Source organism: Carya illinoinensis, chromosome 7, assembly GCF_018687715.1.
Source record: "Carya illinoinensis cultivar Pawnee chromosome 7, C.illinoinensisPawnee_v1, whole genome shotgun sequence".
In the NCBI taxonomy this organism is placed as follows: Eukaryota; Viridiplantae; Streptophyta; class Magnoliopsida; order Fagales; family Juglandaceae; genus Carya; species Carya illinoinensis.
The window spans coordinates 14,647,403-14,719,491 of NC_056758.1; the positions used below are offsets into that span (position 1 = coordinate 14,647,403).

General features: G+C 37.3%; 1 protein-coding gene and 1 pseudogene across 2 annotated transcripts in view; both read right to left on the reverse strand.

The window, feature by feature from the left end:
• Positions 1-798, reverse strand: part of LOC122316476 (probable inactive histone-lysine N-methyltransferase SUVR2) — a 21,875-nt gene extending 21,077 nt beyond the window's left edge. For both annotated transcript variants that reach the window (XM_043133017.1, XM_043133019.1), the window contains exon 1: positions 651-798. The gene's annotated coding sequence lies outside the window, so the exon portion shown is untranslated. The remainder of the gene's footprint in view (positions 1-650) is intronic.
• A 30,989-nt stretch (positions 799-31,787) lies between these two features.
• Positions 31,788-59,498, reverse strand: LOC122314945 (annotated as a pseudogene).
• Positions 59,499-72,089: the final 12,591 nt, after the last annotated feature.

A 72,089-nucleotide genomic window follows, 5' to 3' on the forward strand; every position in this document is an offset into this window, starting at 1 on the left:
CTCAAATACCCTGTAACCCAAAAGTAAGAAGGCAGGTTAATGAGAACATAATTCTCGGGTGCAAATCGGTCCGACAAAGTCAAAATAAAAGCTTTCTCGCAATTTCCGTCTTTTGTTTTTCTTTTTTTTTTTTTTTTCCCCTTTCTCATAAACCAAACAATGGGCCGCACGAGAAGAGAGGAACTGGAATAATACAACCGATAACGAGGAGAACAAAGAAAGTACCAATGGCCGATGGCGAGTCAAATAAATAAATAATGCTTCAAGGAGTTTACTTTCCCGTAATGTTCCACTTTTTTTCAAAAGATTTTTCTCGAGTAAACCAAACAACAGCATGAGAAGAGAGAAACCGAAACCATCGGAAATGGTTTTTTTAGGTTGATAAAAATCCGAGAAACAAACTCCGAAGAGCCGGTAAGATGATAGACAGAGAGATAGAAAGCACTCTGGAAGCTCTATCTTACCAAGACAAATTAGCCCAACATTCTGAAAACAAGAAAACATGAACGCAACGCATACTTTAACATTCTAAATCTCTTTCCATCCTTCGCTTCAAACTGAACTTCACCAGAATACAAAGAGATCTTTTCCAAACGTGTTCTCGTAACCTCTAAAGAAAAAGTACAGAAGCAAGAGTCTGCAAGACTAACCTTAAATGCTGGCTTTCTTTTCTTTTTCTTTTTTACAGAGAGCTCCAAAAGCCCCCGATTTTCTGACTCTCTGTGTGCCATTCTCCTTTTCTATTCATTGTCCAGAAATTTCCCGCTTGAAGATCTCTTCCGGTCAGTAATTATGATTCATTTATATCTCTCATGACTCTCAAAATTATTAATGGGAGAGTATTTTTAGAAGATTTATGGAATAATTTTGAACAGATCACAATTTTAAAATTTATTAGGGTAGGTTAATGATTATTATTAGAGCACGCTTAATATTTATAAAGTGTTTACTTTTTTTTTTTCTTTCACTATTTTTTAAAACCATTTAAACATTTTTAAAAATTTTAAAAAAAATCATGTATTCATTTAAAAATACTTTCTTAATAGCTAACTAAAAAAGAAATTAAAAAACATTTCGGTTACCAAAAATCTCTTGAAAGTAGTATTTTCCTCCCAAATATGTACACTCATATATAAATGAGTTTTACTATATACAAGTACAATCGCGCACTAATCTGTGTATCAATATTAATTTATTCATACTTAAAATTTAAATTAATACTGTTTTCAAAAATCTACTTTTTGACCAATCACATAATATTGGTGTACAGATTAGTGCACAATTGTACTTGTAATTATATTTTTCCTATATAAATATGAGGATAATGTTTACTTCACATACAAAAGCTACCGAAGTTGTCACCGCATCTCTCTTTTTTTATTTATTTAATAATTAAGAAAATATTTTTAAATAATGTTGTGAATTGTTTTTAAAAATATATATTTAAAATATAAAAAAATGTATGCAAAATATATATATATATATATATATATATATTTACTCTATTTGGTGGGATTTATTTGTGGATGTAGTAGCGTCCATAAATATAATTGATAATAGGTTCAACAAATTATTTTAAAAGTCCATAAATGCTTATTAGTTGAGTTGGGCTTATTTTCAATTAATGGTCTCATCATTAAAAATTATTAATAATATAAAGATGTCTAATGGTATAATTGGTCCCGTTCAATCTAATTTTATGTATTTTTTTTAGAATTGAATCGATATACAGTAGTTTTAAGAGTTAACAGTTGATATTGGACCAATTCACTATCAAAAGTATAACTTTCTATTTTTCCAATTTCGGTCTGATTTATCCGGTTTTACGAATTATATATCTTAGTAATAATATGATATTTACCTATTAGTCTATTTATATTATAGTATAAATATATTATTTTATAATAGTTAACACATATAGTATAATATTGAATTTAACTATAATCTATATAAATTCTAGACTTTTTTATATGAGTATATAAGATCAAATGTGTAAAAATATATTTACAAAAAAAATAGATATATATTATAATTTATTATGTCAAAAATGTATTTATTCTTGATAGATATTTATATATCAAAAGTAAATTTATATTAATAACTTAATATTAATTTTTAATATATAACGTATAATATAATACAAAAAAAGTTATATATAATATAAAAAATTATAAATATATATACCAATCAGGTTTGGTTTAAACCAATTTTCATATTTTAAAAAATTGTTACCACACCTATTTAGGACCCATTTTGATTCTTAAGATGGATACTACACTGGACTGTTTATAAACCAAACTAAACTCACCGATTCGATTTGGTCTAATTCAATAATTTTTTCGATTTTTTTTTACACCCCCAAAGATGCCCAAGAATTTGGTTAGACCCTTTTTCAAAAAATATAAAAATATTAAGAAATGATATTTATAGTTTTGAAGTGCGGGATAAATGATTTCGTATTTAAAAAGTCTACACATGCTTTAGAAGTTAAAAATGAGTTTGGAGCAGTGCTCGTTAAAATAAAATTTATAAAGTTCTTTTACCAAACTTTAGTTCATAATATACACAAACATGCTATGCTTTTGTCACATTTTTCCTTGGAGTCATATCCATATTGACATTCCGTCCTCATTTCTTAGTAGAGCACATGACATACAAAAACAAGATAAAACGAGCCTTACATTATACTTGAAATATATACTAAAATAGGTTTCAATCCAACATTTTTCATTTCTCTACATATCATGAATAAAACATTTTAGTTCTTTTGAAAACCATTACAATGTGACATTTCTTTCTAAAAGCAAAACATTTCTCTTTCTTTAATATAAAAGAATTTCTTTCACCGTCCTCATTTTATTCTTGATCGAAGTAAATATATTTTCAACATAAATTCAAATAATATTTCTATGAGAAATAAAATTATCTAAATAAAATGAATTAACTAAAACTATTTTATGTTTGAGGCTCCAAAATTAGAGAGGCTAAATATAATATTCAGGTTTGGTTCAATAACACCGAAATACCACATTTAAAAAAAAAAATAGACTTTTAAAATATTTAGATAATTTTAAAATAACCGACTCAATTTTAAAATCATTGGATAAATTTAAAACAAGGTTCAAGGCTTTAAAACAGGATTCGGAACCAACTCAAAATAATTGTAATTGGTCTCAATTTCCCCTCCTTACATATATTCCGTCTTCAGAATTTGCCTTTACTTTAGAGTAATGGTTTATTACTACTCTAAATCTAACATATAATAATAATAATAATAATAATAATAATAATATATTATTATTATTATTATTATTATTATTATAGTGTTAGGTTATTATTTTATGCTAATTATTTGATTTTTTTATTAGAAATTGTTTTATTATGATTTTTATTTTATGAAATCTAGTTCGGGTTAGGAACTTAGGCTTTAAGTTACAGGGTTTAAAAGTTAGATTTGATTTGATGGTTTTAGAGTAGCAGAAATGATAGTATGCCACCCAAAATGTACCGTTCTGAATGATCGTTTAGAATAGTGAGCCAAGCCTCATGTCTTGAACAAGGACTCAAGATAAAGCCAATGGCCCATGACCCATTTCAACCCAAGGCCCATGAAAAGGCCCAACTCAAATTTATTAAAATTTCTTGTAACAGTCTACTAGAAATTTAATGATGGAATTTCTATACATTTTAAGAACCTCATGAAAACTCTGTAGGTTTTAGTCTATCGGCATAATCAGTATTATCATTTATTATAGTACTAGAAGCACAGTTTTATTTATTTGAGATAATTAAAAGTGTCAGAATATGATATGGTCGGTGCCATTAGATTTAGTTAATTATTTAGGATATTATGGTGCAATAATACCATTTTTAGTTTTCGGATGAAACATTTGTTTGAAAACATGTTTTGCTTTTTCAGAGATGCTTCGGGGTTGAATTTCAATAAGAAATTGCACAATTAGGTTAGTATGAATATTTTAAATTTTACAATGCAAAGTTTATTTTTCACTTTCCTTGAGTGAATAGTAGCATCAAGTGCAATTTTTTAAAAATCAAAGTGTGGAATGTCCAAATTAGGTTAGAAAAGTTCTATTATCTAGTCACATTTGGTTAATAGTATTAGACACTTAGCACTAAGGAAACCATGAGATAGATTGTAAAAGAAATCAAGGCGTGAGATCATGACATTTAAGCAAAACCCTATTTCATCCAACCATCCAAATTGTGCCAAACCAAATAGTGTTTCAACCCTAGTGAAACTTTAAATGGTTAGAATCCGACTGAAAACTCCAAAAGTTTGGTTGAAATTGAAACTCGAGACGGTTTTCCCAAATCCTAAAGTTAGTCTTCAAACCTTATTTGACCCAATTTCTAGCATTACATTAATCACTTGATTAAATCACTTTCACATACCATTAATTTCTCAAATTCATGTTATGACATCATTATCTAACCTTTTAAACCTTGAGATTTTGATTAGACTAAGAAAAATTAGATTTGATTTTAATAGCATCTCAAACTCTAACAAAAAATTCTCTTTAAACCACAAATGGAAGCTGCTTGTTTAAGACCACGAATTTTGGCCACCTTGGCAAAGTTTCTTCAAGAAGTTTCCCTCCACTCATGGCAGACAAACCTCTGCCCATGGCAACCCCAAATAGTCCATTGATGTGAGAGAAAAATCTACCTCACCACCCCCTTCTACACGGCAGCAGCAACGACACATTCCCCCTCACTATTTGCACATTTTTGTTACCTAATCACCATTCATCAATGTGTCACTCAAGCCAATACTTCACTTTCCATAAGTCTAATAGACGTGCACGTCACCATTTCACTCACTTCATCCCTTCTCATTTTCATTCCTAGAGAGAACACCCAGAAGCTCTCTCAGATAGTTTTTTGAGCATTTTTGCATGCCTTTTTGGAATCCTTATATGTATTTTTTTCCACAATGATTCCTTTATAAAAGTTGTTCATCTTTGATTTCATAGTCATTTGATCGATCAAAAGTTGTTTTACCCTTGGAAAGGTCAATCTGAGCGATAATCTAGAGAGTGTGTTGTATTTTAAGATTTTGATGAAGTTAATGGACAAATTTTGGTCCAAAATATTTATGAAATGGTGTCAACATGCTTATATGAATGTTTGTTGGAGATTATTTGCACGATTAAATGGTCATTTTGGAGTTAGAATAGAAATCCATAAGTTATGGATAAAATGATCATTTTTTCATATGTAGAGAGTAAAATGATAATTTTACTCAAAGTTAACATATTTCATGTTTATAATTGTTAGTGATAAAGTTTTTAATTTTTAGAATCTCTACTTACTGTTTCTCTTGTTGCTTGCTTAATCCTCGTAACGCAACGATCATTGTAAGTTAACTCTTAACTTACTATCAGATTACTGTGTATATGCGTTGGGTAAGGAAGCTATAGTTTATGTATGTATGTTATCATATATGTCATGTCTGCCATATCACTATATGTTTTTCTATTATACATATTATATTCTGTCACGAAATATGTATTTATTATATAATTTATTCTATCATTTATTGTTATCTATTACAAGTATGTCATGTTAAGTAATGCTACCTGTTATATGCATTTCATGTCACGTAACATATTTTGTTATATGCTATATCATGTTATCAAATATTGTATGTTTTGAAATGTTGTCTGTTACATTTTATGTCATATTATGAAATATTGTATGTTATATGTTATGTCATGCTAAAAAATGTTTTCTATCTCGTAGCACGTCATGTCTTTCATCTCACATTCATGTCATGTTACATTACGTTAGGGCTTTTGTTCTTTCTTTCATGTCACATTTCATCTCGAGCACAGCTTGTGTATCTCAGGGACGACGTTTCAAGTCATGTCAAGTATATTTACGTCTATCACGACCCTAAGTACTAGGATGAGATAATATATTAGTGGAATTCTTTTGTTCACGCTGGAGTGCTAAACTAATTTGAAATTCTTTGGGTTGACAATGTAGTAAACGAGAACTAATTAACTAGTCACCGGAGCCCAGCAACCACTAACGCCGATAGTGCCACATTTCAATTTCATGTTATATGTACTTGTGCAGGTGTAGATACTTGTGAACTGGCATATACAATACGTGCGTCCACAGTAAGTGCAGATACTTGTGAATTGGCACGTATGTTAAAGCACTAGCAATTGGTGCATATACCTTTATTGTGATGTGGAAATTGGTAGGGACACACAGCTCAAGGGAACCTGTGTAGCATCTATATTGTCACTTTTATATATCAAGCTTTTTGAACATGATTCCAAGTTCATGTATTTCATGTTCATGATATGTTCAAACTCACGTTCATGTTATGTTTCAAGTTCACATTCAGTCATGTTTCAAGTTCAATTCATATTTCATTTCAAGTTATGTCAATTTATGCCATGTCACATGTCAAGTTCTTTTATGCTTGCTTAGATTATGCATTCATACCTTTATTGCCATGCGTGTATTATTAACTTGTGAGGAAGCGTTCTGTTAACTTATTGAGATTTGTATTCAAATTTCACCGTGATGGTTCCAACTACCATTTCCCTTGAATGATAGTAAATGTGTCAGGTCGAGGAGACAGAATGGAGCATAACTGATTGGAGGAGGTTGATTAGGTGACAACAATGCGACACTGAGCTCATGGCCTCCTTGGTTAGATTTTTGGACAATATTATGGCAACATTGGTTGAGTTATGTGATTTACTCGATAACCTAGCTAGTAGTTATATTTTGGTATTGTAATTATGGAGCTCAGTCTCCCATGCTTTTTAGATTACAGTCTTCTGAGATTTGTACTGTAATCCTGAATATTTATCTTGTCAATATGTATAGATTATGTTTTAAGTATTTGAGATATTATTAGTTTGGTGCATAGTAATGCTAAATTTTTTTTATCCACTATAAATATTGCATAATTCTATATGCATATTAGGACCATTGCATCTTTATATGTTATGAACGAGGGCAGGTAACTTTGTGTTGCATGTCCTGATACTTTAGATGTCCGTCTGATCCCATACGAAATCTAGGGATGTCACACCCCTAAACTTGAATACACCTCCAAACTTGATCCAACCACATGGATATATATAGACTGCTCAGTAGAAGCTTCATGCACGTAAAACGCATTGTTGCCTTTAGGGTTGCCATCGTTCCATTTCCTACTAAGGCCTCACGCCCCCTACCACCTAGTCTAGCCACTATAACTCCTCCTTGCACGACAACCTATAGAAAGTTAGGTTCGGCTAAGTTTTGCACATCACACACCATTTGAGAACCATCAATGGGTGCACAATGTACTAGACGCTTCACCCTTAGCACATCCCAATGTATATCAACCCTAGATCACATTGAAAATAGCCTTGCGCCGCCATGAGCAATGCTAAGCAATGAGGAGCAATGGTTTTGCAAAACTGAAACTATAAACTGAAAATCTAGCCAACATGGTTGCACCACATGCTTGAGAACCACTCTAAACTGAGGGAAGAGAACCCTACCCATGGGCAAAAGGCTAGTAACAAGGAGGCATCCATGTGGGCAATATGCACCTGGACAAAAATTAACGTGAGCACCATGTTGTAGGTGTGGGACAGTCTAGCATGATGAATGATGGTTCGCCCCACACCTTGCAAGCAAATGATGTGCTGACAGTGCAAAGGAGAGCAACGGACAAGGATAAGCTCAATGTAAACATGTGAGGTTTTTAAGATAACACAAATGTACTTAGAAGGTGGCAAGTATCGTACCTAGATGCCTATAATCCACCAAAGACGTCACATCTAAAGTAAGCATGCAGAAGAAAGAATACATACTTGCAGGTCATATCGTTTGATCTTAGAGGTATTGTCTAGCACCAAGTGGGAGACCCTTACTAGGGAAATGACTGCAGGATTGGACCTAAGGCAAGTTGCAGGAATGTGCATGCCTTATCCCATCAGTCACTCGGTCTCCACCATTCTTCAAGTCTAAAGGATAAATGGACGGTTAAGATCGAAGATCTCTCATTTAAGTATATGTGATACCCCGTTTTTACGTGTATTTTCACTGAATGAGTGTTTTTAATTTAATTAATATATTAGTTCTTTTATTTGAAATTATTTTATTTTAATTGGTTTTATTTTATTTGATGAGGTGTTTAATTTATTTTAGTCGTTTTATGGTTTTAAAATCATTTTCGTCGGATCGGTTTTTGGTCTCCGGAGGTGAGGATTGGACCTCATTTCTTTTCCCTCATCTTTTCTTTTTCTTTTTCTCCTTTCCTTTTCTTTTTCTTTTCCTTCTTTTCTTTTTTTTTTCTTCTTTCTTTCTTCTTCCTCCTTCTCGCGCTCGAACAGCTCTCTCCCTCTCTTCCCGTCGCCGTCTAGCTCGCCCACCCAGAACCACCGCCACCGGCCGACGTGGCCGACACAGCCACCATCGTTCGACTCCCATCAGGCCAGTGAACACCCCAACCAAAAATCAGCCCCATCCGAGCCGCCATTAACCCCCTACAGCCCATCTAAGCCGCACGACTTTGAGCAGTTTCCCGCGCCGTCGCTCTACCTCCGGCCATCACCTCTTCACCACTTCTTCCCCTACCTCTTGCGGTCCTAACCCACCCATTTCCGGCCCCGATCCGTTTCTGGAGTAGCTCCCACGAGCTCAATTCCGATCAGCCCCTTTTTGCACTTCCATCGCCGTTTCCACCACCACTCACGGCCAAAGCTCACTTCCTTTAGTTTCATAAACATCTTTAGACCATTCCCTATCAATTTTGTATCTTGGTTTGTCCCCGTTTGAAAGTGGGTAATTTACTACCCACGACCACAGTGTAAAATACACTGTTACGTTGCTTTTTCTCCGTCGTTTGTAACGTCGTAAGCTTTCGAAAAAAACCTTATAGCGCTGTAAGTATTTTTCAAACTTCATTTTAGATTTAAATATATTTTTGCTCTTACAATAAATTATTTAACTGGTTGGTTAATTCTGGACTGAATCCGAGGAGTTCGGGGGTTGGATGGATTGAGTACGGAGTTGCTTGGTTTGTTGATTTGTGATTGGTTGGTTAATTGTGCCTTGAGGTGTGCATTGCATGATGCATTCATGTGCATTTTATTAAATTGAGAAAATCCTATTTTATTTACGTAAATGGATTTTCGGGTGCATGTGTATCAAGACCTCAAGCCGAGATGGGGTATTATCTCGGTAGAGCTCCTCTGATCACTCGGGAGCGTAATATACTAAGTGACGTCCCTTGGGTTGTCGCTTGGCGACAACGGGAGCTGGCGGGATGGTAACGCTCTCGTACCGACTCCATGACCCTTTGCTGGCGAGGGCTAGAGGATGCTTGGCTAAGTATGCGCGAGATGCGGAACTGGGCATCGCTCGTTTAGGTGTCATACGTGTGGTCGTTACTTGCGGTGTGGCACAGGAGCCAGGGTGTGCAGATGACCCCTAGGGGAGGTCGTGGTGCATTCAGATTAATTGGTTATTGATATGAGTTGGATTTGGGCCAAATGAGACTTTGGCGTGAGTTGAAAAATAATACGTTTTTGGGGCAAAATGGGATTTTTGGCATGTGTGGAAAAATATGGTTTTATGGGTTATGTGCATTGGCATCCATTCATGCATATTGTTTGAGATTATTATGTTTTTATCTAGTGGCGTTTGGATCTTACTTACCTGCGGCACCATTTTTGGTACCGTAGATTTTGATGTAGAGATCGAGAAGGAGGAGACTGAGTCCGAGGAGCCGGCTCCACCGAAGTATTGAGTTGGAGTTTATGTCTTATAGCTGGTTTTGAAACAATATTTGTAGCTTGTAATACTTTTATTATTTATGTTTTGAACGGCTTTGTATTAAACAAAGAAAAATTCTAGTACTTAGTTATATGATTTTGTTTATCCACTGCGTATTTTCTTTTACACACTTGTTACATGTACACACACTTGTCACTTGGCGATAGGATGGTGACCTGTGATGTCATTATCCGGACGTCTCGATTTTTTCGTGTTCGTACGTGAGATTTGGGGGCGTCACAGTATATCTAGAGTCAGATGAACTTAAAGACTGTGATTGACAATCTCATCATATAAAAGGCATTGGGAAAAAGCTAAAATCTCAATTTTGGAGATCGTTCAGTGTTTATTATTTATTCTCTCCGAAGTGTTCAAGAAAGCAAGTGACGTCAAAGTTTCATGATGGAGGGATCAAAACGAGTGCAACTTTAGTATTTGTAATACTATTATGTTCAGGTAAGTTAGATCCTATGACCACATCGGGAACTTGAGATTGATATTTGTGAGTATGCTCAAAATTTTCATATTCTGTATCTCACTCATTTCTTACATAAAAGTGCATCTTTTCTCCATTATATTGATTGGCTATCTATACGTTGCAATTTTGATATGTGATGAAAATGGTGCGACTTTGTACATTGTGTCTTACCATACATCTAATAATCATCGATGGGTTAAGGAGCCATTCCTACTACACGAATGGGTGACAAATCATATTAACGGGTCATATTCGTATCGTGTCAAGGTATGTATATTATACTTAATTGGTCAACATGAACACGACCTGTTAAGGATTTCGTACCAAAATCTTAAATCTTAACACAACCCACTAAGATAATGGGTTGACACAACATGACTTGACCCGTTTCAACCCATTTATATCAATGGGTTGAATAGACACGTTAGTGACCCGATTGATTTTATATAAATATTAAAATATAAATAATATCTATAACAAATAAAAAATTAACTACAAGTTTAAAATTATAATCCAAATAATAAAAACAATAATATTAAATTCCCAACAGTACTAAATATGATAAACACACAAATATGATTCACACACATTGTAATAATATTAAAATTACATCCCAAATATAATAAACAAAACACACATTGTAAACATATTAATGTTAAAATTCCAAATATGATAAAAACACAGATCTAAACAAATTTAAAACTTGAAAAAGGAAGTGGAGAGTTCTCCTTGCTCTTGTTGATCTCCAACTCCATTACATCTTCAATTTACTCGTCCAATTTAACTTCTTGTGTTTCTATTAAAAAAAAGCATCAGTAAAGTTTTATATCAAAGAATGTTATTGTATTGAAAAATTATAATAATTTATTCAATAAAATAAAAATAATATTATCTTACTCTCGCTATCAACTTAACTCAATTCAAACTAAACCTTAAACCCAAATGGTGCCAGATATTTTGGCTAGCGTGTTTGTTAATAAATTGATGCAAGAGATGTCTAGGGAATAGTGGCTATACATGGGAAGATGTAGGTACGAAAGAAATAATTTTCCAAGATGCAAAGTCACGAAGGCGCAATCTGTGTGAATGAGAAAATTGACAATTTTGGTATGTCCACACATCAAAATTTTGGTGGCTTTGATTAAGTCAAAAAGATACTGTCAATATAAAGCAACTTGTTAGAACAAAAAACTCTTTTTAACTTTAAAAAAAGTTGACACTCAAAGCATGAACCTCATAACAAACAGGATAGAAATTCTTAATAGAGTTCTCCACACATGAGTGATTATGAAGAATGCCATTGGATAGCAAGATCCTATGCCCAATACTAGAATAACTAAAAATTCAACTAATAGCTAGAAAATAGCAGATATAAATTAATGTACAATATAAGCAAAGAGAGTCAAGCATTCATTGCTAAAAGAAAACAGCCCAACATTTGAACAAAGTGCCAAACATGAAAATTTGGCACATCATTCATCCCTCTCACCTCTCACCCATCATCATTTCAGCTCGGCCAATCCCTCTCATCTCTCTAGATTGGAAAAGTAAATAAATATTTTTATGTCATAGTGGCAAATCAATGAGTTTATATACTATCAAAGGTCTTTAATCAATAGATCAACAATAACACTCTAACTTCAAAGAAACCAAGCAATACAATAATCAAATATTACGAATTATAACAACCATAATCTCATATATTAAAAAAAACATGAAAGTACAAATAACAGAAAAGTAAACAAACCCACTCAATATATTAACTTAATAAACCACTATATAAAAAGAACATCAAGATACGAAGTTTGCATACCACACTTCTTATAGTGAAAGAAATTGTCACAACCACCAACTCCGGAAAGAAAAGCTTAGATCACAAGAACAATTGAAATAACACAAGACCATAAATAAAATTAACAATAGATTCATAGTAGATATGAGATTAATTTAATGATAATGCTTACCTACATATCCCACATTATTGACAGTGAAACTGCCCCTTCTCAGTTTGTAAAGATAGAAACATTACGTAGCAACTAATGCTGAACATTATTAACAGTACCATTTAAATATTTAAAAACTTGAGTCTTCTTTGACCAAATAACTAATAAGAATCTTACTTCGTTGTCATACAATTTGCACATGTCTTAAAAGTATTCTCCCCATGTTCACACCACATTTAGAACATACCCTTTTGAACATCCCCTTTTTAACTTTTTCTCTATGCTTCGAAACTTCAAATGGTCACTATTGAAGTTGTGATGAACACTAAGTTCCCTTTCAAGTGAAAACTGCAAAATAAAGGACAAAAAAAAAAGGAAGTAAAAATCCTCAATCCTCTTAACTGTCAAGCCCTGTATATGCAAATAGATTCATTTAGTTTCTACAACATCAAAGCTGAGACGACAAAAGCATTGATGCTAAGGCATCACAAGCTTCAAAAGATCACAAATACTTCACCCTAAGCCATATACACTGCCCAACTATAGTGTACTAGAAGCCAACTCAACATGAAGGGTGCCTTGGGAGAGAATGCTTACCAATGAAGAGGCTAAGCCGCGGATCTCTAGAAGAAGAGGAGAGGGGGAGACCGATGGCCTGGAGGCTGGGACGCCGAAAATCTATGCTTGTGTGAGGAGGACGTCGACGGTTTGGGCCACCATCAGTCTGAGACAAAGAAACTCGTGAGCCATGGGTGACGGGGCATGGGCTTCGCACTGTGGGAGTCTAGGACCGTTACAAACTAATGCGGCCATGCCTCTACTGCATGGGTGACTAGCGTGGCATTGTGGGTGATGGATTTTTGGGTTAAAATTGAAGAGGGGCATGGGAACTGAGAAGAGAAGAAGAACTAAGAAGTTGAGGACTGAGGAAAAAAAACTAAAGAGTGAAAGAGGGGCGGCATGGGTTAAGAAATGTTATGATTTTTTGAATTTTAGGTCTAAGGTTATAAAGGTAAATTCAATTTTCTGTGTTGACCTGTTAGTGACCCGTTAAGCAATGTTTCTTAACAGGTCAACCTGTTTTGACCTAAACTCATTAAAGCTAAACCCTAACCTGTTTTTATCATATCGTGTTCGTGTTGGGTTAAGAGGTCATGTCACATATTGTCACCCCTACCACATGTTGTCATGAGTTTTATATGAGTAGAGAAATTCTCTATGATGATCAGAGTGGAATGTCTTCATATTTACTTCACTTGATAATACGGATAGAAAGAGTTTTCAGGTTTATCATGTGTGGTATCCTTTTTTGTGTTGACTAGGTTGAATGATTCCACATCTTGGATTGAGTTAAGTGATTCCCTTTTAATTTTGGTGAATAAGTTTACACATTGATTGGATAGAGAGATTTCCCATGTCGAACGAGGGGAGTGTTTCCTCATCGGTATCTATAGGATGAGATCTTGTGATTTTATGAGTTTGATAAAAGAGTGGTTCCTCGTCATGCTCATGAATATATACATACATACATATATATATATATATATATATATATATGCAAATTTGCTTAGAGGGTAATTCCTCACCTTGCTTATATACTTTTGTTTTAATCTGAGGCCAGTTCCTTACAATGACCAAGAATATATGTGTTTTGCCTAGAAGGTGATTCATTGCTGTGCATAAATGTGTGTTCTCAGCTTTGTCTTACATGAACGAGTGCATGCATAATCATTTCCATTGTCTCTCATTCTCAGCTTTTAACTTACAAAAATTTATTAGAAATCTCATTGTGATGGTCTTGCTTGAGGTTTTGTTCATTGGAACCATAGATTTTGATGCAGATTTAGCCTAGGAGAGTTACCCTAAGAAAGAATGACCGGCCAAGCATGAGAAGTAGTTTAGAGGCTTGTCTCTGGGAAATAATCATTCGTATTATAAGATGTCTATTTTAGTTAGGTGACAAACTATATATGGTTCGTTATGTTTTTATGTAAGCAACAAATTGATAATACTGTATAATATTGTTAGGGAAGAAGTGATAATGACATATGGATATTATTATTAATAGATATTATTATTATTATTATTATTATTATTATTATTATTATTATTATTATTATTATGTGAATAAATATACACATCTATGGTTCATTTAGTATTAGTCTCTAATTAATCCATTTACATATTTCGCTGCAATTTATTTCAATTTGTGTTGTTTATTATATGAACGTACGCTTCTCCCAGAGTAGGAATTGGGATGTTGTTGACTAGATGGCACTTGTGGTGCCAGGAACCTTTGTCGGGCTGAGGGTGCCACAATTCCGGTAAGCCCACCACCTTCCTCCACCTAATACCACACTCTCTCTCTTTCTCTTCCATTGGTTTAGTCCCTGATGCATGTTGGTGTAATGTGTGACATGACTAAATTGCCTCTATTTGAGTTACCAAAACATGGGAGGATAGGTTTGGGTCCAACACCCAACCACCCCTTACCACAACCTTGGTTCCTTCTCTCTAGGTATAAACCTCTCTCTTTCTCCCTCTTACATGTGTTTATGCATAACTGAATGACATTAGGAATCTTGAACGTGTGATGAGTGTGTATATGTGAGGGGATCAAGGTGAAGTCGTGTACATAATTATATTACAAATGTCTTGGGTGGAAGTGTTTGAATGTGTGAGCATGTCCCATGTTTGATGCAAATTGGGTTGGCTATGATTTTATGTGTCTATAAGAGTAATTTGTGGTTTGTGAGCCTTGCTTGGGTAATATGGGTTAACTAGTTGAGTGTAATTTAATGGAAATGTTTGGTCAAGGGTTGAATCTACTTAGGTGGTTTCGGGTAAAAGGATTAAATATGATCTAGAATTATGTTTTGGAGCTTATTATTTCATCTAGATGATATTAATTTAAACAAGAATGATTGGTAACACTTTTGAAAGTCATGTTATGGCTTTTGTGTGATGAATAAAGGAAGAGTGCAAGTCTTTAAGAAATTAGGTATAAAGTCATATTGGTAATCACAATTGAGTTAGAGGATTTTAGACGTCATGGGAAGCCCTTTAGGCGTAGTTGCATGCTTTATATTCATATTTAATTACACATTTGAAAATACTTATTTGACTGTATGAGGTATTATATATTCCATTTGACGCTTTGTGACATGTGCATTTAAGCTTATTTTGCCTAAGGCTTGAGGTAAATGATTATGATCATGCCTTTTTTTATCATTTTCTATAACTAAAAAAATGTCATTTTATGACTGTATAAATATGTACATGCTTACAAGTATCTATGTATAGAATGTTCTTGGTAGCCCTTGTTACATAAACCCTTATTATTCATGTGATACATATGATATATGAAATGTATGATTGTTGGTTATAGGATATGTATATTGTTTACTATATATTTTAAATTAATGAATGATAAGGAAAGAAAAGCTAAATGAAAAGAAAAGAAATGAAAAAAAAAATGATTGTTTGTTTGTCTGTTGAGGAAATAAATGAACTAGCTATGACGTTGAATACCCATGAGGTTAAGGGGTGGATTGAACACTATAATGTGTCATTGACGGTGCACTTTGTGAAACCCATTCCTAATGTCACCACCTAGGGTTTTTTAGAGAATTTGCTAACCTTCTAGAAGCCTCCAAGTCTTTTGTAATCTTGTGGAATTGTGTGGAGTCATCTAGAAGGGGCGTTCTAGACAATTTAGAGTAGTGTTCTAGAAAGGGCCTTATAGACAATTCTAGAGTAGGAATCTAGAAAGTTCTTTACCGTTGGATTGATGACAAGTGTCACAATCCTAACCATTCTTTGTACCAAGAGTTCCCTATAAATAGAGGGGCTCTCATTTGTGTAAATCACCAAGCAATAAGAGAAACAAGTTCTCTAGAGCATCTCTCTCTATCTTCTCTCTCTAGTTTGTTCTCTATTGTCTTGAGTCCTTTAGAAGGCTTACTTAGGAGCTTTGTGAGAGAGAAAGCCTCCTAAGGCCGCACGGGTCGAGTGAAGGAATTCTAAGTCCGTGACAGTTGGTATCAGAGACAACCAAGTTAGGATGGCGGATCCAAGTGAGATCACCATGGAGGTCCAGGAGACAAGAAAGAGCAAGAGGTCGAAGGACTCAAGCTCATCTATGGAGTCTCGTCTCGATGGGATCGAGAGGGCCATGACCAAGATATTGGCCAAGATCGAGGAATGGGATCAGTCTCACAGGGAGGTGAGCACCCTCGACAACACGATGACCAGGATGGAGGTGGCGGTAGCGGATGTCAGGGACCGGCTTGACATCGTGGAGCAAGGTTTGGAGGAGCTAGGATTGGAGGGACAATCCGAATCGCTCAAGGAGTCCATTCTGAGCACCATCCACCCTACCATCGAAGCACAACGTGTTGAGAACGTTGCTTTCCAAGACCGGGTCTTGGGGGAGCTAACAAGACTCCAAGGACAAATGGAGGAATACCGCGTCGGTCTGGAGGAGACCAAGGCGGATTGGGCTATATGCAAGCGTGCAGTGGCCAATGGGGGCGTCGTCGGAGCTGGGATGATGGCGACACCAAGGGTGGAAACCCCCAAACCAAAAGAGTTCGATGGCAAGCGAGATGCCAAAGAACTTGACAACTACATGTGGCACATGGAGCGCTACTTTGAAGCTTTGAACATGCAAGACGAGCGTGTCAAGGTACGTACTGCTTCCCTCTATCTTACTAATCTTGCTGGTACTTGGTGGCGTCGTAAGCATAGTGAGATAGAGAAGGGTACTTGCTCCATCGATTCTTGGGAAGAGTTCAAGCGTGAACTCAAGAGGCAATTCTATCCTGAGAATGTGGCTATTCATGCGCGGAAGAGAATGAAGGAGTTGAAGCACACTTCTTCTATCCGCAACTATGTTGAAGAGTTTTCTGCCCTCATGCTTCAAATTACAAACATGAGTGAAGAAGATCTCCTCTTCAACTTCATAGACGGTCTCAAATCTTGGGTGGCTCAAGAACTCAAGCGTCGTGGAGTCAACGACATCTCCACCGCCCTGACCGTGGCAGAGACCTTAGAAGAATTTGAGTACCATAAGAGTGACAACTCTTCAAAACCCAAGTCTTCGAAGGACAATCACACTAAGGGTGGGGGAGCGAAGGGGTTCAAGCCGCCACAATACAAAGACCGTGGAGACAAGCCTTCAACATCAAAGGAGGGCAAGAAGGACTACTCAAAGGACAAGAAGCCAAAGGATGCTTGCTTCCTTTGTAACGGACCACATTGGACTAGAGATTGTCCCAAGAGGGAGGCCCTCAACGCTATGTTAGAGGAGAAGGAAGTTCAAGAGAAGTCGCACCTGGGGTGTCTACAACTTCTCAACTCCCTAAAGGCAAGCACAAAGACAACCACTAAAGATAGGTCTTTGATGTTTGTAGAGGTGCTCGTTAATGGGAAGAAGAGTCACGCCATGGTCGACTCAGGAGCTTCTCATAACTTTATTAAGAAGGAAGAAGCCACACGGCTAGGAATTCCTCTTAAGAAGGGTCAAGGATGGCTGAAGACTGTGAATTCTGAAGCCAAACCCCTTGATGGCGTAGCTCACGGGGTGGAGCTACAACTTGGCACTTGGAGAGGCACGGTGGACTTCTCGGTCGCTCCTATGGATGATTTTGACATCGTGTTGGGGATGGAATTCTTGAGACAATTTAATGTAGTGTCTCTTCCCCACTATAACTCGGTGTGCATCTTGGAAGGGGGTCCATGCATGATACCCACCGTGTCCAAACCAAACACCACCCAACTTCTATCCGCCATGCAATTCAAGAAGGGATGGAAGAAGGGCGAGGTGTCATACTTGGCTTCTATGGAGGAAGGTGAAGTGAAGATTTCCTCCCCTCCACCCAAAGAAATCCAAAGGGTCCTCAGTGACTATGAGGATGTCATGCCGCCAGAGTTGCCCAAGCAACTACCACCTAGGAGAGAGGTGGATCATCAGATCGAGATGGAACCCGGCGCCAAACCACCCGCCAAAGCCCCTTATCGCATGTCACCTCCAGAACTTGAAGAACTAAGGAGGCAACTAAAGGAGCTACTTGATGCCGGATTCATCCAACCCTCCAAGGCACCATACGGGGCACCTGTGTTGTTCCAAAGGAAACATGATGGGTCGTTGCGGCTGTGCATCGACTACCGAGCTCTAAACAAGGTAACCATCAAAAACAAGTACCCTATTCCTTTGATTGCTGATTTATTTGATCAACTAGGCCATGCAAAGTACTTCTCCAAGCTTGATCTAAGATCGGGATATTATCAAGTAAGAATTGCGGAAGGAGATGAAGCCAAGACAACTTGTGTAACTCGCTATGGGGCATACGAGTTCCTAGTGATGCCCTTCGGCCTCACGAATGCTCCAGCTACCTTCTGCACGCTCATGAACAAGATCTTTCATCCCTATCTTGATCAGTTTGTGGTAGTCTATCTAGATGATATCGTCATCTATAGTTCTACCCTTGAAGAACATGTGGAGCATCTAAGGGTTGTTTTCCGTGTCTTACGGGAAAATCAACTCTATGTCAAGAAGGAGAAGTGCTCATTCGCTCTAAACGAAGTCCATTTCCTTGGCCACAAAATCCAAGGGGGAAAACTCAGCATGGAAGAGGGGAAGATTGAGGCAATCAAGAAGTGGGATCCTCCCACTAAGGTTACCGAGCTCCGATCCTTCCTTGGGCTTGTCAATTATTACAGAAGATTTATAAAGGGATACTCTACAAGAGCATCCCCCCTCACTGACTTGCTCAAGAAGAACCGGGCATGGGAGTGGTCATCAAGGTGTCAGGAAGCCTTTGACGATCTGAAGACTGCCATCACGGAGGAACCGGTCATGGCCTTACCAGATTGTACCAAGCCTTTTGAGGTACAATCAGATGCATCGGATTTTGCCATAGGGGGAGTTCTCATGCAAGACGGACATCCTATTGCATATGAGAGTCGCAAACTCAATGAGACTGAGAGGCGATACACCGTGCAGGAGAAGGAGATGACGGCCATCATCCATTGCCTCAGAGTTTGGCGACACTATCTACTTGGCTCCCGTTTTGTAGTCAAGACAGACAACATTGCCACTAGTTACTTCCAGAGTCAGAAGAAACTAAGCCCAAAGCAAGCCAGGTGGCAAGACTTCTTGGCAGAATTTGACTTTGTCTTGGAGTACAAACCGGGCAAGGCCAACCTTGTTGCTGATGCATTGAGTAGGAAGGGTGAACTTGCTGCTATCACTCAAGCTCAAGGGGAGCTACTCAATGTGATCCGTGAAGGCATGGAGCACGATCCCTTAGCCAAGAACTTGGTGAGCATGGCTAAGGAAGGGAAGACCAAGAGATTCTGGGTAGAAGACGGTCTTCTCTACACCATCAGGCGGCGAATCTATGTTCCAAAGTGGGGAAACCTACGGAGGAACCTTATCAAGGAATGCCATGATTCCTTGTGGGCTGGACACCCGGGCCAACGACGTACTCGAGCTTTGCTGGAAGCTTCCTACTATTGGCCTCAAATGAGAGATGAGGTGGAACTCTACGTAAAGACTTGTCTTGTGTGTCAACAAGACAAGGTGGAGAATCAGAGTCCCGCAGGATTGCTAGAACCACTACCCATTCCTTCACATCCATGGGAGAGTGTGAGCATGGATTTCATAGTGGCTCTACCTAAATCCGAGGGTTGCGGTACCCTCATTGTGGTGGTGGATCGATTCTCTAAGTATGCCACCTTCATCGCAGCTCCCAAAGATTGCTCAGCTGAAGAAACTGCAAAGTTATTCTTCAAGCATGTGGTGAAGTATTGGGGCTTACCACGGAGCATCATTAGTGATCGAGACCCTCGCTTCACAGGAAAGTTCTGGTCAGGACTATTCAAGCTTATGGGGTCTGCCCTACACTTCTCTACCAGCTTTCACCCTCAGACAGATGGGCAAACTGAAAGGGTGAATGCCTTGTTAGAGTTATACTTGAGGCACTTCGTAAGTGCCAACCAATCCGATTGGGCCAAGTTATTGGATGTCGCTCAATTCTCCTACAATTTACAAAGAAGCGAGTCCACAAACAAGAGCCCATTTGAGATTGTAATGGGACAACAGCCACTTACTCCCCAGTCATTGGAGACAAGCTACGCGGGGAATTGTCCGACAGCCTTCAAGGTTGCTAAGTCTTGGAATGAGCAATTGGATGTGACCCGTTCCTACTTAGACAAAGCAACCAAGAAGATGAAGAAGTGGGCTGATCAGAAGAGGAGGCACGCAGAATATCGTATAGGCGACTTGGTGTTAGTAAAGATCTTGTCGAGCCAACACAAGTTCACAAGAAAGCTACACAAGGGGCTTGTACGACGTTATGAGGGACCATTCCCAATCATCAAGAAAGTAGGGAAGGTCTCCTACAAGCTGGACTTACCCTCCAAGTTCAAACTTCATCCAGTTTTCCATGTCAGCTGCTTGAAGCCTTACCATGGTGATGAAGAGGAGCCAACACGAGGAGAGTCCAAGCGTGCACCATTGGGCATAACTACCACTTTCGACAAGGAAGTAGAAGAAATCTTGGCGGACCGTGTCATCAGGCGAAAGAGTCATATGCCACGCCAAGAATACTTGATCAAGTGGAAGGGATTGCCCGAAAGCGAGACAACTTGGGAACCAAAGGAGTCATTGTGGCAGTTTGAAGATCACATCCGGAGGTTCCATGAAGACACCGCGTCGAGGACGTCGCGAAGCTTGGTGGGGGAGAATGTCACCACCTAGGGTTTTTTAGAGAATTTGCTAACCTTCTAGAAGCCTCCAAGTCTTTTGTAATCTTGTGGAATTGTGTGGAGTCATCTAGAAGGGGCGTTCTAGACAATTTAGAGTAGTGTTCTAGAAAGGGCCTTATAGACAATTCTAGAGTAGGAATCTAGAAAGTTCTTTACCGTTGGATTGATGACAAGTGTCACAATCCTAACCATTCTTTGTACCAAGAGTTCCCTATAAATAGAGGGGCTCTCATTTGTGTAAATCACCAAGCAATAAGATAAACAAGTTCTCTAGAGCATCTCTCTCTATCTTCTCTCTCTAGTTTGTTCTCTATTGTCTTGAGTCCTTTAGAAGGCTTACTTAGGAGCTTTGTGAGAGAGAAAGCCTCCTAAGGCCGCACGGGTCGAGTGAAGGAATTCTAAGTCCGTGACACTAAGGAGGGGTATGTTCTTACTTGCTAGCCTGCGTAGAGGTGAGACTGCAAGGGCCACTAACCCTAACACATGACAAAGGAGTCCACAGTTTGTAATGACCATTAAGAATATGAGGTTAAAGGAATTTATGTCTCTATGAGTTTAATTGCAATATATTGTATTATGATGATGATGGCTTAGACTGTTGATGCTTGACTGAAAACCTAAACTATTATTATGTTAGAATTCGACTCATTTATATTTATATTTTTTCTTGTTCCAGGTGAATATTTATGAGGATGTTGTAGGGCAAGATACTCTCACACAAAAACCAAAAATTTTCTTGAATCAAGTCGTGTTCATGACATTCCTCATCAATAGTCTAGCATAAATGAAACTCCAAGCACAATATTCAACGGAGATTGGTCACCATGAAATAATCCACAACCAAAACCATCACTAATCCTAAAATAAATTTTGATTCACATAGACCATATCTTTCTTGATTACTATATATATGAATAGTTCAAGCATGGCCACATTTAGCATATGTGAAATCCAAGAGAAAGAGCTCACCATGAAAGACATCATGCTCAAAACATACACTCAAAATAGTCACACTTACAACTTCAAATGGACACTCTCATTCAACCAACATTTATTCTATCATGAACATCTCCATTTTAAGCCTTTTAAGAACAACGAAACCAACATAAAGGAAATGATCTGTACCTCTAGGAAAGCACCTAGCCATGCCCTTACAAGGGCTCTACCAAAATGTTCTTGATAAGAAAGATAAGCTTTTGTAATCAAAATTGTTAGGATTTTGTAAGATATCAAAAGATAAATAGTCTTCCTAAACCTTTTCATGATAGCTTGCAATGGTCATTCCACTTACCTAGCAAAATAAGAAGTATCGTTTCTTGATAAATTGGTGATGATTATCCCACTTACAAGTTTGATAAGTTATACTTCTCACTTTCTAAACCTCAATAGCAATACGACCATATCAATTATTTCCTCAATAATACCTTATTGAGTTTTAATTAGGGGTGGCAATTCATGTTCACGTCGTGTCAAGTTATGGATATTCGACTATATGGATCAACCCAAATAGAACCTATTAAGCTAAATGGGTTAACCCTTCAAATCCTAACACGACCTATTTTAATGACGAGTGGTCCATTATGATCCATCTAATAATTAATTAGAAATGAGTCAACATAACATACCCATTTCAACCCATTTTATGTAAATAAGTTGAACTAATCCACATAACACATTTGACCTAATTAACATTGTTTACATAAAAATTAAAATGTATATTTATTACTAGCCCCAATATCTAAAAACTAATAAGACTACATACTAATAAAAAATATCAATCAATATTTTTCAAATTTTAACCTTCATAAAATCAATATTACAAACCTAACAATAATAAATAAGAGCATAGGTAAATTAGAATCCCAACAACATAAATACAAACATATTGAGAAATGCCAATATTACAACCCAAAAATAATAAACAAAAGCATATTGTAATAATATCAACATTATAATCTCAAACATTGTAATTTTGAAATAAAATTCAAACTTGTTATTACAGATTAATTTCGAGTTAAATGGGTTGATCCGTTTATTAATATTGTCTTAATGGCTCAACTAGTTTTGACCCAAACTCATTTATATCAAACTTAAATCAGTTAATTTCATGTTATGTTGTATTCGTATTGAGTTCACGAGTCGTGCCACATTTTGCTATCTCTAATTTTAACCTTTTTCTATTGCTAAAATAATACATAAATTAAAAGATAAAGATATAAGCAATGTTGACAGTGGTATCTTAAAAAAAAAAGAAACTCTAAAACCAATTTAATATTAGACCATTAAAAATTATCATCTTGAAGTTCATGGCTTCACTAAAAACATGCCAAAATCTTACAACTCCTTGAACCTTTCTCCTTCCGTCCTTCTCACAAACTCACTCAAACTCCTTAACTTTTCTCTTTAAGATTTTGATTTGTCTTTTGTGCGAGTGGAGGAAGTGATTTTTCCAAGCTATATATGGGTTTAAAAATATGAGATTGCAATAAACCAAAGGCTTACCAAAAAGGTTAATTCTCGCAAGGATTTTGGTTGTATCCTTAATTCACGAATTATGTTCATTCGTTTTACCAAGAAGGTTAATCCTTGCAAGGATTTTGGTTGTATCCTTAATTCACAAATTATGTCCCATTCCTTTTACCAAAAAGGTTAATCCTTGCAAGAATTTTGGTCGTATCCTTAATTATCAAATTATGTCCCTTCATTTTACCAATTATTACCAATTAATGAATCTAATTGATCCAAAAAATCATGTATACTTGCTCCAAAATTAGAAAGGTGCATTCTGTTGACCAATCCATGCATTTGTTCCTCAAATTCTTACCTCATGCATTACTCCATGTGTCTCAACTCATTTCCCAGCTATATACCCAATTAGACATATAACACCTTGTCCCTTTAAGGCTTGTAAAGCTAGATGAACTGGATACTACTTACCTTAAAATATACATTCTTTGCACTAGGTATAAAAAAGATTACATACATTTATAAAAATTTCAATGTGCTTTGTAAAATAAATAATAATCTCTTAGAAATAAGCATTTATTCGATATCACTTATTAAAAGAAAATACTTTGTAGCGTGCTACAATACATCATGGCAAAAATAAATAATTTAATTGTAAAGATAATATCAACCCCTTCTTGGTGCCTCAAGCTCCATTTCCAATGTCAACCCCTGAACAACATCCTTGCCTGTAGCATCCTCATAACCTTCCTCATCTTGGGTATGAAAAATATAAAAATCACTAAAATAAGTCGAATACTCAGAAAAAACAACATCATGTAGTATACATAATATAAACATATGGTTTTAGTTAACATTAACATTCTTAAGAAATTTATTTTTAAGCATACATAAAACATTTGCCTCATAGGATTACAGAAAACCTTCATTTCCTAAACCCCAAGCATTAATACTTTATTACCTTAACCTCATCCTTTATTAGTCGTTACATCCCGTTAATCCTCATGTGTTAGGGTTAGCACCCTTGCAATCAATGGTGCTTCCCGTAGTTAGCGGATAAGAACTTAACCTAAAAAATGATCATCACTAGGTGCACTGTGAGTGATTCAGTCCAATGTTGCCATCCTTTCCAACCTCATGGTACTGTCCTCATCCTCATATGGCCCATTCATGATCCTTATCAAATACATGCAATCATACATTTTCATTTACTTTTCTTTTCTTTAACCTTAACTTACCTTTCATTCTTTAAAATAAATAGTTATACTATATAGTAGTCAGTCACACTATTGTTCATGCAATTCTAAAATCATATAACATCTTTCATCAAAAATAGGGTTCATAAAAGGGGGCTATCAACAAAGGCTCATACATGCATATTGTAAACCTTTTCCTACATATATACATTTGCAAAAGAAACTTTACAATTTATCATGAAGCAATGTGTAAAAGAACATGATCATAATCACTTACCTCGATCCTTGAGTAAAATAATTTAATTGTGCATGTCTCCAAACTTTAATCAGAACCTATAATATTTTAGGCAATATTATGGAACCTCGGGATGTCTAAAATTTTCAATTACTACTTTTCCTCGCCTACTTTGCTCGCATACACCCTGCTCATTTGGTACATTGCTTGCCGAACACATTGCTCACATAGTATATTGCTCGCCTAAAATTGGTTGCGTACTACATTGCTCACTCAATACATTACTCACCAACCATGGTCACGTACTACATTGCTCGACTAACCTTCCTCGCGTATTACATTACTCGCCTAATCTTGCTTACTTAATATATTGCTTGTATAATCTCGCCTATCTTATTACATAGATCATCTAACTTTGCACAGCTTCATACATTGCTCACCTAAGCTTGGTCTCCTTCATGTGTTACATTAGGATTAAGCAAAAATCTGAAAATCCGATTCCAAATCTGGCTCCATTGTGACTACAACAAAATGAAGTTGAAGTTAGATTTATTTTTAATTTTTTAGTCATAGTCGGAGTCGGAGGTGTCGCTAGACTGACTTTGACTCCAACTATATGCTTCGACTCTGACTCTGACTTTGCCCTTTGACTCCGACCGTAACTCCAATTTCGATATTAACATATGTTATAAAAATATGTATTTATCTATATATTTATCGTCATGTTATGCCATGCCATGAAATGCTATGTTATGATATGATATAAAATGATGAGATATGATCTAAATGTGACATGTTATGAAACGAAAAGGAAGTGGCATGATATGTTATGATATGAACAAGAACCCAAGCTCAAATGATATGAACATGTGTTAAGAGTTTAAAAGATGAAAAGTTGTTTTAGGAGAAAGTCTATGTTGCATATGTCAAGGTTTTACGTCAAACTACATGTTCATGCATTCATTTGTGGTTTGCTTTTATATGTCTGGGATATTTGTGGTATGTTAACTGTTTACTTACTGAGATTTTTTGAAATCTCATTGTGGTAATTTCTATTACCATTCCCCTCCTGCAATGGTAAAGGTTGTAACAAGTGTAGGCAATCTCGATGGGGAAGCACAAGAGACTAGCTTCGTGGACAATCAAGGAGGCCCCGAAGTGACCTGAGGGTTCCTCGGAGTCTCTTGCCGTAGATAGATTAGAGGTGGCTGACCAATTCTTAATTGAGATTAGGAAGTTGTTTGAGGACCCAAGGAGGATTTTGAGTCAAGGGAGGGCCAAGTAGGAATGACCCTATGGTGACTTAAGAAAAATTACCTTTATGGCTTAGACGATCTTTGCAATGGTCCGGTGTTTTGGGAATTTTATGATACTCGACATCTTTTGGGATTCTTTTGAAGATATAACCTTTTTGAAAGTGCTTATGCTATATAAATCTTTTGAGATATTTGCCCTCATTGGTACCATGCGTCTTATTTATTTTTGCCACCATGCTTAAGCAGATAGAAAAGAATTTTTTCACTGCAATTTTTATTGCATGCTGATAGAATGTTAGGTACATTGCATCTTAACTATCATGTACAAGGGGTATGTAACCTTGTGTTACATGTCTTAAATGCATTAAGTCACCATCAAATCCCAAGCGGGAACTCAAGGCATCGTAGGATGTGGTATCAAAGCAATTACGTCTCTAGGTAAACCCACAAGTTGTCCTAGGAAATTTCATCATACCAAAAACTAGGCTTCAATCTTGTAGTTATAGGCTTTGATCTTATAGCTATAGGTTTGAATCTTGGAAAAGTCAGACTGAGAGGGAGTGCATGTGGAAACTCGTGGATGCAATGGATGGAAGCTAGTGTTTTCCTTCTTAAGGAAGATTGAATCACAATTGGCTTTACACGTTTCAGGAGAAAGGAGAAGTCATGGTTCGAAATCAATGAGACGATGCTTCTCCAAGGTGTAGAAAGTAGGATACTAGAAACCAACCATTGGAAAGAGGTCAGGCTATAATAGCAGAGGCTAAAAATGACTGAAGTAGTGCAAAATCAAATGGAGCAAGGATGGAACGTTTGGCAAGACCCCCATAGAGGAGATACTCGAGGATGCCCATTTGAGAGATTCTTGGTATATTGATACCCAAATTTCATAGAAGTGGAAGGAGCTTTACAAGCCAACAAGTGGCTTATTGATTTGGAACATACGTTTGATATCAGTGGGTATTTGGAGGAATAGAAGGTTTAGTACGGTAGAAATTTGCTTCAAGGAGAGGCCGACACATGGTGGGAGACAAAATGGCAGTTATTGGCATGAGAATTGGGAGATGTGGCTACACTTGCATTGGAGTGGTTTAAGAGGGAATTCGATAGACTTTTCTTCTCGGAGATGGCTAAACAATAGAAAGCATTGGAATTTGCCAATTTGGTACAAGGCAATATGATGGTCGAATAGTATTTAGCCCAATTCATGGAGTTGGGAAAATTTTCCCCTCATTTGATTGGAATGGAGAAGATGCAAGTTGGGAAGTTTCAAGACGGATTGCAACCAAGATTTCAGAATCAAGTTGCATGTTTGCAGATCGAGAATTTCCAAGAATTGGTAAATGTAGCATCTATCGTAGAGGCAGAACAGAGAAGTCTAATTTCTCAAGTTCACATGAACTGAAAGAGAGGAATGCCCTATTCGTCAGGAAAAGATGCAGGAAATGAGGAAAGTTCCCTATGTTATGGATGAGAGAAAAGGGAAAGTAGTCGGGAATGCAGTACCAATTACACCACCACCATGTCGAAAATGTGGACGAAGACATAGTGGAGAGTGTCGACTTGCCAAGGAGCATGTTTTAGATGTTGTCAGACTGGTCACCTAATCCGAGAATGTCCACAAAACACACCTAGAAGAACAGTCATGCTAGGAGGCAAGATGAATCGTGAAAGCCAAAGTGTATGCGATCACACCAGGAGAAGTGGATTTGGAAACAGACAAGGTGGCTGATGTCGGAGTAATTACTAGTAATATTTCCAAACCTGATCCTGATTAATGGATAGAATGGCTAAGAGTTTTAAGTAATCGTAGTTATCTCTTTTAGGTAAGGTTAGATTGATGCAACATGTGATGTATGCTTTGTTTGCTTATGGAGCATCACGGTCTTTTGTGTCTTATGACTATGTTCAAAGAAGTAAGCTGTGTATGGAACCTTTGTCTTGGAAGGTTCTAGTAGTAATACCTGATGGGAAGATAGTTGGATGTACTCGTATGGTTAAGGATTGTTTGTTGGAAGTCACGGGTTTGACCCTAACTGCTAACTTAATTGTTTTCCATCTAATGGGATTTGATTTAATCCTTGAAATGGATTGGCTATCAAGGCATTAAGTTAGATAGATTTTCAAATAAGGGAGATAGTTTTTGACTTGCTGTCAAAAGATAAGAGAAGTTATATGGAGGAAGTGATTGAATCAATTCCATCAGTTGTAACGGCAAGGCGGGTTAAGAAGAGCATAAGGGACGGAGCAGTTGCTTACCTTGTAATTATGACTAGTTTTGAGGAAGAACATAAGGGAGTCTAAGGGATTCCAATAATAGAAGATTTTCCTAAGGTCTTCTCTGATGATATACCTGGATTACCCCTGGATCATGAAACGAAGTTCGTAATTGAGCTAGAGCCAGCTACGACTCCGGTACATAAGGCACCATATCGAATGGCCCCTGCAGAATTGAAGGAATTGAAGGTGCAGATATTGGAGCTTCTGGAGAAGGGATTTCTATGCCCTAGTTTGTCTCCTTGGGGAGCCCCTATCTTGTTTGTGAAGAAAAAGGATGGAACTCTAAGAATGTGGATTGATTACCAAGATTTGAACAAGGCAACCATCAAGAATAAGTACCTGTTACCATGAATAGATGATTTGTTAGATAAGTTGCAAGGAGCATTGGTGTTCTTAAAGATAAACTTGAGATCGGGTTATCACCAACTTAAGATGAAAAATCAAGATATACCTAAGACTGCTTTTCAAACTCATTATGGACATTTCGAGTTTTTGTTAATGCCTTTTAGTTTGACAAATGCACCAACAACATTTATAAAATTGGTGTGATAGAGATGCCCACCACTGGGGGTCCAAGCACACGCCTCGTGGCCGAGGAACATTCTAGCCATTGGGTGGCCGAGCAAAGTGCTTGGCCGAGGAGGGCACGCCTGCACTGGGTGGTCGAGCAGGTAGGCCATGTCATTCACCTTGCGACGAGGAGGCATGACCAGTAGGGAGAATCACACCAGTGCTTTCTATGGCCAAGGACCATTAGGTCGTTGTGATGGTGGCCGCTGGAGGTCTTTGGAGCTCGTAGGCAGCTGGTGGCATGGTGTGCACTGCCTTCATGGATGGGAGTCACCGTGCACGGTGTGCATGGGTCTTATTGTTGGGACCACCTTTTCTACGAAAAAACATGTCGATGGTCTAGACAGTCATCAGTAGTGACATCGCAGGCCACAGAGGTCTGGTTCCCACACCTTGCCGAGCAAGCTCCAGCCGTGCACCTGCGGCTTTTCCATGCATGACGTGCAAGCCCCGTCATTGGAGGTCACCTTAGTGGTGGATAGAAACCACCAGTGGACCATGTGTTGGCAGCCGGTCCTGCTCACTATGCTCATGGCTGTGATACCCCGTTTTTACTTGTATTTTCACTGAAGGAGTGTTTTTAATTTAATTAATATAGTAGTTCTTTTATTTTAAATTATTGTATTTTAAATTGATTTTTATTTTATTTGATGTGGTGTTTAATTTATTTTAGTCGTTTTATGTTTTTAAAATCATTTTCGGCGGATCAGTTTTTGGTTTCCAAAGTGAGGATTGAACCTCATTTATTTTATTTTCTCTTTTTTATTTTTCCCCTTTTTCCTTTTTCCTTTTCCCTTTTCTTTCCTTCTTCTTTCTTTCTTTTTTCTTCTTCTTTTTTTTTTCTTCTCTCCCACGCACGCCCAGCTGCCCCTTTCTTCCCTTCCCGTCGTCGACCCTTCGGCCGCCCAGTTCGCCGCCGTCCCGCCACCGTGTAGTACACCACGCCCACCAAAATCTTCCCCTCCCACCAGTGATCATCTCCACCAATTTTCAGGGTCATCCGTCTAACTGTTAGCCGCCATACATGGCTGGAAGTCACGACACCAACTCTCCCTTTTCTCTCTGTCGCCGGTTGCTTCCTCAGCCCAGAACCGTCGCTCGTCAGCGACATGGCCGACACCACCCACTCAGTTTTCTTCCCCTCCAACCGATGAACATCCCCACCAAGTTTCACCTTCATCCGAGCCACCGTTAGCCACCACGAGCTCCTCCAAGCTGCACGGTTTTGAGCTGTTTCGAGCGCCGTCGCTCCACCTCTGGCCACCATCTCTTCACCACTTCTTCCCCTACCTCTTGCAGTCCTAACCCACCAAATTCCAGCCTCGATCCGTTGCCGGAGCAGCTCCCACGAGCTCAACTCCGTTCAGCCCCTTTTGGCGCTTCCACCGCCACCCACAGCAAAGCTCACTTCCATTAGCTTCATAAACATCCCCAGGCCATTCCCTATCAATTTCATGTCTTGGTTTGTCCCCGTTCGAAAGTGGGTGATTTATTACCCACGGTCACAGTGTAAAATACACTGTTGCATTGCTTTTTCTCGGCCTTTTGCAATGCCGCGAGCTTTCAAAAAATACCGTATAGTACTGTAAGTATTTTTCAAACTCTATTTTAGATTTAAATATATTTTTACTCTTACAATAAATTATCTGACTGGTTGGTTGATTCCAAACTGAGTCCGAGGAGTTCGGGGGTCGGATGGATTGAGGACGGAGTTGTTTGGTTGATGTTGATATTTGTTTGAGATATTTGTGCCTTGATGTTTTCATTGTATAGTGCACGCATGTTCATGTTTAAAAAGGAAAAGTCCGGTTTTCGTGTAGTTGCATGCATGTACATGTGTTTGTAAAATGAAAACTGGGTTTTCAAGCGAGAAATGTTTGAGGCTATGTGATCCATTTTCTGGGAAAATGGTGGTAAGCAGGGACGGTGGTAGAATCCCGCCTATGGTTCCCGCCAACGGTGCACGCGGCGTAGGGATGGTGGTAAGCAGGGACGGTGGTAGAATCCCGCCTGTGATTCTCACCTACGGTGCACGCGTAGGGACGGTGGTGAGTAGGGACGGTGGTAAGCAGGGACGGTGGTAGAATCCCGCCTGTGATTCCCACCTACGGTGCACCTGTAGGGATGGTGGTAGAATACCGCCTGCAATTCCCGCCTATAGTGCTCTGATGGTTTGGTTTTTGGGCCATTTTCGGGGATAATGGCGAGGTTATGTTTAAAGAATATGTTTTGGGCTAAAATGGGATTTTTGGCGTACGTGGAAAAATGTGATTTTATGGGATATGTGCATTTGCATTCTTTCATGCATATTGTTTGAGTTTTAATGTGTTTTTATCTTGTGGCATTTTTATCGTTACTTACCTGCGGCACCATTTTTGGTACCGTAGATTTTGATGCAGAGATCGAGGAGAAGGAGGAGGCGGCTCCGCCGGAGTTTTGAGTTGAAGTTTATACTTTGTAGTTGGCTTTGAAAATATATTTGTAGTTTTTAATATTTTATTATATATGTTTTGAACAGCTTTGTATTAAACTAAGAAAAATTCTGGTACTTAGTTATGACTTTGCTATCCGCTGCATGTTTTTTCATGCACATTTGTTGTTTGTACACACACTTGGCACTTGTCGATAGGGTGGTGACCCGTGTTGTCATCATCCAGACGTCTCGATTTCCCCGTGTTTGTATGTGGGGATTTGGGGGCATCACAATGGCAGGTTGTTGTGAGCTTCTCAGGTGCACAAAAACGTGCACCTAGCATGTCGGCCTCCACTAGAGAGGACCACTGTGGCTGTGGCTAGAAATCACCGATGGTCTATAAAGTGGCCGCCAACAGGCCTAGTAGAGGACTGCCACTAGCTCCTGGGTGCACATTGTCGTGCACCCGTTGTGCACTGTGCGTGCCATGCACAGTTTGTATGTGCATGCATGGGCACTGTGCACTTAAGTGCACAATGTTTGCCCACTGTATTCGTGTACATGTATTGTGTATTTACATGCACATTATTCATACTATGCACTTAAGTGCACAGTACTATCCTGCGTACTCCCCCTCTTTCTGCACAGTGCATTAAAAGTACATTGTGCATTTAAGTGGTGAGTAGTTTGGGTTCCTACCTGGGAGAGAAAAGATTCACTCACCCATCTTCTATGATAGTGTTGCTCATAAAAAATAGTTAAAAGGCCAAGAATACTTCTCATTCAGGGATCATTTGGTGAGCTGGAAAATCATCATTCTCTTGCAATCGGTGTAGATAGTAAATCAGATCTCATAGATGGAGCCAACTGTTGATGCTAAAAAAATTGCACAATAGGCCGGAAGGAAAGAAAGAGGCATTTCCAACCCGCCATGACTATTTGGGCCTCGATTGGTGTGGTCTGGAGCCCCCGACAGTGATCCGATGCGGTTGTACAACGATGGTGCATACATATGTGGCGATTAATGAAAAATAAATGCAAGAAAAATAAAGAGAGAAGAACACACAGATTTACGTGGTTCAGCATATTGCCTACATCCACAGGGCATTTGGGGAAGGGAAATCCACTATAATATGCTTGTTTTACAGTCTCTCATCCTCACTGTACAATGGAGATCTGGAATTTATTTGCTGGAGGAAGTCTTTTCTCTAGAGGTTGCAAGATTGAAGAAGCTGTTGAAGAACCCTTGAAGTCGTCTGGTCGTTCCCTTTTATCTGATCCCTCTTTCCGCGTGCCTCTCTACAGTGATGAGGAATGGCCCCACCTTTCCTTGGCGTGTCTAACATCCTCTCCACCTTTCTGCTTTCTCCCATCTTTTCCTTATTTATTCCTGACACCTTCTCTTCCCTTATCTCCTCTTTGTTCCCTCTTCCTCTCTCTTTCTTTGTCTTCTAGTGAGCGCCCTTTGGTGGGCTGGGTCTGGAGTTGGGATATTTCATCCTCTTCAGGGTTCATGATACATATTCATCCTTAACTCATTCAACTTGTGTCCTATGGTGGCCTCATCATCTTCCAAAGGCTGGCCTTCCTCACGAACATGAAGACGATCAAATGAGGTATTAGAGATTTCCAATGCTAAGTGCCCTCTAACTCAGGTCTCAGTAGTGTGACTCGATTCTACCTCTTTATTAAGCCCTAATACTTGCAATTGCGATGTACATGTCTCTCCAGATTGTGTCTCTAGTGGAGAATGAGCTAATTCTTTAGGACCACAAATCACCTCAAGAACTTTTAAATTTCCAAAAAAGTCCTCCAAAAACTGGCCATACCATATGGTGTGATTGTCCTCCAATCTCAAAATCTCCAAGTTGGGGAATGTAGCCTATAAGAATTAAAGAAATAAACAAAACAATGTTAGCGCTGAATTCCCTCAAGAAGTTAAGGTAAGGTCATAGAATAGGTTTTAGAGATTGTGAAACAGACTACATCCATGCAGAATTATCTACAGTTAATGGTAAGAATATATATATATAGTCCCAACATGTTTCGAGAATATACCTCGATAAAAGATAGTTAAATAAAAAAGAGAGCAAAGGTTAAAGAGCAATACTATGAATATTTTAGCAGCAAAAGATGTCTACACAAAATGATGTTCAGTTTATTATGCAGAGTAAATACAAGGTATAGTAAAGAGTGTTTTGGAGGAAAACGTTTTCTAGAACTAAGATAATCATAGATTCGTTTGATTAGCTGCAATGATATTCTGAGTGGTAATCCCATATTTCTGGATCCTGAATATATAACAACTTGTATACAAACAATAAAACAGTTGTCTGTTGGCGCTTACCTCTTCAACTACGAAAAGAGGTTGTCGGCTGTAGGGGGTCTTAAGATGGGTCTGTTGAACTGTTTCTTGAAAGCTCCAAAATTTTGAAGAAAATATCTCAACTTGATAGCACTCAGGCACATCCAATTCTGTCAACAATGGCCATTCTGAAGTATGCAATCCTGAGGAAAACCACTTGAGGTTTGGCAATGCTTTGAGTTTCAAGTAGGTTACTTTAGGAAACACAAGTCTCGAGACTGCTTCTCTACCCCTCTCAACAATTGCCTCAACTCCACAACTATCTATGCTGAGTTTCTTCAATTGCAAGAGAGTTCTAGCCACGGAGGCTGGAAATAGACTTTTGAGGTTCCCACATCTTATCACAAATACCGTCTGCAGATTTTCAAAGCTTAAAATTCCTTGGAAATCTTCATTCCATATGTGCTTCAGTTTTGGCAGACGAATCAAATACAATTCTTTCAATTGGGTGACTGTTACAACATGCGTCTCTGTATCATTTTTCCCCTGGAGTTCAATTACTTCTTGTAGTGAACCACAATCATTTATATGCACTGCTTCTAGACTCCGGAATCTCCTTAGCATATTAGATTGAAAGACATGCAAAAGATCTTCACAAAATCGAATACGCAATGTTTGAAGATTGTGAAAGGAATCTGCAACTAGTCGGTTGTGCCATATGATCATCAACTTATTCATATATGAAATTACCAAGGTTTCCAAACTTGGGAAAGCAACCTGCAAAACTTATACCAATTCACTAAGACATACATAAACATAACTACACATTATTGGAAAGAAGATACAAAATATGATAACAAGTTAATAAATTTAGAACCCTTAAAGGCACCTAGAGCGGAAATGAATAAAAGGAAATGCATGCAAAATCATGCAAAGAACATTCTGCCTTGCACTCCAAATACTCGTCACAAATGACATTTAACTCTATTTTGTACTCAAGAATATTGCCAAACATTAGTTGGAAATGCATCTAATATAGTTTTTACAAGGATTTGCAACAAATTGGTTATGTACTATAAAATTCAAGTTATACCCGTTTGAGATTGTCATTACTGCCAAACATAATTGAATAGTTGCATACAAAGAGGTTGTTGTTGGCATGAAGATTCTTATCTTAAACTTGAGGTCATGCTTTAGATATCGCAATCAAAATAGTTCACTTTATCTAGGAGTAATATCACATTCAGCCTAGTATGGACATCTTAAAGGCGTAGTTAAGGCTTTTACCTCTTCAACCAAGAAAAGTGGTTGCTGAATATTGCTCCCATGTTGTCTTTCTTGAAGTGCTTGGAAGCTCGTATATTCTGAAGCAAAGATGTGTACTTTTTGACATCTATGCACCCTCATATATTTTAACAATGGCCATTCTGAAGTATGTAGCCCAGGGTAGAACCACTTGAGTTCTACTAAACTGTGAAGATATAAGCGAGTTACTTTAGGGAACACAAACCTTGGTACTGCTGCTCTTGCTCCTTCTTCAGCAATCATTTCCTTCACCCCACATTTAATTATCCGAAGATCCTCCAATTGTGAGAGACTCATAGCAATTGATTCCGGAATGAAACTTTCCAAAGTCTCACATTCCTTGGCATGTATCACTTTTAGATCTTGAAAGCTGCTGAGGTTTCCGCCATTCTTCTTCCATACACTTCTCAATTTTGGTAGGCGAAACAAATACATTTCTTTCAAATGAGAAAATGTTTCAGCTTGCATTTCTTTAGAATTTTGGCCTTGCAAGTCAAATACTTCTTGTAGCAAACCACAATCAGTTATCCTTAGAATCTCTAGGCTTTGGAATATTTGGAGCATATTTGAGTGAAATACGTGCAAAATATTTTTACAAAACTCAACATGCAACTTTTGAAGATTGTAAAAGGAATCTGCAACGAGCTTGTTATGCCATATAATTTTTAGGTTATCCATGTAGGAAATTGCCAGTGCTTCCAAGCTTGGGAATGCAACCTGTAAATTTAATCCTTATTTGTGAATGAAGACAAACTATGTATCAAACTTAACCATAAATAACTGAAAATAAGATACAAACTATATCTTAGATAATTCTAGAGTATTGAAAAGCATTGAGCTCCCTAAAGCAGAGGGAGTGAAATTACAGTAAAAGCAGATAATCCACCTAGTTAAGAAGAGAAGAGGTTCCATGAATTAATTTGAAAAGTCCCATTAAACTACATTTCTTTGTGACATCACAAATATCTTACAACTTCAAGAACGGTGAACATAGTTGATTCCATAAAAATTAGAATCACAATCAATTTATATGGAGAGAGAGAGAGAGAGAGAGAGAGAGAGAGAGAGAGAGAGAGAGAGAGAGAGAGAGAGAGAGAGAGAGAGAGAGAGGCAATCTCACATTTACATTAAAATTTTAAATAACGATTTCAATAAAACTAATTAAGTTCACTCTATCAAGAAGCAATACCATTTTGATCACTTCTACCCAAATGTAGTTAAGGCTCTTACCTCATCAACCAAGAAAAGTGGTTGCTTAATTGATATCATATCATGTCGACACTCTTGAGAAGTTTCTTGAAACATTGAAAGTTCAGAAGCAAATATCTCAACTTCTGGGCATTTATGTACCCGCATATCTTTCAGCATTGGCCATTCTGATGTATGCACTCTTGGGTAAAACCACTTGAGTCTAGGTAGCACTTTCAGATTTAAGAGAGTTACTCGAGGAAACATGAATCTAGCTATTGCCTCGCTCCCATCCCACGCAACAATTTCCTCCACTCCACAATCAACTATCTGAAGCTTCTCTAATTGCATAAGAAATCTAGCCACCGAGGTTGGAAATAAACTTTTTAAACTCTTACACCCTTTTGCATATATTTGTTTTAAGTTTCGGAATTGAAAAAGTGGTTCAGGGTCTTTATTCCATACATGCTTCATTCTGGGTAGACGACTCAAAAGCAATTCCTTCAACTGAGTGTCTTTTACAATATGTGTTTCATTAAAATTTAGACCTTGCAAGTCAAATACTTCTTGTAGTGCACCACAATTAGCCATGATAAGTGTCTCTAGACTCCCAAATCTTGTCAGCATATCGGACTGAAAAACATTCACAAGTTGTTCACAAAATTCAACCTTTAAAAACCGTAGCTTGCAAAATGAATCTGCTGCAAACTGGTTTTGCCAGATGATTTTCAAGTAATCCATGTGGGAGATTTCCAATCTTTCCAAACTTGGGAAGACAACCTACAGGGTTCATCGATTTTGTTAATGGCATACCCAAGTATAAAGACTAGCATAATAGAATTAAGAAAATACATATCCAAATAAAACTGCCAAAGATTGTTTAAGGTTAGAATCTGGAAAATTAAAAACTGTAAAAAAATGATAAGTAAAAAAAAAAATGCTTACCTCTTCATTGAATAAAGGCTGCATCTCCTCTGCATTGTTGGCTATCATGCCTGAATTGGAAGTAATGAATATGAATGTCCTTAAGTTGGGGCAATATTCTATCTGGAGCTTCTCCAAGGATGGAAATTTTATCTTTCTTCCTATACAGAATCTTTTGAGGATTGGAAGATCTTTTAGGCAGATAAGTTTTAGTTTAGGGAAGAAAATCATAGGACTTCTTTCCTCTCCTCCTAAATCTTCTGTGAGTAGTATTTCTTCCAAAACCTTACATTCTAGTACGTGAAGATCTTTGAGGTGCACCATAAATTTAGCTATAGAGTATGACAGTAAGTATTTTATATGACTAGAGCCTTGTACATGCAAGGACAATAAATTTTGAAACTTGGAGATTGTGCGCATGTTTGTCAATCTATAAGAGGAACTTGCTTGAAGTTGGCTGTGGCAAATGTCTTCCAAGTCTGTTGAGGATAGTTCCAACCTTTCCAAGTTGGGGAACACAACCTGCAGCAACAGTTAATTCTTTACTCTTCAACAAAGTAAACGATGCACAAGCAAGGGCATGCATACTATCTTCATTTTTGTTAACATTCTGACATAGCATGCTTGGAAGGAAAGAGTTAAAAAATAGATATAATCATTCGAAAATCAAGTTTATAATTGATTTTTAGTATTGTTTATAAGGCTTCTTGAGCTTGTTATTGGTGGTTTACAAAGAGTTAAAAAGGTGTTGAGATTAAGGGTAAAAGATCTTGGATAGGAAGACGGCTTACAAACAAATTGTAATTATTAGCTGTCATTCTAAAATCTTGTTGGAGCAAATGAACTTGTAATTGAAAGGCACTTTGAGGTATGATGCCAATTCAAGTTACTACTACAGACTTGTTTCATAGCCTTTAGATCAACCTTATATGCAGTCATGGAAGATGTACAGCCACATATACAAATTACATTTGCAAACTTGTAACACGTAGTACTCCATAGCAATTTGGACATGAAAAATAAGTAGCTGCATTGTCAAGTTAATCTTAAAGCATGAAATAAAATAATAAATTTCTTAAATTAATTAGATGAGAAGTGCTAAAGTTACAAAAGATTTCACAAAAATAAATTTACAAACTAACATGTTTTCATATGATACGTTAGACCTATTTTATAATAAAGAGCTTTTATTAATACAATGAACGTTTAATTGAAACTATTGTACGTATATATAAAGTTGTCATGCTTCTTGTCCAAAATGCTGAATCAAATAACTGAGTGATTAAGATAAGTGCAATCTTATTTTCTTCATGAATTTACTTTCAAGTCCAAAAATGCAATATTTAATTTAGACAAAGATTAAGCCTGGTTTGGTTTTACAAACCTTTGAAACCACTTCATTCCATCTCATCTCAACTCAACATCCAAACACTAATTTCAAATTTTTGACTTTTTCATTTAATCATTAATGGCCCAATCATTACAACTTTCGAAAACTTCCAAATAAAATACAAAAAAATAATTTAACTTTTTCAAATTCCAAAACAAAAATAATATTATAATCCTCTTTTAAGTACTTTATTTTATTCAATTTTCTCTCTCTCCTTTCCCAAAACCCCATAAAAATCATAACTCAAACTATTTTACTACTATTCATAAATTTCTAATCCCATTTGTGTAACCAAACGAGGCCCAAGGTGTTCGCTATAATCTCACTTGAGCACTATCCATTAACATGTGTATATATATTTTTTTTCACAATGGAAGATTTGTCTCATTTGGCCATTAGTTATCACTTCACATTCACTTTCATTTAACCACTAATAAGGGATCCACAACATTCTAGGGGTTCTAAAAGTTTTAGTTTATATTGTTGTAATTGTAAATATGATTACCAATGAGCTTCCAATACCAAATATTTACTATGTGAAGAGTGGTTCACATGTAAATTAATTTGTGATCTTGTTCTACATGGATTCGGAAATTCCTTAAAACATACTAAAATATTTATCTAGGAAATAGTGTTCTTGACACTTCTATGTAGGTGTGTGTTGCATGAGTTGCATCAATACATGGGGATTATACTTTACCGTACCTGTTCGTCTAGAATCGGCAAGTAAAAATCAAGCTTGTTCTCTGGAGTGGTTTCTCCTGCATTGAATATGAATGGATTTTTTTTGCTGAAGAAGCTTGCGAGCTTTGGAAGATGGTGCAGTGCCAAGCAACGCAGTTGAGGGAACACTATCATATTTTTGTCTTTGATTTCACCTTCTTCTTTGAGAACTATTGCTCCCATAATGCTGCATTCTCTGATATGCAATTCATTGAGCAGTGAAAGGCCCCTAGCTATGGATGAAGAGAAGACAAACTTTAGTTCATCACAACTTTCCAATTTTATGACTCTCAAATTACCGAAGGATGTTGAGGGAAGATGGCCACAACATATTTCTTCTAAACCAGACATATTTTTCAAAAGAAATGTCTCCAGGGCAGGAAAGACAATAATTGGAATCCGGGAGTTCACAATATATCTAATCTCAGAATTATTTTGGATATGGAGATGCTTCAATTTTTGAAAACCTTCAGTATCTAATTCATGCACAACACTCCTAACACCCTTTAACTCATCTAAATAGAGATTCTCTATCCTTTTCAACAGCATTCTAATCCCATCATCTGCTTTTAAGTTCCTTTGGAGCTTGAGTTTTAATGTTCTTGAGGTTTCACGCATATCAAATCCACTTTCACAATTATCAAACCAAGTTTCATGCTTTTCAAACCAATCCCAGCATACATTGCCGACAAGTATCATGTATCTTTCTAACTTTGTAAGCCAAATATCTTTTGGCAGATTGCTGGCATCTCGAATATGTATCTCTAGAGTGGTCAGATGTGACAAGTTCTTGAGTTCAGCAAGGCTAGCATTATTGCTAAGTCCTTCAGGATCCCATTGAATGAAACTATTTCCCACGTACAGCTCTTCTAATTTCAACAAGCATGATAGCACATCAGGTGGAATTAGTTCAAGTTTGGAACAGCTACTCAAATCCAACAACCTTATATCAGTCAACAATCCAACTTCTCTCGGAACTTTTGAAACATTGGATCCTGAAAGACTAAGAATTACTAAATTCTTGAGCTCTCCAATGACAGATATGTCTCCCAACTCACAACGCTCCAGACACAATGTTTGCAGGCTTCTAAGGAGATGAAGAGATGAAGGAAGTGATGGAAGTTGCATGTTAGTGAAACATAAAACTTTGAGCTCTCCCACCCGTTCAAAGAAAGTCTCTAGGATTTTCCAAGAACATTTTCCACCGTTACATTAAATAATCTCAATTGTGGACATTTCATTTCATTAGGAAGGTCATAAATTTCTCCACCAAAAATGGATAGCGATTTGCATCTTTTTAAAGCGTCCATGTCTGGCCATTTGTTTAACTCACCACCATCTCTCCCCATAAATATGCTATGATCCTTTGATGCAATTAACATAGCAACATCACGAACAACGTCGTGCATGACAAAATGCTCAGAGCTGTAGGGACAATCTAGCAACAAAGAAGTGTCTTTCAGACTATGAACTAGTCTATATATTCTATTTCTTGCTTCTTCCAATGTACTGATACCCTGAAATAAACTGAGGCCGTAACAATATTTCAACAAGTCCAGATATCCAATGGAGTAATCCATATGAGCACAAAGCAAAAAGAAGGATTTCATCTCTTGACTTTCAAGACGAGTATAACTCAGTTCTATAGAAGAATATATAGTTGAATGCATTCTTGTTAAGAAATTTGGACTGGGACGTCTAAGTTGCTGCAGGGCATCCTTCCATTCATATAAATTCTTTTTCTTTAAAGCCTTAGAAACTGTTACAAGTGCAATAGGCAGTCCTGCACACTCTTTAGCAACCTCGGTTGCTATGGCTCGGAAACTATCGTCCTTAATAGAATCACCCACCATCTTCTCAAATAAACTCCATGCTTCCTCTTCAGGCAAAACTTTAAGTCCAGTATCCTTTTGAGTGTCCATTTCACTGCTTAATACATTTTGATTTCTAGATATCATTAGTATCTTGCAATCCTTGCAAGGAATTCCAATTACCTCCAAATCAAGTTTCTCCCATATGTCATCTAGGATAATCAAGATCTTTTTTTCTCTTCTTAACCTCTCCTGTAAACGAATTGCTCTTCCAGGTACAGTCTCCATATCAAACTTCAAATCTAGAATATCAGCAATTTCTCCTTGAATTCGTCTCATGTCTGGACTATGCGTCACTACTACCATAGCCACCTCATCAAATAACTTTTCTTTCTTGGCTTGTTTGGCTACTTCTCTTACTAGTGTAGTCTTTCCAATCCCAGGCATCCCCCATAACCCAATCAAGTTGATGTTAGGATCTCCCAGTGACTCTATTAGTTCCTTCACGGCTGAAATTCTAGACTCAAAGGTAATGTAATCCTTATGATTTGAAGTCTCTATCTTCTGTAAAGCAAGGTGATAGGAAACTCTATCAAATCTGCGATTCTCCAAGAGTTCGCCAATAACTTTCACTATATTTTTTGCTTTCTGGCTTAGTTGATGCCTTAGCTTCAAGTTCAGGCATGCCCATTTGAAGACCATGACTCTGCTTGTTCTTTTCCTTCAAGAACTTTCCTTGCCTCGACAATAATCACATCCACATCTGTTAGCCACTTGATAACATCGCCTTCAATTTCTTCACCATTTCCTTTAGCAGCATCAATGGAATGTTGCACCCTATCTCTAGCTTTATGCAAATTCTCTATGCACTTCTTCATCCTTTCAATGTTGTTTTTATAGAGAAACGAATAACTAAGCCATTTTCCTATTGGAGCAACTGTGTAGTTAACAACTGTTGCTGCAATAGAAATAACCACCTCCATTCTTGCTTCAATTCAAGTCCCCTAGGAATAGAGAAAACCCTTTAGATCTTGGCTTTTCCCCCTTCCAATGATTAGTCAGCATAAAACCTGAAACTCATGCGGGTACTTTGATTAAAACCTGTATTTCTTCACATCATAATGGAAAAGCAAAAGAATTTATAGACCTTGACTTCCACATCATCATTAGTTTCTATATCAGGTCATCAAGGCGTTCCTAGCTCTGAAAATCCAAACTGCGTATGTAGATCAAATAAATGAAGTTAGTACTATTGGAGATACGAAAATTCAAACAGGAATTGGTACAACTCATAAGCATTCAAGATCAAGCTTCATAGTTGGAAAACTTCTAATGATTTCATAGATTGCCAATGAAAGCAAATATAGAACTTTTGTTATGTTTATTGTATGCAATGAAATTCAATAACTATATCGAATTTAATATTTGTATATATAGGAGAAAACAAGATAGAGATGAAAATTTTTATTTTACAAATTACAAAATATTGATGATAATAAGAAGAATGACAATAATAATAGAGTTTTGCTACGTACAAGCGAATTCGCGTACCAATCTACGTACTAATGTTGTTGTTTTTATATTCAAAATTTAAATTGGTACCATTTTTATGAAAGTCTGACTTTCTAACCAATCATATTGGATAAGTGTGCATATTGATGTATAGAATTACTTACAACTAGATTTTGTCATAATAATGATGGTGATGATAATTTTCAAAAACAAAAGAGAGAATTGACAGCCAGCACAATTTTCCCTCTTCACCCAAGCAAGCGGCAAACTATCTGTATGGTAGAGTTTGCCCAATTTGCATTGAGACACCCTCCCCCCACTTCATTTTCTCTATTTTCCCATCATACACACTCTTCCTCACAATATAATTCTCTCTCTTCACTCCCTCTCCTTGGTCAACCAACCACCCTGTTTACCTTCATTTCCCTCACTTTTCCACCACCCAAAAAAAAAAAAAAAAAACATTGTAGCTACTAATAACTAAATCCCCTTAGCATGGTAGGCTTGAATATTGATAGCGTCGGGAACAAGTAGAAGTGATGGAACTTGGATTTGTGGTAGGAAGGCGTCATGGTGCGATGAAGACTCTCCTGTAAGGAACGACCCAAAGGTGTGTCTGAGAAGATTAACCACATAACGATCGGAATTAAGCCATGGCTTTGGTGATTAATCGCATGACAGCAATGCTGCAACGGCAGCAGGAGCTCTTTCAACAACTACAGTAGCAAAAAGTTCACCACCTGCGTGCTAAGTAGTGGGGCTATTCGTACTAAAAATTTTATCTTACCGTTATATTTTATTTTACAGTACTAAAGGGTAGTAAGGCTAGGAAGTAGATTAAAGATGTGGAAAGGACCTTCGAAATGTGTGGGTGCACTGAGGACCATAAAGTGCTTTACACCAGTTATTTATTGCAAGTAGAGGCTGTGGTTGGGTGGATGCGAAGAGGCAGCTACTAATCATGGAGTTGGGATCTATGGGATCAAGGAGTTCAATGATAGGTTCTTCCCCTCCATTGTTAGGTAACAAAAAGCTAAGGAATTCGCTAGCTTGATCTAGGTTGGCATGATTGTCAAATAGTATGCTGCTAAATTCATAGGACTTGGGAAGTTTGGCCCACATCTCATCTCCACAGAGGAAATGCATGCAGAATGATTTCAAGATGAGTTGTTGCCGCAAATATGCTTCCAAGTGGCTTGTCTACAAATACAAGACTTCCAGAGGTTAGTGGTAGCCTCTATTGCTAAGTGAGAGCATCGTAGTTTGGTGGCTGTAACAATAGGCCTGGAGAGGAGGACGCATGCTGGGGAAGGATTTAGTTTATGGTCCCCTCAAAAGTTTGTATATGGATTTGCAGCACGTCGTCAAGAAATTTCAGGAATGCGCATGGGAGGCGGGGCACCTATGTGCAGTCAATGCAATAAGTCCCATAAAGGGAATGAAAAAATCTAGTTACAAGTATAACTGTATCCTAATATGTGTACCAATCTAATGTGATTGGTCAAAAAATAGATTTGATTGAAAATAGTGTTAATTTAAATTTTGAATATGAATGAATCAGTATTGGTACGCAGATTAGTACGCGACTTTACTTGTAAGTAGCAAAACTCAAAGGGAATTGTCGTTAGACCACTAGCTGTATTTCAGATGTGGTCAGACTGAACATTTCGCCAGGCCAAGGAATGCCCTAGAGTGACCCAAGGAGTAAGGACCAACTAAGCTAGAGGAATGATAGGTCAAATTAAGAAGATCAGTGCAAGCATGGGTGTATGCCTTGACACCTGAAGAAATTGATAAGGATGCCCTAGAGACCCATGAGGCTAGCGTCATAACAGGTATGAACCTTCTCGATTAAGGTTAAGTATGTCTTGAATGATAAATATTGGTCATAAGAGTTAGAGGGTTTGACTGTATAAGGAAGAGTCAAACTATTTGGATATTAAGCATGTACCTTGTTTAACTTGAGTGCATCCCAATCATTCGTATCTACAACATTCGCCCGAATGTGTAGTTTACAAATGGTGTCGATGCTATATAATGTAGCAATAGCCCTACCCACCAGGGAAGTAGTAGTATGCATGCAAGTGGCATTGGATTGCCCATTGGAGCTCAAAGAAAGAGTGTTGGAAGCAAATTTGATAATGTTTAACCTATTCGGGTTTGACATTATTTTGGGAGTAGACTGGTTGTTCTAACACTACACTAGTATAAATTGTCAAAGTAGGGTGGTTAGTTTCTAATGGCCTAAATGAGAAGTAGTGGAGTTCACGGGTAGCAGGCTTAGGATGTCAACAAAGTTAATTTCGGCCTTGCAAATTAAGAGAGATTTGGCCAACGAGGCTAGATCATACTGGTGCAGATAGTAGTTAATCCAATTCATCACCATGGGGAGCACTAGTATTATTTGTCAAAAAGAATGATGGAATCCTTCAAATATGTATAGATTACCGGGAGTTGAATAAGGCGAAAATAAAGAATAAGTACCCCTTGACCGGAATTGATGCTTTGCTCGATTAATTGCAAGAAGTGGCAGTGACCTAGGTCAAGGTATCACCAGCTGAGAATTAAGGAAAGTGACATACCCAAGATTGCCTTTAGGACGAGGTACAGGCACTACTAATTCATGGTGATACCTTTCGAACGGGTCAATGCCCCTTTAGCTTTCATAGACAACATGAATTGGCTGTTTAGGCCATTCTTGGACATTTTTATGGTGGTATACATCGACAACATTTTGGTCTACTCATGAGAGTCAGAGGACTATATGAACCACCTACGACTAGTATTGGGGAAGCTGTGGGAGCATCAATTATATGTAAAACTCAGCAAGTGTGAGTTTTGGTTGGAGGAAGTGAAGTTCTTGGGGCATGTGATCTCCATGGATGGAATTGTAGTGGACCCTAGCAAAATTGAAGTAGTGGCAGATTGGCAGCATTCCACAATAAATCATGAGGTAAGAAGTTTTATTGGACTTACTGGATACTTCCGGAGATTCATGGTAGGCTTCTCCAAACTCTCAACTCCATTCACAGCTTTGACTAAGAAGAATGCCAAGTTTGTATGGACTAATAAATGTGAGCGGAGTTTCTGAGAATTGAAGAGGAGATTAACCACGACTCCTATATTGGCCTTACCAAAGCCCCACAAGCCAATGGTGGTTGTCAGTGATGCATCCAAATATGGCATTGGATGCATTTGTGTGCAAAAAGAACTATCCCACCCACAATTTGGAGTTAGTAGTTGTGGTCTTCACCTTGAAAATCTTGCGACACTATTTTTGAGGTGAAGCTTGTGAGACATATAAGGACGACAAGAGTTTGAAGCATCTCTTTACCCAGAAGAACCTCAATATGAGGAAAGGAGGTGGTTGGAAATATTTAGTGACTATCAGTTTGAGATCAAGTATCACCCTAGAAAGGCCAACTTGATCACCAATGCACTTCGTTGGAAATATAGGGTGGAAGATGCAGTGGAATGAGGAGGTCATTGTTAGATATCTCACACCAAGACAAAGTCATCGCCACAATGCATGAGGCAACTGTGGTAGAATATGATGAACTGAAAGGTTCATTAGAGAAGAGACCCTAAGTTGATGGATACTCAAGGATGGGTCAAAAAGGCGAAGGGACCCTTTGTTTTAGTATAACTAGGAATGGCACCCTACTATATAAGGACCAAAAGCTAATCTCTTCAGATTTGGGGACCAAGGAAAAGATACTTGTTGTGACCCATGCAATGCCTTATTCAACACATCTTGGAAGTACAAAGATATAACATGATCTAAATAAAAGATTCTGGTGGGAAGGAATGAATCGAGACAGCTCAATTTGTGGAGAGGTGTCCCACATGGATACAAGTGAAGGCGGAACACTAGAGACCCACGCAGAACACTAGAGACCCACTAGGAATTTGCAACCCTTATCGATCCTAGAATGGAAATGGGACGATATAGCAATGGATTTCATGGTCAGGTTCACAAAATTAAGATTCAGCAATGGACCATTCAGACTCTGGAAAACAAGCTAAGGGCATGTGCTCTATAATTTAGGAGTACTTGGGAGAATCATTTACTTCTCATTGAGTTTGCTTATAATAACAATTACCAAGAAATCATATAGATGGCTTCTTATGAAGCCCTGTACAAAAGGAAGCGTAGATCGTCCCTGTGCTATCATGAAGTTGGAGAAGACAAGCTCATTGGGCCAAAGGTAATTCAAGAAAATGAAGGATCAAGTCAGAATTATAAGAGAAAAAATAGCGGGGGCACAAAGTCAACAAAAGAGTTATGCCGACATGTGGAGAAGAGACTTAACCTTCAAGGAATAAGATTGGGTGTACATCCAGGTGTCACCTATGAAGGGCAGAAGACACTTTGGGGGGAAAGGAAAGTTGAGTCCAAGGTATGTTGAACCATATGAAGTCGTAGAAAACATAGGCCTAGTGGCCTATAGAGTTGCCTTACCAACCAAATTTGGAGATGTGCGTGATATATTCCACGTCTCCATTTTGAGGAAAAGTTTTGGGAAGCAGGAACTCCAAATAGTTAACTTGGGTGAGGTTTAGCTTCAACCAAATCTTACCTATGAAGAAGCCAATACAAATTCTAGATTGGAAGAAGCAGAAGTTATGGTCCAAAAAATTCCCTTGGTAAAGGTATTGTGGGTAAGCTTGGATGCCTAAGAGATCACCTAGGAAAGCAAAAGCATTATGATGGAACAATTTCCCTATTTATTTTGGTTCTAGTAACTCGGTGTTATGCGTAATAAATGGGGATATTATTGCCATTTTGACTATTTGTAGATGTGGCTTTATATATCTGTCAAACTCATTTGTTTTTATGGTACGCCATTTGAGCAATCTGAATAATAACGCCATGGTCAAAGCCAAGAGAACTTGCAAAGTCATTCCACCACCATTAGTAATAAGACAATTCATCCAGGAAAGGCCTGAAGTAGTGCGGCTACTAGAGGAACAACAATGAGTTGAGGTAGAACATCAACCAGCAATGGCTTGGCTGGTCAAACCTCATGAAGTAAGGTTCGCAGTATGGGAACGAGAACTCCAAGGGGAAGGTGAGATGAGGTGCATATAGGAAACGGCCCGACCAAAGGCGTAGGCTAGTAGGGTAGAAAAAGCCCGAGTGAGACACGTAAGAGGGAGGAGTCAAGAACAAGGCGAAAGAGAACTAGTGAAAGGACCTCCAAACCCATTGAATAAAGGATTAGATCCAGATGCATTCATGAATGCCTATTTTGACTTGAAGGACAAATAGTTTCATTACTAATCATAGAGCACCATGTGGCAATGTTTCTACAAAAGCACGCATGTGGAAGGGAGGATCATGGGCTCGAATGTGCCAGACAGTGCACATAGGCATTTCACCACGTGGGTGACATTGACAAGGGATAGACTGAACTCATAGTCTCCTTGGCTGAACTTCTGAAATGTGCAGGACACATCATTACTCTCACTGTCACCCCTTACATCTGACGTGCACCTGGAAAGTAGATTCCAACCCGTTTGTCAGCCAATGCAAATGAGGAACTGTAAGAGGCGTGAGAGTTGGAACTCTATGTATAAATAGCCTCTATCATCAATCTTCATTCTTGCACTTTGGGATCACCAAAACTTCATAACTCTCTCTCTCTCTCTCTCTCTCTCTCTCTCTCTCTCTCTCTCTCTCTCTCTCTCTCTCTCGTATACTTTAATCCTTGAGTGAAGGCAAAGCTTTAATTCCATAGGCAATACTCACACTCTCATGCTTCAAGACACCAGAGTCCTTTACGAACCAAAGGAGGCCAGATCATCAACTAGCTATTTGATGAAAGCTAACTACAAAGGTAGATTCTTCTTTATGACAATGTTAGTATTGTTGGTTAATGACTAGGGGTATGTCAGGTTACGATCTACTACATCTTTATTCTAATTCTTTAATATTCTCACATGCATAATACTTTACTATGATTTATTGGTTGCCTTTGCAAGAAGAGTTGATGTGTTTCTTTAAAAGTATCTACTTTCCTATTCTAAGAGGAGCATGTGGGGTGTGTCAGTGGATCAAGAACCTAAGCTTAGATGGGAGATTATCTCACTAGATCTTCTTTGGTAACTCAGGAGTGTCTAAGAATTGAGTGATATCCCCTATGTTATCGTTGGACAACAAAAGGACTTAGGCTAGATGTTAGCGCTCTCACGTTGAAGCCATGGCCTCTCAGCTGGGGAAGGCTAGAGGATGCCACGGTCAAGATGGGGCAAAGCCAGGCGTTGCTTGTTACTAAGTCATACATGCAGTCGCCACCCATAGTGTGGCAAAGAGAGCTTGGGTATGTGTATGACCATGCTCAGGGGAGCCTGTGGTGCATACATTAATAAACGAAAATGATTGGAACAATGGTTTTCACGTAGTGGATTGAACCCGGGGCTTGAGAAATGTTTGTTATGAGAGGCACTGGGTGCTTGTTAAATTTTACTATGACCTATGCTTATTTTATTGCTCGAAGGCTACCACCTTGGATGTGTATGTCTTTCTTTCTTTTTACCTTTAAGTTACGTTATTTATATTCATCATCATTGTCGTACATTAATAATTGTTGTCATGAATTGTAACTTACTGAGATTTGGTCGAAATCTCACCGTGGTTATCCCACTATGGTTTCGCTCCTTGAATCCGTATGTTTTGATGCATATGTAGGAATTGTTGCAAACAACAATGTGCAACCTGAGGAATAGTTTTGGGGGTCTATCCCTATTTAAGATGTTGATATTTTGTAATATTATGTTATTATCTAATTTGGCTAATGAACATGTTGCGGTCTATAATAAATCAATGGTGGAATGGATGTGACTTGTGAATATTGTTTATGGGTGAGCTAAAGTATATTTTTTGTGATAACGATGTCATTTATAGCATTGATTTACTCTCTAATTTTTTTGCTGTGACTATTTGTTAAGAAGAAGAAGGAGAGAAAATATTGGTCTGGGATTGATTCATTTCGTATTAATCTTTACAAATAAATAGATGTACAATGAGCTATGTAAGGAAAAATATACGAAAGGAAGTGGACTAATTTGGTGGAGTCCTAAAAATAAGCTAATTACAAAGATCATGCAAGGTTTGATTCTGTGCATGTATGGTAAGAAAGCTATCAATACTCCCCATCAAGTTGGCACATGGAGATCCGTAATGCCCAACTTGCATGAGAAATGATGAAAAAGTTCATGTCCCAAAGGTTTGGTGAATATATCCGCAAGTTACTCATTTGAAGAAGTGTGGACATCTTTGAGAAGGCCCGAGCGAATTTTGTCGTGAATGATATGGCAATCAACCTCAATATGTTTGGTACGCTCATGAAACACAAGATTGTGTGCAATATACAGTGTAGACTGATTGTCACAATGGAGAGTGAAGGCTCGAAATGGGGAACACTAAGATCAGTGAGAAGCTGTTTTAACCAAGTGAGTTCACAGGTGGTGACAGCCATAGCTCTATACTTAGCTTTAGCAGAAGAACGAGAAACTATATTCTATTTCTTGGTGTGCCATGGGATCAGACTGGTGCCTAACTGAATAAAGTAGCCGGTGGTGGAGCGGCGGGTGATGGGGTAGCTGGCCCAATCAGAATCTGTATAAGCTGAAACATGGGTACTATTGGATGAAGGAAAGAAGATGCCTTGGCTTGGACAACCTTTGATGTAGTGGAGAACTCTGGTAGCGGTGGTCATGTGCGGAACTCAAGGAGCATGCATGAATTGACTAAGTGTGTTGACGGCATAAACAATGTCGGGTCTAGTGATGGTCAGAGAAATGAAGCGACCAACAAGGTGACGATAAAGGCCAAGATTAGAAAGGAGGTCGCCATCTTGAGCGGTAAGCTTCAAATGTTGCTCCATAGGAAACAGAGCAGTCCGTGCACCAAGTTGCCCACTGTCAGAGAGAATGTCAAGGGCATATTTGCGCTAATTAAGAAAGATGCCGGCGGGAGAGCAAGCAACTTTAAGTCCAAGAAAGTACTTCAAGGAACCAAGGTCCTTTGTCTTGAAATGAGTGGAGAGAATTTTCTTGAAAATCTCAATTTGAGACAGATCGTTACCAGCAACCAAGATGTCATCAACGTAAACAAGAACAAGAACTATGCGGTGGAAGTGGTGAGAGTGATCTGCTTGAGATAGATGAAAACATGCATCAAGAAGCATAGAGGTTAGTTTAAAAAACCAGTTTTGGGAAGCTTGTTTGAGGCCATTGAGGGATTTGCAGAGGTGACAAATGCAGGTCTCCCCCTTTGGACAATATCAGGGTGGTGGGGTCATGTAGACTTCTTCGTCAAGATCGCCATGCAAGAAAGCATTATTGACGTCAAGTTGATGAATAATCTAATTTTTGGTAGCTGCAACTGCCAATAAGCAAGGGACCGTGGTCATTTTGGCTATCGGAGCAAAGGTCTCATGGTAGTCCAGGCCTTCAACTTGAGTGTATCTTTTGGTAACGAGTCGAGTTTTGTATCTCTCGATGGATCCGTCGGCTTTGAGTTTAGTTTTGAAAATCCATTTGCACCCAATGGGTTTCTTACCAGGAGGGAGAGACTTAAGAGTCCAGGTGGAATTGTCCTCTAAAGCACAAAGCTCAGCAATCATGGCCTCGTGCTAGTGAGAATGGTGAATGGCAACGGTATAGCAAGAAGGTTCAATACATGAGGTAAAAGCATTTAAATAAGTAATATGTGAGGGGGAAAACGGGAATATGAAAGAAAAGCAGACAAAGGATGAGCAGTACCTGAAGCCAGTGAAGCAGGCGTAGATGCCGTGGGTTCCGCATGTAAGGTGGGACAAATATAGTCGTGAAGATAGGTAGGTCGAATAATAGTTCGGCGAGGGGCTGGGTAAAGGCACAGGGGACAGGGAATCAAGGGAGACTGACATCTCGGGAGTAGAAGATGGTTTGAGTTTGGAGATTGTATAGCTTGTAGGCTTTATGTGTGTTCGGGTAGCCAAGGAAACATTTAGTGGCATGAAGAGAAAATTTGTCGCGATGAGCGCTGAGGGTTTGTGCATAACAAAGAAAACCGAATACAAGAAGATGGTCATAGTTCGGGGTTTTATTGAACAGAATTTCAAAAGGTGATTTATTGTAGAGAGTGCGGCTAGGAGTGCGATTGATGAGGTAGGCTACGGTGAGTACACAATCACCCCAATAAGATAGAGGTAAGTGTGCTTGAAAACGAAGACTATGGGCAACATTTAGAAGGTGTCGGTGTTTACGCTTTGCAACACCATTTTGTTAGGGAGTTTCTACACAGGTATGTTCATGAATAATGTCGTGTGCGTGTAGGTATGTTTGAAATTGATGTGAAAGAAATTCTTGTCCATTATCAGTTCTAATAGTTTTGACAGTGGTGTTAAACTGATTTAGGACACGGGCAAAGAAGTGCGTTAAATGGGTGTAAGCCTCAGATTTAAAATGCATAAGACAAACCCATGTGGTGCAAGAAAAATCATCAACAATTGTGAAAAAATAATGAGCACCACATAATGCGATAACCACCCCAAATATCACAAAAGATACGATTAAAACGAGAATCACTTTTATTGGCATAATTGGAAAAAGTAATCTGGTGTGTTTGGAATGAGCACAAATATCACATTTAGAAAGAGTACAAGGAGAATTAAAAATTTTGGGAATAGTAAAACTGGAGGGATGACCTAGACGTTGATGTCATAAGATCTTATTTGTAGTAGATTGAGCAGAAAAAATGATGGAAGGTTCGGGTTGGTACACATAGAGCCCATTGCATAGATCACCCGTTCCAATCGGCTTCATCTATTGAGAGTCCTGAAATAAACAAGAATTAGATGAAAAAGTAATAAGACAAGAATTATGAAGGGCAAGTTGGGAAACTAAAAGTAAGTTGAAGGATAGAAGTGGAACATAAAAAACATTTTGTAATGTGAGAAAGGGAGAAGACGGCAAGAACCCAGCCCTTCGGCTGGGATATCCTGCCCTGTTGGAAGGCGAATATGGTGGGAAGTGGCAAAAGGTTGCAAATCGAAAAGGGCATCACGTTGGTGGCAGATGTGGTGGCTTGCACCATTGTCCACCACCTAATGGAGGTGCTGATTGAAGCTGAAATTAGAGGGGGAGAAGAGGTTACCAGCAAAGGTTGCAGGGGATGATTCAATTGGGGCGGGCGACGGTGCTAGGAGGTTGAGTAGCTTCTGATACAACTCTGGAGGAAGGGAAACCATATTTGCAGTTGAGGAAGAAGAGAGGCAAGCTGGATTCGCAGCTGACGAGGGTGGCCCTAAGATGGACGACTTTGATTTGGTGGTGCGAGGCTCTCGGCCTGGAGAGTACCCGATGAGGGTCTAGCAACGGTCACGGGTGTGGCCATCTTTGCCACATGAGGTGCACTTTAGAGGAGGTCTTGGGTGAGCTGTGGTGCGGGTAGCCATGGCCATGGTTTCTGATGATGATGGTTGGAGGTTGAGGAGCCTCTGTTGCTCTTCTTGAAACAGGATGGAGAAGACTTTGCCGAGAGAGGGAAGCGGGTCCATGGCCAGAATTTGGGTGCGAAGATGAGCAAAAGAATCATTGAGCCCAAGAAGGAATTGGAAAACACATTCATCATCAACCTATCGTTGAATATCTTTGAGGTCAATTGCAGTTTGGAGATGATTAAGTTCATCCCATAGCTGTTTGATTTGGTTGAAATAGTCATGGACATAGTTTGTGGATTGGTGCAGGGAGGAGAGAGCTCGTTTGAGATGATATATATGGGCATTGTTTCCATGGAAAAAAGGGGAAGAGAGGTTGAGCTAGACAACATGGGGATCGGTATGATATTCGAGAGAATTGGCAAGGGAAGGGTTGATGGAGTTGAGGATCCAGGTAAGGACCATATTCTTTGTTTGGTTCCACTAAGTATATTCTGGTTTAGTAGGTTCAGGGGGTATGGGGGTGCCATCGATAAAGCCAAGTTTATTCTTGGCATTAATGGCTCGGGTCATGGCTTTTTGCCATTGGGGGTAGTTGTCGCCTGTGAGAAGGCTGTTGACGAGAATTAAACTAGGAGAATTGGAGGGGTGAAGAAGATAAGAGGAGGGAATAAGTGGGCTGTTGGTCTCGGCCATGACAGAATGGCTAGATCGTTTGGTTTAAGATGATACCATGTTGAGAAGGAAGAAGGAGAGAAAATATTGGTCTGGAATTGATTCATTTCGTATTAAGCTTTACAAATAAATAAATGTACAATGAGCTATGTAAGGAAAAATATACAAAAGGAAAGTGGACTAATTTGATGAGTCCTAAAAATAAGCTAATTACAAAAATCATGCAAGGTTTGATTCTGTGCATGTATGGTAAGAAAGCTGTCAATACTATTTGCACACTCATGCTGGGCATACAAATACACAACGTTCCACACATCATAAGGGCTATTTGCTTGTATCGTGAGCATTCTGATGTCTCAGCCTTTAGCCAAATCTCGAGCAGGGGTGCGAAGATGAGCAAAAGAATTATTGAGCCCAAGAAGGAATTGGAAAACACTTTCATCATCAGCCTATCGTTGCATATCTTTGAGGTCAGTTGCAGTTTGGAGATGACTAAGTTCATCCCATAGCTGTTTGATTTGGTTGAAATAGTCTTGGACAGAGTTTGTGGCTTGGTGCAGGGGGGTAAGAGCTCGTTTTAGATGATATATATGGGCATTGTTTGCATGGCAAAAACAGGAAGAGAGGTTGAGCCAGACAACATGGGGATCGGTATGCTATTCGAGAGAATTGGCAAGGGAAGGGTTGATGGACTTGAGGATCCAGGTAAGGACCATATCCTTTGTTTGGTTCCACTAAGTATATTCTGGTTTAGTAGGTTCAGGAGGTATGGGGGTGCCATCGATAAAGCCAAGTTTATTCTTGGCATTAAGGGCTTGGGTCATGGCTTTTTGCCATTTGGGATAGTTGTCGCCTGTGAGAAGGCTGTTGATGAGAATTAAATTAGGAGAATTGGAGGGGTGAAGAAGATAAGAGGAGGGAATAAGTGGGGTGTTGGTCTCAGCCATGACAGAATGGCTGGATCGTTTGGTTTAGGATGATACCATGTTAAGAAGGAAGAATGAGAGAAAATATTGGTATGGAATTGATTCATTTCATATTAAGTTTTACAAATAAATAGATGTACAATAAGCTATGTAAGGAAAAATATACAAAAGGAAAGTGGACTAATTTGATGAGTCCTAAAAATAAGCTAATTACAAAAATCATGCAAGGTTTGATTCTGTGTATGTATGGTAAGAAAACTGTCAATACTATTTGCACACTCATGCTGGGCATACAAATGCATAACATTCCACACATCATAAGGGCTATTTGCTCATGTCGTGAGCATTCCGATGTCTCAACTTTTAGCCAAATCTCGAGCAGGGGTGTGGGAGCCACAATTTTTGTTGCATTTTAAAATTTTAGGGAGTTCAAAACTATGTGTAACAATCTAGAAAAAAAGGGAAACAAAATCAGGCAGGTCGATTTCAAGCCATAAGAAAAAACGCATTAGACCAAGATCTTTGAAAAGTTGCATTTAGAAACCAAAAATTAGATTTAAAAAATAAAGAAAAGTGATTTACTCTAAATCAGAATATTTAAAATTTATTTTTTTAAAAGTGCCACGTGGCAGCCCATGGCCATACCACATGGCAACTAACGAGCTACCTTTCTAACCAATAACCCGTTTGGAGCTTAATCTCAACTGAAATCAACTCAGTTCAATTTTATTTTAAACTGAGTCTAACATCTTAATACCAAACTCTCAATTCCAATCTCAAAATTTTTATCTTATCATTACAATTTTTTTAAATTCTTATACAAAATATAATAAATAATTCAATTTTTTCAAATCTTAAAATAATAACAATATTAAAATATAATAATATTTTAATATTTCATCTTCAACCTCAAAATACTCATCTTAAAATTCTCCACTACCAAACCAAACTTTAAATTACTAAATTCATCCTCACTCAAAACCTCTTTACACGTGAGACCCACAATCTTTTTCAACTTAACACCTTTTTACACACAAGACCTATAACCTTTTTCAACTTCTTATAAATACATTTAAACTTATCTTAACATTCAAAAACATCTAAACTTATCTTAGGTGGATTCCATAAAACTCACTCCACCATCTCAATTCAATACTCTCAATAAAGAACTTAACTCATCTCAACTCAATTTAATATCCAAATAGAAATACACAAAAATTGAGAACCATAAAAGAATTGGTAAAAGTTAACGATTTTGCTCGGTAACTATAGATCTATAAATTAAACTTGTTAGCTATGTCTCCACCTTTGATTGCTATGAAAATTTTAAAGTTCTGTTAAGATGAGATTTTAGAATGAACGAGTGGAAATTTTAGTAATAGAAATAAAAATATGCCGCTCCAACTGTACAACTCCAAATGATTGTTTATCAATTTAATTTTTTTAACTTAATGATTAAAAAAGTAATTTTTAATATATTTGTATATTTTTTTATTTTTTAAAATATTTAAATATGTAAAAAAAATTGAAAAAAAGAGAAGAAAAAAAATAAATAAATAAACTAATACATTTGTGCTAGGCCACGCCCAATCCGCCTCGGACTACTCTTTTAGTCAATGGTAAAATGATTGATAGTGAGAATATATGGACGACTGGGAATTTAACATGACCTTACGCGTTGGGAACAGGTCAACAATCCCAATAGAATTCTCATGTATACTTAGGATTACGCCTATTTGAAAGTTAGATTCAATTAAAATCAATTTAATTTAATTTAATTTTAAGTTAAAGTCTAATATTTAAGTACTAAATTTTTAAATTATTAAATACATTTTAATTCAAAATATTTTTATACGTAAAACTTATAATATTTTTTAACTAAATATATTTTTACACGTGACATCAATAATTTTTTTCAACTTTCTATAAATACATTTAAATTCATCTTAATATCTAAATATATCTAAAATTATCTTAGCCAAGCTCCACAAAATTCACTCAACTATCTCAACTCATCACTATTCATAAATAACTTAACTCATTTCAATTTAATTCAATATCTAAACCGAATAAGCATAAATGAAGTGGTGTCCTTGAATTGATGACTTGCAATTTATGCTTGTGAAATGAACATTATAAATGTTTAGTTTATTTATTTCCAAGTTCATGCAAAATAATAAGAAACTATAAAACACAATTAATGCAATCATATATATAATTTATGAATCTCGAATACTGAGATGTGAATCTCACCGTGGCGGTCCACCTGCTGCCCCAATATTTCCAAATAACGAAACTGCAGACTTTATTGCAGGAACAATAGATCCCCGGCCGTATAGAGAAGAAGATTAAAAGAAAAAAAAAAAACAATGAATAATAGAGTCCTCTATGTTTTGATAATGTAAAATTTGTAACTTAAAACAATGATGGAATATATGCATTGCAACTCAACTGGGACCGTGAAGTTATGTTTTAAATATTAATTTGATGGTTTTTTTGTTATATACAGTTATAAAATATGAAAGTGCCGGACAGTCGTTTTAAAAAAGAGTGAGCTCTATTATTTAAATTTTTTTTTTATAGATCTCGTATTTATTCATTTTTCAAAATAGATTATAGCTTTATTTTCATCTATGATCCTTCTTGATTCTCATACTCTAAATATTCATACTATGAGAAACAAGAAGATTGGTTTTCAGCATTTGAAGGAGTCTCTTGAAGGAAAATGCAGAGAGCTCAAAATAATGTCTCCACTATTTTCAATCCTCAAAACACAGATAGTATCTCAACGATCCACTTCTATAAAGTATGTATTGAAGCGTTTTCTAATGGAATGCTTTGTTACTCATAGACGCAGACGATTTTTGAATTAAAGGACTTTGTCAAAAAGCTAAACCCACTGCCAGAAATGACTGCAAGTATTTTTCCCTTTTTTTTTTTTTCAAAAATAATAAAAGAAAATTGATTCCTAGTAATGGCGTTTCTCTTCTCAGATGAAATACTCTACTGGAAATGGGTTTGGGTGTTTCCTTCTCTAATGGTCTTCTTCGTTTCCATCGAAATGCTCTGTATTCGAAATGGTTTTGGGCGTTTTTCTTATCAGAGTCTCCATGAAATTATTGAGTTGATATATAACTTTGTGAGAGCACCTTCACGGATTTTTTTTATTCTTTTTATAAATATATTATATATAATGAAATTGTTTCATTATGCCACGGGGGATGTGATTCCCCACCTGGTTGCCTCTAGCATTTCACTTAAGTTAATAATAAATATTACTTATTTTTATTATATTCATAATATTTTTTATCTAATAATTAAAAATATTTTTTAATAATTAGTGGGACGCAATATTTTATCAAAATTTTAAAAAGTTAAAACTATCTTATCTTAACTGTATAACCAAACGAAATCTCAATCTCCTCTAATACTTTTGGAATTTCATGACTATATATATATATATATATATAATATAAGCTGCAACAATCTAATAAGTAGACTCTGATAACCAAAGTTAATTGCTTTTGAGGAGATATGACCCAGATTTATGTGTCAGTAGACTCTAACAAACCAGATGGTGGAGATGTACGCTTGAGGAACTTTCATTTGGAAAGTGGAGAAACACGAAATAAGGAGTGGGTAAAATAGGTCGTTCTACGGCAGGACAAATAGAATCACTGGGAAAAGCCGGAAATGACCTCACAGGAAATGCAACTATTTTTATTTTTTAATAAATTATATTTGTTTTTATTTTAAAAAATTGTATAAATATAAGATTTATATAAAAAGAATTAATTTTATTAATGATATATACTTAAAAGGTCTTATTTGGTTCATAATTCAAATAAAACGAAATGAGATTTTTTTTTAAAAAGTTAAATAAAATATTATTATAATATAATCTTTTTAATATTAATTTTATTTTAAAATTTAAAAAAAAATTAAATAAAATTAAATTGAAAAACCTAAATAAAAAAGGCAAACAGTACTGCTACTCATACGGAACGAAACAGTGGCAAATCTTGTCTGTCCGTATTTTTCTTGGTCAAGGAGAGTGAAAACAACACAAAACTGCGCTCGCATGCCAGTGTTTGTTTCGGCAATGAAACCTGAGCGAAAAAACAACCCAAACCGTATGCAATCCGGCATCATCCCAAGAATAACAATAGCATCAACCTTAATTATTGGAAACTCCTCCAGTGTTTCTTTTTTGAATCGGAAAGAACGAAAACTCAAACAACTAAGATGAAAGTAACCAGAGCAAGGCAAAAGAAACACTGGAATCATCAAAGAAACGATCACACAGATAAAAGCAAAACAATGGAATCATCAAAGAAACGATCACACAGATAAATGCAACACAAATGGCCCGGAAAAATCCGGTCGGTAGAACAAATTTAAAATAAACCTTGTTAAAAAATTTAGCCATTACCTGTCACATAAATCTCTTATGCTCGCTTCTCTGACCCATGACCGGAGGGCAAAAGATGATCACCGGAATGGATACGAACATCGAGATCTGAGGGTTGGCGGTAGTGCTGGAAATCCTGTCGCTTGGTTAGTTAATCAAGAGAAGACAAATTCTGCGAATCTCCACATCATGATGGACTTTAGTAAACCATTCTCTTTGCAGCTTTCGTGACAGGTAATGGCTAAGACTCGTACGTGTAAACAGTTAATTTGTTTGTCTTTTATAATTCGACTCGTACGTGTGGAGTACTATTGCTCCGCTGTTTTACGCGGCATCTTCCGTCCATATTCAAGATCTTCGGTCGGTAAAATTGACTTTCGTGGATCTCAACGATTGATTTTAGGCGGCATCCTCCTTCCATATTCAAGATCTTAACACGATCTTGTCAACTTTCATTTTGTCAACTTAAAACACGGCCTTTTTCATACAAATAGTTTGAACTGATCTGTATACCAACACCTTAGTATTTTGAGTGGTATAAAGTAGGTGGTGGTATTCTATGCAAGGCCTCAAATAGTGTCATTTTAGTAGATGAGGGAACACTAGTGTTGTCCCACCACTTAGCCCATGACAACCACTTCACCCACTCCCTTGGCCTTTGGTTCAAAAACCATTTGAGGTACTACTGCAAGCATTTATTAACAATTTTAGTTTGACCATTTGATTTTGGATGATAAGGTGAGGTGAAATTTAGCTTAGTTTCATGTATTCGAAATAATTTCCGAATAAACAGTCCTATTTATTTATATATATAATTTATTTAAATTTATTTATATTAAATTTTAACTCGATTAAGTTTATATAATTTTCATAAATTATATATATATATATTTATATTACCATCCCTACCCAAAATTTCGTCGAGTCCAACTAGTCCTTATAAAACTCTTTTCAAGCCCATCATACACCGACTTTTCACGTTACTTTTTTTTAATAAAACAAAAACACAAAAAACGAGATCATTTTAAAAAATAAAAATAGCGGGTGGTAGGCCCTAGGCAATTTGAAAATAAGTGTCACGTCAATAATTTTGTTGTTGAACTAATGGAATCTAGTTGACGTAAAGATAGATGTGTTCTGCCCCATTTGATACTCCCCAGCCAGTCAGCACACTTGTGGACGTGGGGCCAATCTTAGTCGACTAATATTGGTGCACCTAAAATGATGACCAACAATTTTTTCAATACCCTTCTAGACGATGAGGCCACAAGTGCGCCTCCCCCCACTTTGACAACGTGAGTCAGTGTAGCCAACTCACAAAAATCTAATCGATTCTGAGAATTTAGTGATATTTCCAACCAAAGAATGTGTTAAGAATCCACGTGCCTGCTTCTTCTTCAACCAAGAATTAACCCAAATTGTAAAGATAGAAAGAAAGACAATGAGAATTCATGAAGATGACATATTTGATTTTCGAGGAACTAGAGCGCCTCCTAGAATGCAAACTGCATTGATGTATTTTCTTCGGTGTTTCCTCTATAGATGACATCCCATTTATACATTTCAATATTACAATTAATTTATTTCCCCCAATTAATGAATATGTGGTTTCCCATAGGCTCCTTTGTACGCATCTGCCTTTCACTTCGACCGTTACCTTCAAACTCCCCCATAGCCACTGCACTTCCCCCTCATTGCCTTGTGCTCTTTCATTCCAATTTGCCATTTCACCTCAAGCCATGACATTCCCTTCTAAATCAAAAGACCTTGCCCATAAAGTCAGGGTATTGGTACCTCAATTGGTGCATAGAAACCCATTATGAATTCTCTTCAGTTTTTCCCTTCTACTTGACAAGGAGTTCAATCAAAGGCTTATTATCCACAGCATGCATCCGGCGTTGGAGGATGACCCTCCGGCTCAGTCCTGAACCATCTATGTCAATCTAGCAAAGGCAACGAAGATGAAGCTACTGTTTATGATCCCACATGTTTCTTCAAGGAAGATACGTGAAAATTTGGATGAATTGAAGTACTGACAAATAGTTCCAATTGTATGCCACATCACCAATATGCTGCAAAATCTTGAATGGGCCAAAAAATCTTGGTGCTAACTTGTAATTAACATGATGAGCTACATCATATTGATTGTACTTATGCAATTTCAAATAAACCATGTCTCCCACCTCAAATTCTCGAGGTATATGGTTTTTATCATATTGATCTCCTTGTGCTACTAATAAGCTCTTCCTCAGCAAATTAAAATTTCTTCTCGAGATCTCAACTGGAAAGCCACCTTAGTATTCTGAGTGGTACAAAGTAGGTGGTGGTATTCTGTGCAAGGCCTCAAATGGTGTCATTTTAGTAGATGAGTGAACACTAGTGTTGTACCACCACTTAGCCCATGACAACCACTTCACCCACTCCCTTGGCCTTTGGTTCAAAAACCATTTGAGGTACTGCTGCAAGCACTTATTCACAATCTCAGTTTGACCATTTGATTTTGGATGATAAGGTGAGGTGAAATTTAGCTTAGTTGCATGTATTAGAAATAATTCGTGAATAAACAGTCCTATTTATTTATTTATATATATAATTTATTTAAATTTATTTATATTAAATTTTAACTCGATTAGTTTATATAATTTTCATAAATTATATATATATTTATATTACCATCCCTATCCAAAATTTCGTCGAGTCCAACTAGCCCTTATAAAACTATTTCCAAGCCCATCATACACCGACTTTTCACGTTACTTTTTTTTTTAATAAAACCAAAACACAAAAGACGGGGTCATTTTAAAAAATAAAAATAGCGAGTGGTAGGCCCTAGGCAATTTGGAAATAAGTGTCCTGTCAATAATTTCGTTGTTGAACTAATGGAATCTAGTTGACGTAAAGATAGATGTGTTCTGCCCCATTTGATACTCCCCGGCCAGTCAACACACTTGTGGACGTGGGGCCAATCTCACTCGACCAATGTTGGTGCACCTAAAATGATGACCAAGAATTTTTTCAATACCCTTCTAGACGATGAGGCCACAAGTGCGCCTCCCCCCACTTTGACAACGTGAGTCAGTGTAGCCAACTCACAAAAATCTAATCGATTCTGAGAATTTAGTGATATTTCCAACCAAAGAATGTGTTAAGAATCCACGTGCCTGCTTCTTCTTCAACCAAGAATTAACCCAAATTGTAAAGATAGAAAGAAAGACAATGAGAATTTATGAAGATGACACATTTGATTTTCGAGAAACTAGAGCGCCTCCTAGAATGCAAACTGCATTGATGTATTTTCTTCGGTGTTTCCTCTATAGATGACATCCCATTTATACATTTCAATATTACAGTTAATTTATTTTCCCCAATTAATGAATATGTGGTTCCCCATAGGCTCCTTTGTACTCATCTGCCCTTCACTTCGACCGTTACCTTCAGACTCCCCCCATAACCACTGCACCTCCCGCTCATTGCCTTGCGCTCTTTCATTCCAATTTGCCATTTCACCTCAAGCCATGACATTCCCTTCTAAATCAAAAGACCTTGCCCATAAAGTCAGGGTATTGGTACCTCAATTGGTGCACAGAAACCCATTATGAATTCTCTTCAGTTGTTCCCTTCTACTTGACAAGGAGTTCAATCAAAGGCTTATTATCCACAGCATGCATCCGGCATTGGAGGATGACCCTCCGGCTCAGTCCTGAACCCTCCATGTCAATCTAGCAAAGGCAACGAAGATGAAGCTACTGTTGATGATCCCACATGTTTCTTCAAGGAAGACACGTGAAAATTTGGATGAATTGAAGTACTGACAAATAGTTCCAATTTGTATGCCACATCACCAATATGCTGCAAAATCTTGAATGGGCCAGAAAATCTTGATGCTAACTTGTAATTAACATGATGAGCTACATCATGTTGACTGTACTTCTGCAGTTTCAAATAAACCATGTCTCCCACCTCAAATTCTCGAGGTATATGGTTTTTATCATATTGATCTCCTTGTGCTACTAATAATCTCTTCCTTGGCAAATTAAAATTTCTTGTTGAGATTTCAACTGGAAAGCCACCTTAGCATTCTGAGTGGTACAAAGTAGGTGGTGGTATTCTGTGCAAGGCCTCAAATGGTGTCAATGTAGTAGATGAGTGAGCACTAGTGTTGTACCACCACTTAGCCCATGACAACCACTTCACCCACTCCCTTGGCCTTTGGTTCAAAAAGCATTTGAGGTACTGCTGCAAGCATTTATTCGCAATCTCAGTTTGACCATTTGATTTTGGATGGTAAGGTGAGGTGAAATTTAGCTTAGTTGCATGTATTCGAAATAATTCCTTCCAAAAGTAACTTATAAAAACAACATTCCTGTCAGTCAAAAAGCTGAGTAATGAATAATTTGGCCACTATTGCTGTAGTCTAAAGTTGAGAAAGTGGAAGAAAATGTGCATTCTTTGTAAAATGATCAACTTCTACAAAAATTACTGAATACCCTTATGAATTAGGCAAAGCCTCAATGAAGTCCATGGATATATCAGTCCATGACTTCGTAGGTATAGCCGTATAGGCAATGGCTACAGAAGTCTAGCTGGATTTAAATTATCTACCTTGCACTGCTGATAGATGTGGCATTGTTTAATAAATTCATTAATTTATCTCTTCATGATAGATGGCTTCTCGTATCCTGAATGTCCGCCGATTACAACACTATGGATGAACTGTAGTACCTGTTGCTTAAGAGGAGAAAGTTTGATAAAAAAAAATAGTAATAAATAAATAAATAAATAAGAAACTTCCCCTTCTTAAACAACAACCCATTCTTGACTTCAAATCCTTTCTCAGTTAATGACCCTGCTGTATTTTCTTACAAATGTCAGTAATCTCTACATCTTGCGTAAAAGAACTTCTAAGCTACTTCAACCACATAGGATCCAGCACTGTAATGGCGTGAATTGTCGGTTCCACCTTAGTAACCACATTTTCTTTCCCCTTTTTGTACTCAGTAGTGAAGTCATATCCAAACAGTTTGCTAATTCACTTCTGCTATGAGGGTATTCCAATTTTCTGCTCTAATAAGAATTTAAGACTCTATTGATCAATCTTAATAGAGAAGATTCTTCCCAACAAGTATGGTCTCCATTTTTTTTACAACATATACAAGAGCAAGTAGCTCTTTTTCATAAGTTACCTCTTTTTCATATACAAGAGGTAAGCTAAAGGCTTTCCCCATTGCATCAAAACTACCGCAACCCTCAATCCAAATGTATCACATTTGATTATAAATAACCTCTTAAAATTTGGCAAGGCCAATAAAAGTGGGCTAATTGTAGCCTGTTTCAATGCCTCAAAGGCTACAGAAGCCTCTCCACTCCAACAAAGTGCATCTTTTTTTAGTAAAGTAGTTAAAGGTGCAACAATAAGTCCATAAGTTTTTATGAAATTTCTAAAATAACCAACCAATCCAAGACCTTTCTCAAGGACTTTATGGATTTAGGCAATGGCCACTCTGCCATAACTTTATGTTTAGAAGGATCTACCTTAACTCCTTCAACAGAGACCAAATGATCCAACTAATCGATTTCAGCACATCCAAACTTGCACTTACTCCTATTATCAAACAAAGTGTGTTTAGCTTAGGTCTCCAACACCATATAATTAGGTTTTAAGTGCTCCTCTTTGGACTTAGTGTAAACCAGTATGTCATCAAATAATACAATTACGAACTTGCACAAAAAATATTGGGAAACCTCATTTATGAGAGTTTGGAATGCGGTAGAAGCATTAGTTAATCTAAATGGCATAACTAAGAACTCATAATGCCCTTTGTGAGTTCTAAACGCTATTTTTTTTATGTCCCATTTTCTTACTCTAATTTGGTGGTAACCAAATCTCAAAACCAACTTGAGAATATTGTGGCTCCAAACAATTCAACTAAATGCTCATCAATCATAGGAACTGGAAACTTATCTTTGATTGTGTCTTGGTTTAGACCTCAATAGTCAATGCACAAATGGAAGTGCCATTAGCTTTCCCCACAAGTAACATAGGATAAGAGAAGGTAGACTGGCTACTTCTAATGACGCTAACTTTAAGAAATTCTTGCACAATCTTCTCGATTTTTGACTTTTGATAGAAGGGATATTTTTATGGTTTTATAGATATTGGAACTGTTCTTTCAGATTAATCTGATGGTCTCTACTCTTTGGTGGTAACTCTTTTGGCTCTTTAAAAAACCTACTATATTGTTGTAGTATAGCTTCTATGTCATGATCAATGTTTCCCATTTCCCCATCTTGTTTCTGTTGTATAATTTGTAAGAACATGCCCTTTCTGTAAGCTGACGGATTTCCACATCATGCACTATCTCATAGTAGCTTGGATTCAATCCCCATAGAATGAATGAATGCTTGTCATTCTTAAAGAACATAGTGAGGGAATAAATCCCATAATACAGGCCCCAAAGTTCTTAGTCATTGCTTTCCCAAAACCACATCACAACCTCCTAAAGGTAGCAAAAAAATAAAATAAAAAAATTGATAACAATTAATTTCCTTGCACCTTGAGATTCTCCTTCTCCACCACTCCTTCATTACTCATTCTGTCACCATTAGCAACTCTAAGTTCAATAAGTTGTCCTTCACTAATTTTTAAGCCTGCCTTCTTGGCTATCAAAGGATCTAGGAAGTTGTAAGTACTTCCTGTATCTACCAAGATCACCACTGAATAGCCTTATGCCTGCACATTTAATCTCGTAGTCCTTGGACCTAAGGCCCCAGCAATTGCATGTAGAAAAATTTCTGGAGTTTCTCTTTTACTACTCATTGTTAGAAAATAGATTCATCCTTTCAATGAGATAAATTCTAACTCTTTTTACAATGATGATTAGGGCTCCACTTCTCATCATAATGGTAACATAAATCATTCCCTCTTCTCTCCTTCATCTCTATAAGACTAACCCTCTAAATATGAAGTGAGCTTTTGAAATTATTACCTTGATAGCATTGGCCAACATCTTTTCTGTTGACATTAACAAATGGATTAGAACTTCCTACTAATAATGGAACAAACGGAACGTAAGTTCAACATCAATGCAATGACTAAGAACTAAAGTCATTTACAACTTTGCTTTCTTGTTTTAGATAGTGGAGTAAGTCTTTTGAAAGTAGGTACTTTTTAATGAACAAATGGAATGTAATTTCAACATCAATGCAATGACTAAAAGCTAAAGTAAAATTCATACTTCACTAGAATCTATTCATATACTTCATGAACAAACGGTAGATCGAGCCCAAGTTGGCTAGAAGGGGGTGCAGGGAAGGATGAAAGTCCTGTTGTGCCTAGATCCTATCGCACCATGAGTCACAGTTAGTTAGTCATGTTGTTTGGGAATGCAGTCCCAATTGGGTAGTAATTCCATCCAAGGCTACATATGAGTGAGAGACTGATAACAAACAAGTATCAGAGGGAAAGATGAAAATGACTTTAAAAAAAGAGTCAAAGAGTGCTTGAAATTGTCAAGAGGGAAGCCAATGGGAGCCGGCAGTGCACCCAAATCGGATGTAGAATGATTTATATTGGTTTTCCAATTGACTCAGGGTGTGGACTAATGTGGATTGTAGCAATAGCCTAAGCCCATGTTGTAGTCATGCTCGTGGGGACGTCATTGCTGTGATTGTGGCAAGCACATTGCCTGCCACAAGGCCTGCTTCAGCATTTGGGTGCTTCTGGCATCAGCATGTGGGCACCCTAGCAATCCACATTAGTCCATCTTGAAACACGGACCAAGGAGTTTGACATGTGTGCTTTAGCAATTCACACTAGCAACATAATCTTAATCATTTATCTCGTTAGATAATAATTGAGATGGAATATTGCATATTTTATAGATTTAGAACCAATATATTTTGATTACTTTATTGACATTATTATTGGTTTTAGATGAAAAAATAGGCATAAATCCGAGTTATGATTTATATTGAATAATATCATGGTTTATCCTTGCTTTAATAACCAATGATTTGATTGGACAATATTCCTTCACATGCACAACACATTTATGATATTTCTTTCCTTTCAATTTATTTTGGTTTTCTACTGTGTTATTTCCAGGCTTCTAAATAAATAAGATGCTCGTTGGGAACAATATTGCTGAGCGAAACCACATGCAAACCAAGAGGCTACACTCGTCAACTAGAAAGAAGCACATTGAGTGGGAAACACATGAGACCCATCATATTTCATTCTCTTCTTTTGGACGCAACACAAGATGGGGTCGGATTCCAAGAGAAACAAAAGCAAGACTTTGTTTCAGCAGCTAAGAAAGAAAGGCAAAGCAGCAGAGGGTCCTCCGGTTTTGGGTCAAATGCAACATGCAAGTCTGATTACAGAAGACCGCTTCAGCAGCTGCTAATACACACGTAGATGGACTTTTCTGGGTTGTAACATAGTGAGAGGCACACTACATTTTGTTTGGGGAAAAATGCAAGGTGGCTTTTGGAGAGAGCAGAAACGATGGGACCTCTTTTGGCTTTCAGGCAGAGCAGCTACGGACTAGATGGTACTGACTTTCGACTGGGGAAGGAGGAGAGCTAAGCTGGGGGGTAATGTTTTCGGAAAGGGAAAGACCAACGCTAACAAAAAAAAAGGAAAAAAAGAAAAGAAAAAGAGATTTGGGGAGCTGGAAAGCCAAGAAAAGAACTGAGCACCTGAGAGACTCTTGAGGAAGATGTGAAGGCAGGTGGGGGAGTGATTTACGAAAAAGAGGGGAGACTTGCACAAAGAAGGAAAGAAAAATAGACCTGACAACGGAAAGCAAGGGGAGACTTTTCTTCCATTCTGGAGACGGGACGTCGAGGGGAGTTTTTTTTGGAGCAGTTTGGACTTCAGCTGCTGGGTAGACTTTCTAGAGCTTTTTTTTGGGATTTCTAAGGGGTGACGCACATTGGAGAAAGGTGGATAGATGCAAGAGGGGTCTCTGTTTTGGGAGAGGAAAAACAGGGCAGCAGCTGAAATGAAGTGGGGCATCACACAGTATTATTTTTCTTAGGGCTCGACGAGAAACGGAAGGGACGGCTAGTCTAGAGTGAGAGGCCAAATGGAGCACTAAGAGTTTTCTGTGCTGAGAGTGACGGACGGGCATGGGAGATTATTTTTTTTTTCTTCTCTTTCGTGGGCTTCACGAAGGACTTTGGCTGGGGGCTGTGAGAGCTGAAACGTGAGAACGCTGCACAAGAGAGAAGGCTTTTGGGTCACTTGCTTCTGCACTGGAGGTGGGGACTTGAGACTGCTGGAGTTTTATTTTTCCTGGTTCTCAGATAGGTACGGAAAGAAGGGGAGTTTTTCTGTGAAGAGACGAGAGGGATTGACGGAAGAACAGAGGTTAAAAAAAACAGAAGAGAAGATTATTTTAGGCGACTTGAGACTTGAGAGGGGGAAGGAGTTGTTTTTCTTTTACTGGGCTTTGGTGTAAGAGAGCAGGAGCTTTTGGAGAGAGAGACGCTGGCCATCTAAATTCTGGTGCTTTGTGGTAGACGAAACGATGATAAAGACTTACGGACTGGAGAACATCAAACGGAAAGGGACCGAACGGACTGGGCTCTGTTCTTTCTCTCCATTTTTTTTTTCTCTCTCTCTCTCTCTCTCTTTTTTTTTTTTTTTTTTTTCGTGTGGCTGGTTTCTTGTGTTGATTTGGTATGTTATTTTACTGTTATCATAGAGAATGTCCATTTGATTTTTATAGCTCTTGTGTTGAATATGATTGACTAAATTTTTGTATTAAGATTAGAGGTGAATTTTAATGATTTAAATATTATTTTCATATCAACATTGAAATTTATTTTATGGGCTTAATCGATTTAAGGATTTTATTATTAGATATTTTGATTGTCTATATATTTCTCTTGATTCATTGTGATTTCTGAATACAATGAATGTATGAAAAAAAATCTCTATGATATTCAAATAAGTTTGTGAATATTATAATCATCAATCGTTCATGCTTAATCATTAATAATTATTTTTTTTCCCTTAAATGTTAAATATTCCAATTGAACGGAATTATTATTGTAGTTTAATTAAAGTAAATCGATCAGAAATAATATTATAAATTATTAGACAGATCCTCGAAACCTTATTCATTTCTCCATATCAATTTATTTTACCATTTTAGTTTTATTTTGTTACTTCAAAATCTTCATCTTAGTAATTTTATTTTATATTCGATTGCACATTTTTTTTAGTAATTTCTTTTCATTGTTTGAGTTTATTTTTTTTATCACATAAGTCAATCCCTTTGGATTCAATCCTATTTGGTACTATAACACCTATATACTTGCTAGTAAAACTGCACTAAAATTTTGGTTCAACTACCATTTAGGCAAGGCAAATGTGGTTGTAGATGCACTTAACATGAAATCTTCCTCAAGTACTATGGCTACGATGTACACACCTCATAGGCATCTCTTGTTGGATTTGGAACTGACCCGAAGAAGATAGTGGATGAAGTACAGATAGTGAAGAAACTAGAGTTTTGAGTGATAGATGACAATATCCTATGGTATGGTAACATGATTTGCGTGCCTAATAAGGAGATTCATAACTTATCTTGAGAGAGGCACACCGATCCTTGTATACAGTTTATCCAGAGAGTACTAAAATGTACTGAAAACTAAGGCAACATTACTGGTGAAGTGGTATGAAGAGGGCTGGATATGCATATGGTGACCTTTGTAGCTTAGTGCTTGACACGCTAGCGTGTGAAGGTTGAGCATCAAAGGGCTTTAGAGACACTACAACCACTTCCGATATTAGTTTGGACTTGGGATGGATTTTGTATCAAGATTTCCTAGAGCTCTAGGAGAAAAAATATGCTGCATGAGCAATTGTTGACGGGATGTCAAAATTAGCTCATTTATGGTTTTGGCTTGCCTATCCTAAGGTGGTGCAAAACATGGGACTATGGAGAGAGACTGCTGGTCATGCATGGGAAGGAGATGCTTGAATGTGGGAGGTGCTTGGGTCACGGGTGGAGGCTATGGTGTGGCAACAACCCTAGTTTCTTATGAAGGGCATGACATACAGATTACAGTGCATGGCTCGAGTTTATAGGAACTGGGCTTGGGTAATTAATTTTCATGGCTCTTGTGTTAGGTTGACCCATGGCTTTCTAGAATTCCTTGACCATTCTCTTTGGGTTTAATAAACGGGTTGGACATTTAATAGGTGCAACTAAACTATGGGACTTGTCTATAATGTTATGGGGCAAGTCATTCAATAAAAAATAATGGGTCGGATCCTCAATCCAAATTAAGTCCAACTCAGCCAATATATGTCTATGGGCTTTAAGTAATTTCTTGAGCGTAATATTAATTAGATTGGAAAAATATAGTTACAAATATAATTGTGTATTAATTTGTATATTAATGTGATGTGATTGGTCAAAAAATAGATTTTATTAAAAGTAATGTTAATTTAAATTTTAAGTATGAATAAATTAGTATTGGTACACAGATTAGTGTACAACTATACTTGTATGTAGTAAAATTTAATTAGATATGAGTAAGATGATGAGCTCGGCCCCGAGAAGAACAATTTTTTTTTTTTTATCTTTTGTGATTTTTTCATTTATTTTTTTATATTCTTAAATTTTTTTAAAATAAAATTCACAACATCACTAAAAAATAATTCTTTAATAACTAAATAAAAAGAATAAATAAATAAATTTTATCGGGACATAAAGCATATCTCTAAAGGGCAATATCAAGCGTGCTCCATAAATATCAACGTTTTCCCATGTGATCGGATTCAGTTCTTATAATCTTAGTTATATATGTATCATAACGATATGAAGCAAATTCTCTACGTGTATGTATATGTACATATATGGATATATATGTATAGTACCCATGCATGCATATGTATGTATGTGATATGTACATTCATCCGAATTCTTCCAAAAGCATCTCCTGAGAGTACATGTTCATAATTATGTTTGCAGGTGTTTGTGAAGGCCTTCTCAGAACAGGGTTGTTAATATAAAATGATTGTTATAGCGGTGAATACGTAAGAAAATTATTTTAAAAATAAATAAATATGAGATTTATATAAAAAAAAAATTAATTTTTTAATAATAGATTTATTTTTCTAAATGTTATTATACGATATTTATGTACTCTACGATTGTATATAGTATTACTCTAAAGTATCACTCGACAATTAACTTGTAATTGTGATTACTGCACAATCACTTTTAAAAAATAAATAAATACGGATTCCAGATGAAAAATTAATTTTTTAATTATAAACCTTACTCTTTTTTAAAATCACTACACGACACTTGCATACTTCACGACTGTATCACGTAACATTACTATATTCTTAATATTAAGCACATTTCTTGGATTCATTTAAATCTAATAATTGACATATTAGGAAAAAAAATAGTTTATTTATCAAAATTTGTAGATAAAGCTAAAAAAACAAGCTATAAATAATCTATTTTATCTAGACGAAAGAGTTCGTAAATGAATTTGTACTCACTCTAATATTAAATGCATTGTTTGTGAACATAAAATTGAGGTTAAATTCAACTAAAAATTACCGCTAAAGATTTGACTATCGATCACCCACAATTCACTGAACTCAAGTGTATTGATAAATGTTGAGGAATGATGTAAATAGTAATAAAAAGTAATTAAAAATAATAATAAAATATTAAATAATAATAAAAAATAATTAATAATAATAAAAAAATAAATAAATATTAATAATAAAATAATAAATAATAATAGAATATAGCCAAAAATGTTGAAGTATTCTAACACCCAAATACAACCGGAAGCAGCTGGGTTGAAACCTCCACTAGATTTGTCTTGTGATAGGTAAGGATGTGTGTAGCCTCCAGAGGGTTATGAGCCATCAAAGTCAGGGTCTCATGGGAAGCCGTACGGAACCTGTGACTGGATTCGATATCTTAATTTATTGGTGTCGGTAGCCCGCGATTGGTCCGTTACATAGGACTTGACATATGTATGCAACTTCACATGTTTGCACGGTTTTTTCAAGAGAAATACTA